Raw genomic sequence first — 72,089 nt, forward strand, 5'->3', positions numbered from 1 at the left:
AATATGCAGCAGTCAGCATCATTCAATCAGTTTACAATCAATCAATCAGATTCAGGCAGTATCAATCAATCAGATTCAGGTAGTATCAATCAATCAGCATCAGTCAGTATCAATCAATCAGCATCAGACTGTATCAATCAATCAGTGTCAGTCTCAATCAGTCAGTGTCAGTCAATATCAATGAATCAGTGTCAGCATCAATCATTCAGTGACAGTCAGTATCTATCAGTCCGTGTCAATCTGTATTAATCAATCAGCGTCAGTCAGTGTCAATCAGCATCAGTCAATATTAATCAATCAGTGACAGTCAGCATCAATTAATCAGCGTCAGCAAAAATCAATCAATCAGCATCAGTCAGAATCAATTAGCGTCAGTCAGATCAATCAGCAGCACTCAGAATCAATGAATCAGCATCAGTGCGACTCAATCAGCATCAGTCAGATTCAATCAATCAGCATCAGTCACAATCAATCAATCAGCGTCAGTCAGTATCAATGATCCAGTGTAAGTCAGTATCAATCAGAGTCACTAAGTATCAATCAATCAGTGTCAGTCAGTATCAATCAATCAGCTTCATTCACTATCAGATTTTTTTCCTGATCAAATGCCTGTAGAAACTCTCACTATTTATTGATAAATTCCTAGCTGGACAGCTTGATTCTGACTGGTCATTACATTGGACTGAGGAATAAACGAGTAAATGTCTGTAAAATATTTTGAGAAACAGAAACTAGCGCACGGTGTGTACAATACATTCTGTCTGCAAAGAACACAGCTCTGTGTACGGAGAAATCTAGCTTCCAACACAGACAATGAAACACTGCAAGCACAACTGATAATAATTAATTCATTATCCATATTCATCTGAATTTCAATGATAAAATCCCAAATAAATATGGGAGGCTTGGTCAGAGTGAGATTGAAATATAATCTGTCCTAGTACCTTCGGTAGTTGTGGCTAATGTTGTCTCAGCGGTTGTAGCTGTGAAACAACAAGAAATAAAAATCAGAATGAGATTCTGTGCCCATGCACTGACGTACACAAGGGAACAAAAATCAGGCAGAGACGAGCGTAAGAATGATGTCAGTCTGTATCATTGAGTGACTGTGAGATTCCGTAACTCAGTCTGTAACATCCAGCATCAATTGTAATAAATATGCTAAAGTTAGCATTAATCAATCAACTTAGAATCAATCAATCAGCGTCAGTCAGAATCAATCAATCAGCTTACAATCAATCAATCAGGTTCAGGCAGTATCAATCAATCAGATTCAGGTAGTATCAATCAATCAGCATCAGTCAGTATCAATCAATCAGCATCAGACTGTATCAATCAATCAGTGTCAGTCTCAATCAATCAGTGTCAGTCAATATCAATGAATCAGTGTCAGTATCAATCATTCAGTGACAGTCAGTATCAATCAGTCCGTGTCAATCTGTGTTAATCAATCAGCGTCAGTCAGTACGAATCACTCAGCCTCAGTATCAATCAATCAGAGTCAGTCAGTATCAATCAATCAGCTACATTCACTATCAGATTTTTTTCCTGATCAAATGCCTGTAGAAACTCTCACTATTTATTGATAAATTCCTAGCTGGACAGCTTGATTCTGATTGGTCATTACATTGGACTGAGCAATAAACAAGTAAATGTCTGTAAAATATTTTGAGAAACAGAAACTAGCACACGGTGTGTACAATACATTCTGTCTGCAAAGGACACAGCTCTGTGTACGGAGAAATCTAGCTTCCAACACAGACAATGCAACACTGCAAGCACAACTGACAATAATTAATTCATTATCCATATTCATCTGAATTTCAATGATAAAATCCCAAATAAATATGGCAGGCTTGGTCAGAGTGAGATTGAAATTTAATCTGTCCTAGTACCTTCGGTCGTTGTTGCTAATGTTGTCTTAGCGGTTGTAGCTGTGAAAAAACAAGAAATAAAAATCAGAATGAGGTTCTGTGCCCATGCACTGACGTACACGAGGGAACAAAAATCAGGCAGAGACGAGCGTAAGAATGATGTCAGTCTGTATCATTGAGTGACTGTGAGATTCAGTCACTCAGTCTGTAACATCCAGCATCAATATTGATAAGTATGCAGCAGTCAGCATTAATCAATCAGCTTACAATCAATCAATCAGATTCAGGCAGTATCAATCAATCAGATTCAGGTAGTATCAATCAATCAGCAACAGTCAGTATCAATCAATCAGCATCAGACTGTATCAATCAATCAGTGTCAGTCTCAATCAGTCAGTGTCAGTCAATATCAATGAATCAGTGTCAGAAACAATCAATCAGTGCCAGTCAGAATCAATCAGTCCGTGTCAATCTGTATTAATCAATCAGCGTCAGTCAGTGTCAATCAGCATTAGTCAATATCAATCAATCAGTGACAGTCAGCATCAATTAATCAGCGTCAGCAAAAATCAATCAATCAGCATCAGTCAGAATCAATCAGCGTCAGTCAGATCAATCAGCAGCACTCAGAATCAATGAATCAGCATCAGTGCGACTCAATCAGCATCAGTCAGATTCAATCAGTCAGCATCAGTCACAATCAATCAATCAGCGTCAGTCATTATCAATCAGTCAGCGTGAGTCAGCATCAGTCAATCAGCGTCAGTCAGAATCAATGAGCCAGTGTAAGTCAGTATCAATCGGAGTCAGTCAGTATCAACCGATAAGCATCAGATTGTATCAATCAATCAGAGTCAGTCAGTATCAATCAATCAGCATCATTCACCATCAGATTTTTTCTTGATCAAATGCCTGTAGAAACTCTCACTATTTATTGATAAATTCCTAGCTGGACAGCTTGATTCTGATTGGTCATTACATTGGACTGAGGAATAAACCAGTAAATGTCTGTAAAATATTGTGAGAAACAGAAACTAGCACACGGTGTGTACAATACATTCTGTCTGCAAAGAACAGAGCTCTGTGTACGGAGAAATCTAGCTTCCAACACAGACAATGCAGCACTGCAAGCACAACTGACAATAATTAATTCATTATCCATATTCATCTGAATTTCAATGATAAAATCCCAAATAAATATAGGAGGCTTGGTCAGAGTGAGATTGAAAATTAATCTGTCCTAGTACCTTCGGTAGTTGTGGCTAATGTTGTCTTCGCGGTTGTAGCTGTGAAACAACAAGAAATAAAAATCAGAATGAGATTCTGTGCCCATGCACTGACGTACACGAGGGAACAAAAATCAGGCAGAGACGAGCGTAAGAATGATGTCAGTCAGTATCATTGAGTGACTGTGAGATTCAGTCACTCAGTCTGTAACATCCAGCATCAATATTAATAAATATGCAGCAGTCAGCATCATTCAATCAGCTTACAATCAATCAATCAGATTCAGGCAGTATCAATCAATCAGATTCAGGTAGTATCAATCAATCAGCATCAGTCAGTATCAATCAATCAGCATCAGACTGTATCAATCAATCAGTGTCAGTCTCAATCAGTCAGTGTCAGTCAATATCAATGAATCAGTGTCAGCATCAATCATTCAGTGACAGTCAGTATCTATCAGTCCGTGTCAATCTGTATTAATCAATCAGCGTCAGTCAGTGTCAATCAGCATCAGTCAATATTAATCAATCAGTGACAGTCAGCATCAATTAATCAGCGTCAGCAAAAATCAATCAATCAGCATCAGTCAGAATCAATTAGCGTCAGTCAGATCAATCAGCAGCACTCAGAATCAATGAATCAGCATCAGTGCGACTCAATCAGCATCAGTCAGATTCAATCAATCAGCATCAGTCACAATCAATCAATCAGCGTCAGTCAGTATCAATGATCCAGTGTAAGTCAGTATCAATCAGAGTCACTAAGTATCAATCAATCAGTGTCAGTCAGTATCAATCAATCAGCTTCATTCACTATCAGAATTTTTTCCTGATCAAATGCCTGTAGAAACTCTCACTATTTATTGATAAATTCCTAGCTGGACAGCTTGATTCTGATTGGTCATTACATTGGACTGAGGAATAAACCAGTAAATGTCTGTAAAATATTTTGAGAAACAGAAACTAGCGCACGGTGTGTACAATACATTCTGTCTGCAAAGAACACAGCTCTGTGTACGTAGAAATCTAGCTTCCAACACAGACAATGAAACACTGCAAGCACAACTGACAATAATTAATTCATTATCCATATTCATCAGAATTTCAATGATAAAATCCCAAATAAATATGGCAGGCTTGGTCAGAGTGAGATTGAAATATAATCTGTCCTAGCACCTTCGGTAGTTGTGACTAATGTTGTCTCAGCGGTTGTAGCTGTGAAACAACAAGAAATAAAAATCAGAATGAGATTCTGTGCCCATGCACTGACGTACACGAGGGAACAAAAATCAGGCAGAGACGAGCATAAGAATGATGTCAGTCAGTATCATTGAGTGACTGTGAGATTCAGTAACTCAGTCTGTAACATCCAGCATCAATATTAATAAATATGCTAAAGTTAGCATTATTCAATCAACTTAGAATCAATCAATCAGCGTCAGTCAGAATCAATCAATCAGCTTACAATCAATCAATCAGATTCAGGCAGTATCAATCAATCAGATTCAGGTAGTATCAATCAATCAGCATCAGTCAGTATCAATCAATCAGCATCAGACTGTATCAATCAATCAGTGTCAGTCTCAATCAGTCAGTGTCAGTCAATATCAATGTATCAGTGTCAGCATCAATCATTCAGTGACAGTCAGTATCAATCAGTCCGTGTCAATCTGTATTAATCAATCAGCGTCAGTCAGTGACAATCAGCATCAGTCAATATTAATCAATCAGTGACAGTCAGCATCAATTAATCAGCGTCAGCAAAAATCAATCAATCAGCATCAGTCAGAATCAATCAGCGTCAGTCAGATCAATCAGCAGCACTCAGAATCAATGAATCAGCATCAGTGCGACTCAATCAGCATCAGTCAGATTCAATCAATCAGCATCAGTCACAATCAATCAATCAGCGTCAGTCAGTATCAATGATCCAGTGTAAGTCAGTATCAATCAGAGTCACTAAGTATCAATCAATCAGTGTCAGTCAGTATCAATCAATCAGCTTCATTCACTATCAGATTTTTTTCCTGATCAAATGCCTGTAGAAACTCTCACTATTTATTGATAAATTCCTAGCTGGACAGCTTGATTCTGATTGGTCATTACATTGGACTGAGCAATAAACAAGTAAATGTCTGTAAAATATTTTGAGAAACAGAAACTAGCACACGGTGTGTACAATACATTCTGTCTGCAAAGAACACAGCTCTGTGTACGGAGAAATCTAGCTTCCAACCAGACAATGAAACACTGCAAGCACAACTGACAATAATTAATTCATTATCCATATTCATCTGAATTTCAATGATAAAATCCCAAATAAATATGGGAGGCTTGGTCAGAGTGAGATTGAAATTTAATCTTTCCCAGTACCTTCGGTCGTTGTGGCTAATGTTGTCCCAGCGGTTGTAGCTGTGAAACAACAAGAAATAAAAATCAGAATGAGATTCTGTGCCCATGCACTGACGTACACGAGGGAACAAAAATCAGGCAGAGACGAGCGTAAGAATGATGTCAGTCTGTATCATTGAGTGACTGTGAGATTCAGTCACTCAGCCTGTAACATCCAGCATCAATATTAATAAATATGCTAAAGTTAGCATTAATCAATCAACTTAGAATCAATCAATCAGCGTCAGTCAGTATCAATCAATCAGCTTCAGGCAGTGTCAATCAATCACTGTCAGAATGCATCAATCAATCAGCATCAGTCAGTATCAATCAATCAGTGTCAGTCACTATCAATCAGTGTCAGTCTATATCAATCAATCATACCAGTCACTATCAATCAATCAGTGTCAGTCACTATCAATCAGTGTCAGTCTATATCAATCAATCATACCAGTCACTGTCAATCAATCAGTTTCAGTCCATATCTATCAATCAGAGAGGCTGGGTCAGAGTGAGATTGAAATTTAATCTCTCCTAGTACCTTCGGTAGTTGTGGCTAATGTTGTCTTAGCGGTTGTAGCTGTTAAACAACAAGAAATAAAAATCAGAATGAGATTCAGTGCCCATGCACTGACGTACACGAGGGAACAAAAATCAGGCAGAGACGAGCGTAAGAATGATGTCAGTCAGTATCATTGAGTGACTGTGAGATTCAGTCACTCAGTCTGTAACATCCAGCATCAATATAAATAAATATGTAGCAGTCAGAATCAATCAATCAGCTTACAATCAATCAATCAGATTCAGGCAGTATCAATCAATCAGCATCAGTCAGTGTCAATCAATCAGCATCAGACTGTATCAATCAATCAGTGTCAGTCTCAATCAGTCAGTGTCAGTCAATATCAATGAATCAGTGTCAGTAACAATCATTCAGTGACAGTCAGTATCAATCAGTCCGTGTCAAACTGTATTCGTCAATCAGCGTCAGTCAGTGTCAATCAGCATCAGTCAATATTAATCAATCAGTGACAGTCAGCATCAATTAATCAGCGTCAGCAAAAATCAATCAATCAGCATCAGTCAGAATCAATCAGCGTCAGTCATATCAATCAGCAGCAGTCAGAATCAATGAATCAGTATCAGTGCGACTCAATCAGCATCAGTCAGATTCAATCAGTCAGCATCAGTCACAATCAATCAATCAGCGTCAGTCAGTATCAATGATCCAGTGTAAGTCAGTATCAATCGGAGTCAGTCAGTATCAATCAATCAGAGTCAGTCAGTATCAATCAATCAGTTTCATTCACTATCAGATTTTTTTCCTGATCAAATGCCTGTAGAAACTCTCACTATTTATTGATAAATTCCTAGCTGGACAGCTTGATTCTGATTGGTCATTACATTGGACTGAGGAATAAACCAGTAAATGTCTGTAAAATATTTTGAGAAACAGAAACTAGCACACGGTGTGTACAATACATTCTGTCTGCAAAGAACACAGCTCTGTATACGTAGAAATCTAGCTTCCAGCACAGACAATGCAACACTGCAAGCACAACTGACAATAATTAATTCATTATCCATATTCATCTGAATTTCAATGATAAAATCCCAAATAAATATGGGAGGCTTGGTCAGAGTGAGATTGAAATTTAATCTTTCCTAGTACCTTCGGTAGTTGTGGCTAATGTTGTCTCAGCGGTTGTAGCTGTGAAACAACAAGAAATAAAAATCAGAATGAGATTCTGTGCCCATGCACTGACGTACACGAGGGAACAAAAATCAGGCAGAGACGAGCGTAAGAATGATGTCAGTCAGGATCATTGAGTGACTGTGAGATTCAGTAACTCAGTCTGTAACATCCAGCATCAATATTAATAAATATGCTAATGTTAGCATTAATCAATCAACTTAGAATGAATCAATCAGCGTCAGTCAGAATCAATCAATCAGCTTACAATCAATCAATCAGATTCAGGCAGTATCAATCAATCAGATTCAGGTAGTATCAATCAATCAGCATCAGTCAGTATCAATCAATCAGCATCAGACTGTATCAATCAATCAATGTCAGTCTCAATCAATCAGTGTCAGTCAATATCAATGAATCAGTGTCAGTGTCAATCATTCAGTGACAGTCAGTATCAATCAGTCCGTGTCAATCTGTATTAATCAATCAGAGTCAGTCAGTACGAATCACTCAGCGTCAGTATCAATCAATCAGAGTCAGTCAGTATCAATCAATCAGCTCCATTCACTATCAGATTTTTTTCCTGATCAAATGCCTGTAGAAACTCTCACTATTTATTGATAAATTCCTAGCTGGACAGCTTCATTCTGATTGGTCATTACATTGGACTGAGGAATAAACCAGTAAATGTCTGTAAAATATTTTGAGAAACAGAAACTAGCACACGTTGTCTACAATACATTCTGTCTGCAAAGGACACAGCTCTGTGTACGGAGAAATCTAGCTTCCAACACAGACAATACAACACTGCAAGCACAACTGACAATAATTAATTCATTATCCATATTCATCTGAATTTCAATGATAAAATCCCAAATAAATATGGCAGGCTTGGTCAGAGTGAGATTGAAATTTAATCTGTCCTAGTACCTTCGGTAGTTGTGGCTAATGTTGTCTTCGCGGTTGTAGCTGTGAAACAACAAGAAATAAAAATCAGAATGAGATTCTGTGCCCATGCACTGACGTACACGAGGGAACAAAAATCAGGCAGAGACGAGCGTAAGAATGATGTCAGTCAGTATCATTGAGTGACTGTGAGATTCAGTCACTCAGTCTGTAACATCCAGCATCAATATTAATAAATATGCAGCAGTCAGCATCAATCAATCAGCTTACAATCAATCAATCAGATTCAGGCAGTATCAATCAATCAGATTCAGGTAGTATCAATCAATCAGCATCAGTCAGTATCAATCAATCAGCATCAGCCTGTATCAATCAATCAGTGTCAGTCTCAATCAATCAGTGTCAGTCAATATCAATGAATCAGTGTCAGTATCAATCATTCAGTGACAGTCAGTATCAATCAGTCCATGTCAATCTGTATTAATCAATCAGAGTCAGTCAGTACGAATCACTCAGCGTCAGTATCAATCAATCAGTGTCAGTCAGTATCAATCAATCAGCTCCATTCACTATCAGATTTTTTTCCTGATCAAATGCCTGTAGAAACTCTCACTATTTATTGATAAATTCCTAGCTGGACAGCTTGATTCTGATTGGTCATTACATTGGACTGAGCAATAAACAAGTAAATGTCTGTAAAATATTTTGAGAAACAGAAACTAGCACACGGTGTGTACAATACATTCTGTCTGCAAAGAACACAGCTCTGTGTAAGGAGAAATCTAGCTTCCAACACAGACAATGAAACACTGCAATCACAACTGACAATAATTAATTCATTATCCATATTCATCTGAATTTCAATGATAAAATCCCAAATAAATATGGGAGGCTTGGTCAGAGTGAGATTGAAATTTAATCTTTCCTCGTACCTTCGGTAGTTGTGGCTAATGTTGTCTCAGCGGTTGTAGCTGTGAAACAACAAGAAATAAAAATCAGAATGAGATTCTGTGTCCATGCACTGACGTACACGACGGAACAAAAATCAGGCAGAGACGAGCATAAGAATGATGTCAGTCAGTATCATTGAGTGACTGTGAGATTCAGTCACTCAGCCTGTAACATCCAGCATCAATATTAATAAATATGCTCCAGTCAGCATCAATCAATCAACTTAGAATCAATCAATCAGATTCAGGCAGTATCAATCAATCAGCATCAGTCAGTGTCAATCAATCAGCATCAGACTGTATCAATCAATCAGTGTCAGTCTCAATCAGTCAGTGTCAGTCAATATCAATGAATCAGTGTCAGTAACAATCATTCAGTGACAGTCAGTATCAATCAGTCCGTGTCAAACTGTATTCGTCAATCAGCGTCAGTCAGTGTCAATCAGCATCAGTCAATATTAATCAATCAGTGACAGTCAGCATCAATTAATCAGCGTCAGCAAAAATCAATCAATCAGCATCAGTCAGAATCAATCAGCGTCAGTCATATCAATCAGCAGCACTCAGAATCAATGAATCAGTATCAGTGCGACTCAATCAGCATCAGTCAGATTCAATCAGTCAGCATCAGTCACAATCAATCAATCAGCGTCAGTCAGTATCAATGATCCAGTGTAAGTCAGTATCAATCGGAGTCAGTCAGTATCAATCAATCAGAGTCAGTCAGTATCAATCAATCAGTTTCATTCACTATCAGATTTTTTTCCTGATCAAATGCCTGTAGAAACTCTCACTATTTATTGATAAATTCCTAGCTGGACAGCTTCATTCTGATTGGTCATTACATTGGACTGAGGAATAAACCAGTAAATGTCTGTAAAATATTTTGAGAAACAGAAACTAGCACACGGTGTGTACAATACATTCTGTCTGCAAAGAACACAGCTCTGTATACGTAGAAATCTAGCTTCCAGCACAGACAATGCAACACTGCAAGCACAACTGACAATAATTAATTCATTATCCATATTCATCTGAATTTCAATGATAAAATCCCAAATAAATATGGGAGGCTTGGTCAGAGTGAGATTGAAATTTAATCTGTCCAAGTACCTTCGGTCGTTGTGGCTAATGTTGTCTCAGCGGTTGTAGCTGTGAAACAACAAGAAATAAAAATCAGAATGAGATTCTGTGCCCATGCACTGACGTTCACGAGGGAACAAAAATCAGGCAGAGACGAGCGTAAGAATGATGTCAGTCAGGATCATTGAGTGACTGTGAGATTCCGTAACTCAGTCTGTAACATCCAGCATCAATAGTAATAAATATGCTAATGTTAGCATTAATCAATCAACTTAGAATGAATCAATCAGCGTCAGTCAGAATCAATCAATCAGCTTACAATCAATCAATCAGATTCAGGCAGTATCAATCAATCAGATTCAGGTAGTATCAATCAATCAGCATCAGTCAGTATCAATCAATCAGCATCAGACTGTATCAATCAATCAGTGTCAGTCTCAATCAATCAGTGTCAGTCAATATCAATGAATCAGTGTCAGTGTCAATCATTCAGTGACAGTCAGTATCAATCAGTCCGTGTCAATCTGTATTAATCAATCAGAGTCAGTCAGTACGAATCACTCAGCGTCAGTATCAATCAATCAGAGTCAGTCAGTATCAATCAATCAGCTCCATTCACTATCAGATTTTTTTCCTGATCAAATGCCTGTAGAAACTCTCAGTATTTATTGATAAATTCCTAGCTGGACAGCTTGATTCTGATTGGTCATTACATTGGACTGAGGGATAAACCAGTAAATGTCTGTAAAATATTTTGAGAAACAGAAACTAGCACACGTTGTCTACAATACATTCTGTCTGCAAAGGACACAGCTCTGTGTACGTAGAAATCTAGCTTCCAACACAGACAATGCAACACTGCAAGCACAACTGACAATAATTAATTCATTATCCATATTCATCTGAATTTCAATGATAAAATCCCAAATAAATATCGCAGGCTTGGTCAGAGTGAGATTGAAATTTAATCTGTCCTAGTACCTTCGGTCGTTGTGGCTAATGTTGTCCCAGCGGTTGTAGCTGTGAAACAACAAGAAATAAAAATCAGAATGAGATTCTGTGCCCATGCACTGACGTACACGAGGGAACAAAAATCAGGCAGAGACGAGCGTAAGAATGATATCAGTCTGTATCATTGAGTGACTGTGAGATTCAGCCACTCAGTCTGTAACATCCAGCATCAATATTAATAAATATGCAGCAGTCAGCATCAATCAATCAGCTTACAATAAATCAATCAGATTCAGGCAGTATCAATCAATCAGATTCAGGTAGTATCAATCAAACAGCATCAGTCAGTATCAATCAATCAGCATCAGACTGTATCAATCAATCAGTGTCAGTCTCAATCAGTCAGTGTCAGTCAATATCAATGAATCAGTGTCAGTATTAATCATTCAGTGACAGTCAGTATCAATCAGTCCGTGTCAATCTGTATTAATCAATCAGTGTCAGACAGTGTCAATCAGCATCAGTAAATATTAATCAGTGACAGTCAGCATCAATTAATCAGCGTCAGCAAAAATCAATCAATCAGCATCAGTCAGAATTAATCAGCATCACTCAGATCAATCAGCAGCACTCAGAATCAATGAATCAGCATCAGTGCGACTCAATCAGCATCAGTCAGATTCAATCAGTCAGCATCAGTCACAATCAATCAATCAGCGTCAGTCAGTATCAATCAGTCAGCGTGAGTCAGCATCAGTCAATCAGCGTCAGTCAGAATCAATGAGCCAGTGTAAGTCAGTATCAATCGGAGTCAGTCAGTATCAACCGATCAGCATCAGATTGTATCAATCAATCAGAGTCAGTCAGAATCAATCAATCAGCTCCATTCACTATCAGATTTTTTTCCTGATCAAATGCCTGTAGAAACTCTCACTATTTATTGATAAATTCCTAGCTGGACAGCTTGATTCTGATTGGTCATTACATTGGACTGAGGAATAAACCAGTAAATGTCAGTAAAATATTTTGAGAAACAGAAACTAGCACACGGTGTGTACAATACATTCTGTCTGCAAAGAACACAGCTCTGTGTACGGAGAAATGTAGCTTCCAACACAGACAATGCAACACTGCAAGCACAACTGACAATAATTAATTCATTATCCATATTCATCTGAATTTCAATGATAAAATCCCAAATAAATATGGGAGGCTTGGTCAGAGTGAGATTGAAATTTAATCTGTCCTAGTACTTTCGGTCGTTGTGGCTAATGTTGTCTCAGCGGTTGTAGCTGTGAAACAACAAGAAATAAAAATCAGAATGAGATTCTGTGCCCATGCACTGACGTACACGAGGGAACAAAAATCAGGCAGAGACGAGCGTAAGAATGATGTCAGTCTGTATCATTGAGTGACTGTGAGATTCAGTCACTCAGTCTGCAACATCCAGCATCAATATTAATAAATATGCAGCAGTCAGCATCAATCAATCAGCTTACAATAAATCAATCAGATTCAGGCAGTATCAATCAATCAGATTCAGGTAGTATCAATCAAACAGCATCAGTCAGTATCAATCAATCAGCATCAGACTGTATCAATCAATCAGTGTCAGTCTCAATCAGTCAGTGTCAGTCAATATCAATGAATCAGTGTCAGTATCAATCATTCAGTGACAGTCAGTATCAATCAGTCCGTGTCAATCTGTATTAATCAATCAGCGTCAGTCAGTGTCAATCAGCGTCAGTCAATATCAATCAATCAGTGACAGTCAGCATCAATTAATCAGTGTCAGCAAAAATCAATCAATCAGCATCAGTCAGAATCAATCAGCGTCAGTCAGATCAATCAGCAGCACTCAGAATCAATGAATCAGCATCAGTGCGACTCAATCAGCATCAGTCAGATTCAATCAGTCAGCATCAGTCACAATCAATCAATCAGCGTCAGTCAGTATCAATCAGTCAGCGTGAGTCAGCATCAGTCAATCAGCGTCAGTCAGAATCAATGAGCCAGTGTAAGTCAGTGTCAATCGGAGTCAGTCAGTATCAACCGATAAGCATCAGATTGTATCAATCAATCAGAGTCAGTCAGTATCAATCAATCAGCTTCATTCACCATCAGATCTTTTCTTGATCAAATGCCTGTAGAAACTCTCACTATTTATTGATAAATTCCTAGCTGGACAGCTTGATTCTGATTGGTCATTACATTGGACTGAGCAATAAACAAGTAAATGTCTGTAAAATATTTTGAGAAACAGAAACTAGCACACGGTGTGTACAATACATTCTGTCTGCAAAGAACACAGCTCTGTATACGTAGAAATCTAGCTTCCAACACAGACAATGCAACACTGCAAGCACAACTGACAATAATTAATTCATTATCCATATTCATCTGAATTTCAATGATAAAATCCCAAATAAATATGGGAGGCTTGGTCAGAGGGAGATTGAAATTAAATCTGTCCTAGTACCTTCGGTAGTTGTGGCTAATGTTGTCTCAGCGGTTGTAGCTGTGAAACAACAAGAAATAAAAATCAGAATGAGATTCTGCGCCTAAGCACTGACGTACACGAGGGAACAAAAATCAGGCAGAGACGAGCATAAGAATGATGTCAGTCAGTATCATTGAGTGACTGTGAGATTCAGTCACTCAGCCTGTAACATCCAGCATCAAGATTAATAAATATGCTAAAGTTAGCATTAATCAATCAACTTAGAATCAATCAATCAGCGTCAGTCAGAATCAATCAATCAGCTTCAGTCAGTATCAATCAATCAGTGTCAGTCAGTATCAATCAGTGTCAGTCTATATCAGTCAATCATACCAGTCACTATCAATCAATCAGTGTCAGTCCATATCTATCAATCAGAGAGGCTGGGTCAGAGTGAGATTGAAATTTAATCTCTCCTAGTACCTTCGGTAGTTGTGGCTAATGTTGTCTTAGCGGTTGTAGCTGTTAAACAACAAGAAATAAAAATCAGAATGAGATTCTGCGCCCATGCACTGACGTACACGAGGGAACAAAAATCAGGCAGAGACGAGCGTAAGAATGATGTCAGTCAATATCATTGAGTGACTGTGAGATTCAGTCACTCAGTCTGTAACATCCAGCATCAATATTAATAAATATGCAGCAGTCAGCATCAATCAATCAGTTTACAATCAATCAATCAGATTCAGGCAGTATCAATCAATCAGATTCAGGTAGTATCAATCAATCAGCATCAGTCAGTATCAATCAATCAGCATCAGACTTTATCAATCAATCTGTGTCAGTCTCAATCAGTCAGTGTCAGTCAATATCAATGAATCAGTGTCAGTATCAATCATTCAGTGACAGTCAGTATCAATCAGTCCGTGTCAATCTGTATTAATCAATCAGTGTCAGTCAGTGTCAATCAGCATCAGTCAATATTAATCAATCAGTGACAGTCAGCATCAATTAATCAGCGTCAGCAAAAATCAATCAATCAGCATCAGTCAGAATCAATCAGCGTCAGTCAGATCAATCAGCAGCACTCAGAATCAATGAATCAGCATCAGTGCAACTCAATCAGCATCAGTCAGATTCAATCAGTCAGCATCAGTCACAATCAATCAATCAGCGTCAGTCAGTATCAATGATCCAGTGTAAGTCAGTATCAATCAGAGTCACTAAGTATCAATCAATCAGTGTCAGTCAGTATCAATCAATCAGCTTCATTCACTATCAGATTTTTTCCTGATCAAATGCCTGTAGAAACTCTCACTATTTATTGATAAATTCCTAGCTGGACAGCTTGATTCTGATTGGTCATTACATTGGACTGAGGAATAAACCAGTAAATGTCTGTAAAATATTTTGAGAAACAGAAACTAGCGCACGGTGTGTACAATACATTCTGTCTGCAAAGAACACAGCTCTGTGTACGGAGAAATCTAGCTTCCAACACAGAGAACGAAACACTGCAAGCACAACTGATAATAATTAATTCATTATCCATATTCATCTGAATTTCAATGATAAAATCCCAACTAAATATGGGAGGCTTGGTCAGAGTGAGATTGAAATTTTATCTGTCCTAGTACCTTCGGTCGTTGTGGCTAATGTTGTCTCAGCGGTTGTAGCTGTGAAACAACAAGAAATAAAAATCAGAATGTGATTCTGTGCCCATGCACTGACGTACACGAGGGAACAAAAATCAGGCAGAGACGAGCGAAAGAATGATGTCAGTCTGTATCATTGAGTGACTGTGAGATTCCGTAACTCAGTCTGTAACATCCAGCATCAATATTAATAAATATGCTAAAGTTAGCATTATTCAATCAACTTAGAATCAATCAATCAGCGTCAGTCAGAATCAATCAATCAGCTTACAATCAATCAATCAAATTCAGGCAGTAACAATCAATCAGATTCAGGTAGTATCAAGCAATCAGCATCAGTCCGTATCAATCAATCAGCATCAGACTGTATCAATCAATCAGTGTCAGTCTCAATCAATCAGTGTCGGTCAATATCAATGAATCAGTGTCAGTATCAATCATTCAGTGACAGTCAGTATCAATCAGTCCGTGTCAATCTGTATTAATCAACCAGCGTCAGTCCGTGACAATCAGCATCAGTCAATATTAATCAATCAGTGACAGTCAGCATCAATTAATCAGCGTCAGCAAAAATCAATCAATCAGCATCAGTCAGAATCAATCAGCGTCAGTCAGATCAATCAGCAGCACTCAGAATCAATGAATCAGCATCAGTGCGACTCAATCAGCATCAGTCAGATTCAATCAATCAGCATCAGTCACAATCAATCAATCAGCGTCAGTCGTTATCAATGATCCAGTGTAAGTCAGTGTCAATCAGAGTCACTAAGTATCAATCAATCAGTGTCAGTCAGTATCAATCAATCAGCTTCATTCACTATTAGACTTTTTTCCTCGTCAAATGCCTGTAGAAACTCTCACTATTTATTGATAAATTCCTAGCTGGACAGCTTGATTCTGATTGGTCATTACATTGGACTGAGGAATAAACCAGTAAATGTCTGTAAAATATTTTGAGAAACAGAAACTAGCGCACGGTGTGTACAATACATTCTGTGTGCAAAGAACACAGCTCTGTGTACGTAGAAATCTAGCTACCAACACAGACAATGGAACACTGCAAGCACAACTGACAATAATTAATTCATTATCCACATTCATCTGAATTTCAATGATAAAATCCCAAATAAATATGGGAGGCTTGGTCAGAGTGAGATTGAAATATAATCTGTCCTAGTACCTTCGGTCGTTGTGGCTAATGTTGTCTCAGCGGTTGTAGCTGTGAAACAACAAGAAATAAAAATCAGAATGAGATTCTGTGCCCATGCACTGACGTACACGAGGGAACAAAAATCAGGCAGAGACGAGCGTAAGAATGATGTCAGTCAGTATCATTGAGTGACTGTGAGATTCCGTAACTCAGTCTGTAACATCCAGCATCAATATTAATAAATATGCTAAAGTTAGCATTAATCAATCAACTTAGAATCAATCAATCAGCGTCAGTCAGAATCAATCAATCAGCTTACAATCAATCAATCAGATTCAGGCAGTATCAATCAATCAGATTCAGGTAGTATCACTCAATCAGCATCAGACTGTATCAATCAATCAGTATCAGTCTCAATCAGTCAGTGTCAGTCAATATCAATGAATCAGTGTCAGTATTAATCATTCAGTGACAGTCAGTATCAATCAGTCCGTGACAATCTGTATTAATCAATCAGCGTCAGTCAGTGTCAATCAGCATCAGTCAATATTAATCAATCAGTGACAGTCAGCATCAATTAATCAGCGTCAGCAAAAATCAATCAATCAGCATCAGTCAGAATCAATCAGCGTCAGTCAGATCAATCAGCAGCACTCAGAATCAATGAATCAGCAACAGTGCGACTCAATCAGCATCAGTCAGATTCAATCAGTCAGCATCAGTCACAATCAATCAATCAGCGTCAGTCAGTATCAATCAGTCAGCGTGAGTCAGCATCAGTCAATCAGCGTCAGTCAGAATCAATGAGCCAGTGTAAGTCAGTATCAATCGGAGTCAGTCAGTATCAACCAATCAGCATCAGATTGTATCAATCAATCAGAGTCAGTCAGTACCAATCAATCAGCTCCATTCACTATCAGATTTTTTTCCTGATAAAATGCCTGTAGAAACTCTCACTATTTATTGATAAATTCCTGGCTGGACAGCTTGATTCTGATTGGTCATTACATTGGACTGAGGAATAAACCAGCAAATGTCTGTAAAATATTTTGAGAAACAGAAACTAGCACACGGTGTGTACAATACATTCTGTCTGCAAAGAACACAGCTCTGTGTACGGAGAAATCTAGCTTCCAACACAGACAATGAAACACTGCAAGCACAACTGACAATAATTAATTCATTATCCATATTCATCTGAATTTCAATGATAAAATCCCAAATAAATATGGGAGGCTTGGTCAGAGTGAGATTGAAATATAATCTGTCCTAGTACCTTCGGTAGTTGTGGCTAATGTTGTCTCAGCGGTTGTAGCTGTGAAACAACAAGAAATAAAAATCAGAATGAGATTCTGTGCCCATGCACTGACGTACACGAGGGAACAAAAATCAGGCAGAGACGAGCGTAAGAATGATGTCAGTCAGTATCATTGAGTGACTGTGAGATTCAGTCACTCAGTCTGTAACATCCAGCATCAATATTAATAAATATGCAGCAGTCAGCATCAATCAATCAGCTTACAATCAATCAATCAGATTCAGGCAGTATCAATCAATCAGATTCAGGTAGTATCAAGCAATCAGCATCAGTCAGTATCAATCAATCAGCATCAGCCTGTATCAATCAATCAGTGTCAGTCTCAATCAATCAGTGTCAGTCAATATCAATGAATCAGTGTCAGTATCAATCATTCAGTGACAGTCAGTATCAATCAGTCCATGTCAATCTGTATTAATCAATCAGCGTCAGTCAGTACGAATCACTCAGCGTCAGTATCAATCAATCAGTGTCAGTCAGTATCAATCAATCAGCTCCATTCACTATCAGATTTTTTTCCTGATCAAATGCCTGTAGAAACTCTCACTATTTATTGATAAATTCCTAGCTGGACAGCTTGATTCTGATTGGTCATTACATTGGACTGAGCAATAAACAAGTAAATGTCTGTAAAATATTTTGAGAAACAGAAACTAGCACACGGTGTGTACAATACATTCTGTCTGCAAAGAACACAGCTCTGTGTAAGGAGAAATCTAGCTTCCAACACAGACAATGAAACACTGCAATCACAACTGACAATAATTAATTCATTATCCATATTCATCTGAATTTCAATGATAAAATCCCAAATAAATATGGGAGGCTTGGTCAGAGTGAGATTGAAATTTAATCTTTCCTCGTACCTTCGGTAGTTGTGGCTAATGTTGTCTCAGCGGTTGTAGCTGTGAAACAACAAGAAATAAAAATCAGAATGAGATTCTGTGTCCATGCACTGACGTACACGACGGAACAAAAATCAGGCAGAGACGAGCATAAGAATGATGTCAGTCAGTATCATTGAGTGACTGTGAGATTCAGTCACTCAGCCTGTAACATCCAGCATCAATATTAATAAATATGCTCCAGTCAGCATCAATCAATCAACTTAGAATCAATCAATCAGATTCAGGCAGTATCAATCAATCAGCATCAGTCAGTGTCAATCAATCAGCATCAGACTGTATCAATCAATCAGTGTCAGTCTCAATCAGTCAGTGTCAGTCAATATCAATGAATCAGTGTCAGTAACAATCATTCAGTGACAGTCAGTATCAATCAGTCCGTGTCAAACTGTATTCGTCAATCAGCGTCAGTCAGTGTCAATCAGCATCAGTCAATATTAATCAATCAGTGACAGTCAGCATCAATTAATCAGCGTCAGCAAAAATCAATCAATCAGCATCAGTCAGAATCAATCAGCGTCAGTCAGATCAATCAGCAGCACTCAGAATCAATGAATCAGTATCAGTGCGACTCAATCAGCATCAGTCAGATTCAATCAGTCAGCATCAGTCACAATCAATCAATCAGCGTCAGTCAGTATCAATGATCCAGTGTAAGTCAGTATCAATCGGAGTCAGTCAGTATCAATCAATCAGAGTCAGTCAGTATCAATCAATCAGTTTCATTCACTATCAGATTTTTTTCCTGATCAAATGCCTGTAGAAACTCTCACTATTTATTGATAAATTCCTAGCTGGACAGCTTCATTCTGATTGGTCATTACATTGGACTGAGGAATAAACCAGTAAATGTCTGTAAAATATTTTGAGAAACAGAAACTAGCACACGGTGTGTACAATACATTCTGTCTGCAAAGAACACAGCTCTGTATACGTAGAAATCTAGCTACCAGCACAGACAATGCAACACTGCAAGCACAACTGACAATAATTAATTCATTATCCATATTCATCTGAATTTCAATGATAAAATCCCAAATAAATATGGGAGGCTTGGTCAGAGTGAGATTGAAATTTAATCTGTCCAAGTACCTTCGGTCGTTGTGGCTAATGTTGTCTCAGCGGTTGTAGCTGTGAAACAACAAGAAATAAAAATCAGAATGAGATTCTGTGCCCATGCACTGACGTTCACGAGGGAACAAAAATCAGGCAGAGACGAGCGTAAGAATGATGTCAGTCAGGATCATTGAGTGACTGTGAGATTCCGTAACTCAGTCTGTAACATCCAGCATCAATATTAATAAATATGCTAATGTTAGCATTAATCAATCAACTTAGAATGAATCAATCAGCGTCAGTCAGAATCAATCAATCAGCTTACAATCAATCAATCAGATTCAGGCAGTATCAATCAATCAGATTCAGGTAGTATCAATCAAACAGCATCAGTCAGTATCAATCAATCAGCATCAGACTGTATCAATCAATCAGTGTCAGTCTCAATCAATCAGTGTCAGTCAATATCAATGAATCAGTGTCAGTGTCAATCATTCAGTGACAGTCAGTATCAATCAGTCCGTGTCAATCTGTATTAATCAATCAGAGTCAGTCAGTACGAATCACTCAGCGTCAGTATCAATCAATCAGAGTCAGTCAGTATCAATCAATCAGCTCCATTCACTATCAGATTTTTTTCCTGATCAAATGCCTGTAGAAACTCTCAGTATTTATTGATAAATTCCTAGCTGGACAGCTTGATTCTGATTGGTCATTACATTGGACTGAGGGATAAACCAGTAAATGTCTGTAAAATATTTTGAGAAACAGAAACTAGCACACGTTGTCTACAATACATTCTGTCTGCAAAGGACACAGCTCTGTGTACGTAGAAATCTAGCTTCCAACACAGACAATGCAACACTGCAAGCACAACTGACAATAATTAATTCATTATCCATATTCATCTGAATTTCAATGATAAAATCCCAAATAAATATCGCAGGCTTGGTCAGAGTGAGATTGAAATTTAATCTGTCCTAGTACCTTCGGTCGTTGTGGCTAATGTTGTCCCAGCGGTTGTAGCTGTGAAACAACAAGAAATAAAAATCAGAATGAGATTCTGTGCCCATGCACTGACGTACACGAGGGAACAAAAATCAGGCAGAGACGAGCGTAAGAATGATATCAGTCTGTATCATTGAGTGACTGTGAGATTCAGCCACTCAGTCTGTAACATCCAGCATCAATATTAATAAATATGCAGCAGTCAGCATCAATCAATCAGCTTACAATAAATCAATCAGATTCAGGCAGTATCAATCAATCAGATTCAGGTAGTATCAATCAAACAGCATCAGTCAGTATCAATCAATCAGCATCAGACTGTATCAATCAATCAGTGTCAGTCTCAATCAGTCAGTGTCAGTCAATATCAATGAATCAGTGTCAGTATTAATCATTCAGTGACAGTCAGTATCAATCAGTCCGTGTCAATCTGTATTAATCAATCAGTGTCAGACAGTGTCAATCAGCATCAGTAAATATTAATCAGTGACAGTCAGCATCAATTAATCAGCGTCAGCAAAAATCAATCAATCAGCATCAGTCAGAATTAATCAGCATCACTCAGATCAATCAGCAGCACTCAGAATCAATGAATCAGCATCAGTGCGACTCAATCAGCATCAGTCAGATTCAATCAGTCAGCATCAGTCACAATCAATCAATCAGCGTCAGTCAGTATCAATCAGTCAGCGTGAGTCAGCATCAGTCAATCAGCGTCAGTCAGAATCAATGAGCCAGTGTAAGTCAGTATCAATCGGAGTCAGTCAGTATCAACCGATCAGCATCAGATTGTATCAATCAATCAGAGTCAGTCAGAATCAATCAATCAGCTCCATTCACTATCAGATTTTTTTCCTGATCAAATGCCTGTAGAAACTCTCACTATTTATTGATAAATTCCTAGCTGGACAGCTTGATTCTGATTGGTCATTACATTGGACTGAGGAATAAACCAGTAAATGTCAGTAAAATATTTTGAGAAACAGAAACTAGCACACGGTGTGTACAATACATTCTGTCTGCAAAGAACACAGCTCTGTGTACGGAGAAATGTAGCTTCCAACACAGACAATGCAACACTGCAAGCACAACTGACAATAATTAATTCATTATCCATATTCATCTGAATTTCAATGATAAAATCCCAAATAAATATGGGAGGCTTGGTCAGAGTGAGATTGAAATTTAATCTGTCCTAGTACTTTCGGTCGTTGTGGCTAATGTTGTCTCAGCGGTTGTAGCTGTGAAACAACAAGAAATAAAAATCAGAATGAGATTCTGTGCCCATGCACTGACGTACACGAGGGAACAAAAATCAGGCAGAGACGAGCGTAAGAATGATGTCAGTCTGTATCATTGAGTGACTGTGAGATTCAGTCACTCAGTCTGCAACATCCAGCATCAATATTAATAAATATGCAGCAGTCAGCATCAATCAATCAGCTTACAATAAATCAATCAGATTCAGGCAGTATCAATCAATCAGATTCAGGTAGTATCAATCAAACAGCATCAGTCAGTATCAATCAATCAGCATCAGACTGTATCAATCAATCAGTGTCAGTCTCAATCAGTCAGTGTCAGTCAATATCAATGAATCAGTGTCAGTATCAATCATTCAGTGACAGTCAGTATCAATCAGTCCGTGTCAATCTGTATTAATCAATCAGCGTCAGTCAGTGTCAATCAGCGTCAGTCAATATCAATCAATCAGTGACAGTCAGCATCAATTAATCAGTGTCAGCAAAAATCAATCAATCAGCATCAGTCAGAATCAATCAGCGTCAGTCAGATCAATCAGCAGCACTCAGAATCAATGAATCAGCATCAGTGCGACTCAATCAGCATCAGTCAGATTCAATCAGTCAGCATCAGTCACAATCAATCAATCAGCGTCAGTCAGTATCAATCAGTCAGCGTGAGTCAGCATCAGTCAATCAGCGTCAGTCAGAATCAATGAGCCAGTGTAAGTCAGTGTCAATCGGAGTCAGTCAGTATCAACCGATAAGCATCAGATTGTATCAATCAATCAGAGTCAGTCAGTATCAATCAATCAGCTTCATTCACCATCAGATCTTTTCTTGATCAAATGCCTGTAGAAACTCTCACTATTTATTGATAAATTCCTAGCTGGACAGCTTGATTCTGATTGGTCATTACATTGGACTGAGCAATAAACAAGTAAATGTCTGTAAAATATTTTGAGAAACAGAAACTAGCACACGGTGTGTACAATACATTCTGTCTGCAAAGAACACAGCTCTGTATACGTAGAAATCTAGCTTCCAACACAGACAATGCAACACTGCAAGCACAACTGACAATAATTAATTCATTATCCATATTCATCTGAATTTCAATGATAAAATCCCAAATAAATATGGGAGGCTTGGTCAGAGGGAGATTGAAATTAAATCTGTCCTAGTACCTTCGGTAGTTGTGGCTAATGTTGTCTCAGCGGTTGTAGCTGTGAAACAACAAGAAATAAAAATCAGAATGAGATTCTGCGCCTAAGCACTGACGTACACGAGGGAACAAAAATCAGGCAGAGACGAGCATAAGAATGATGTCAGTCAGTATCATTGAGTGACTGTGAGATTCAGTCACTCAGCCTGTAACATCCAGCATCAAGATTAATAAATATGCTAAAGTTAGCATTAATCAATCAACTTAGAATCAATCAATCAGCGTCAGTCAGAATCAATCAATCAGCTTCAGGCAGTGTCAATCAATCAGTGTAAGTCACTATCAATCAGTGTCAGTCTATATCAGTCAATCATACCAGTCACTATCAATCAATCAGTGTCAGTCCATATCTATCAATCAGAGAGGCTGGGTCAGAGTGAGATTGAAATTTAATCTCTCCTAGTACCTTCGGTAGTTGTGGCTAATGTTGTCTTAGCGGTTGTAGCTGTTAAACAACAAGAAATAAAAATCAGAATGAGATTCTGCGCCCATGCACTGACGTACACGAGGGAACAAAAATCAGGCAGAGACGAGCGTAAGAATGATGTCAGTCAATATCATTGAGTGACTGTGAGATTCAGTCACTCAGTCTGTAACATCCAGCATCAATATTAATAAATATGCAGCAGTCAGCATCAATCAATCAGTTTACAATCAATCAATCAGATTCAGGCAGTATCAATCAATCAGATTCAGGTAGTATCAATCAATCAGCATCAGTCAGTATCAATCAATCAGCATCAGACTTTATCAATCAATCTGTGTCAGTCTCAATCAGTCAGTGTCAGTCAATATCAATGAATCAGTGTCAGTATCAATCATTCAGTGACAGTCAGTATCAATCAGTCCGTGTCAATCTGTATTAATCAATCAGTGTCAGTCAGTGTCAATCAGCATCAGTCAATATTAATCAATCAGTGACAGTCAGCATCAATTAATCAGCGTCAGCAAAAATCAATCAATCAGCATCAGTCAGAATCAATCAGCGTCAGTCAGATCAATCAGCAGCACTCAGAATCAATGAATCAGCATCAGTGCAACTCAATCAGCATCAGTCAGATTCAATCAGTCAGCATCAGTCACAATCAATCAATCAGCGTCAGTCAGTATCAATGATCCAGTGTAAGTCAGTATCAATCAGAGTCACTAAGTATCAATCAATCAGAGTCAGTCAGTATCAATCAATCAGCTTCATTCACTATCAGATTTTTTCCTGATCAAATGCCTGTAGAAACTCTCACTATTTATTGATAAATTCCTAGCTGGACAGCTTGATTCTGATTGGTCATTACATTGGACTGAGGAATAAACCAGTAAATGTCTGTAAAATATTTTGAGAAACAGAAACTAGCGCACAGTGTGTACAATACATTCTGTCTGCAAAGAACACAGCTCTGTGTACGGAGAAATCTAGCTTCCAACACAGAGAACGAAACACTGCAAGCACAACTGATAATAATTAATTCATTATCCATATTCATCTGAATTTCAATGATAAAATCCCAACTAAATATGGGAGGCTTGGTCAGAGTGAGATTGAAATTTTATCTGTCCTAGTACCTTCGGTCGTTGTGGCTAATGTTGTCTCAGCGGTTGTAGCTGTGAAACAACAAGAAATAAAAATCAGAATGTGATTCTGTGCCCATGCACTGACGTACACGAGGGAACAAAAATCAGGCAGAGACGAGCGAAAGAATGATGTCAGTCTGTATCATTGAGTGACTGTGAGATTCCGTAACTCAGTCTGTAACATCCAGCATCAATATTAATAAATATGCTAAAGTTAGCATTATTCAATCAACTTAGAATCAATCAATCAGCGTCAGTCAGAATCAATCAATCAGCTTACAATCAATCAATCAAATTCAGGCAGTAACAATCAATCAGATTCAGGTAGTATCAAGCAATCAGCATCAGTCCGTATCAATCAATCAGCATCAGACTGTATCAATCAATCAGTGTCAGTCTCAATCAATCAGTGTCGGTCAATATCAATGAATCAGTGTCAGTATCAATCATTCAGTGACAGTCAGTATCAATCAGTCCGTGTCAATCTGTATTAATCAACCAGCGTCAGTCCGTGACAATCAGCATCAGTCAATATTAATCAATCAGTGACAGTCAGCATCAATTAATCAGCGTCAGCAAAAATCAATCAATCAGCATCAGTCAGAATCAATCAGCGTCAGTCAGATCAATCAGCAGCACTCAGAATCAATGAATCAGCATCAGTGCGACTCAATCAGCATCAGTCAGATTCAATCAATCAGCATCAGTCACAATCAATCAATCAGCGTCAGTCGTTATCAATGATCCAGTGTAAGTCAGTGTCAATCAGAGTCACTAAGTATCAATCAATCAGTGTCAGTCAGTATCAATCAATCAGCTTCATTCACTATTAGACTTTTTTCCTCGTCAAATGCCTGTAGAAACTCTCACTATTTATTGATAAATTCCTAGCTGGACAGCTTGATTCTGATTGGTCATTACATTGGACTGAGGAATAAACCAGTAAATGTCTGTAAAATATTTTGAGAAACAGAAACTAGCGCACGGTGTGTACAATACATTCTGTGTGCAAAGAACACAGCTCTGTGTACGTAGAAATCTAGCTACCAACACAGACAATGGAACACTGCAAGCACAACTGACAATAATTAATTCATTATCCACATTCATCTGAATTTCAATGATAAAATCCCAAATAAATATGGGAGGCTTGGTCAGAGTGAGATTGAAATATAATCTGTCCTAGTACCTTCGGTCGTTGTGGCTAATGTTGTCTCAGCGGTTGTAGCTGTGAAACAACAAGAAATAAAAATCAGAATGAGATTCTGTGCCCATGCACTGACGTACACGAGGGAACAAAAATCAGGCAGAGACGAGCGTAAGAATGATGTCAGTCAGTATCATTGAGTGACTGTGAGATTCCGTAACTCAGTCTGTAACATCCAGCATCAATATTAATAAATATGCTAAAGTTAGCATTAATCAATCAACTTAGAATCAATCAATCAGCGTCAGTCAGAATCAATCAATCAGCTTACAATCAATCAATCAGATTCAGGCAGTATCAATCAATCAGATTCAGGTAGTATCACTCAATCAGCATCAGACTGTATCAATCAATCAGTATCAGTCTCAATCAGTCAGTGTCAGTCAATATCAATGAATCAGTGTCAGTATTAATCATTCAGTGACAGTCAGTATCAATCAGTCCGTGACAATCTGTATTAATCAATCAGCGTCAGTCAGTGTCAATCAGCATCAGTCAATATTAATCAATCAGTGACAGTCAGCATCAATTAATCAGCGTCAGCAAAAATCAATCAATCAGCATCAGTCAGAATCAATCAGCGTCAGTCAGATCAATCAGCAGCACTCAGAATCAATGAATCAGCAACAGTGCGACTCAATCAGCATCAGTCAGATTCAATCAGTCAGCATCAGTCACAATCAATCAATCAGCGTCAGTCAGTATCAATCAGTCAGCGTGAGTCAGCATCAGTCAATCAGCGTCAGTCAGAATCAATGAGCCAGTGTAAGTCAGTATCAATCGGAGTCAGTCAGTATCAACCAATCAGCATCAGATTGTATCAATCAATCAGAGTCAGTCAGTACCAATCAATCAGCTCCATTCACTATCAGATTTTTTTCCTGATAAAATGCCTGTAGAAACTCTCACTATTTATTGATAAATTCCTGGCTGGACAGCTTGATTCTGATTGGTCATTACATTGGACTGAGGAATAAACCAGCAAATGTCTGTAAAATATTTTGAGAAACAGAAACTAGCACACGGTGTGTACAATACATTCTGTCTGCAAAGAACACAGCTCTGTGTACGGAGAAATCTAGCTTCCAACACAGACAATGAAACACTGCAAGCACAACTGACAATAATTAATTCATTATCCATATTCATCTGAATTTCAATGATAAAATCCCAAATAAATATGGGAGGCTTGGTCAGAGTGAGATTGAAATATAATCTGTCCTAGTACCTTCGGTAGTTGTGGCTAATGTTGTCTCAGCGGTTGTAGCTGTGAAACAACAAGAAATAAAAATCAGAATGAGATTCTGTGCCCATGCACTGACGTACACGAGGGAACAAAAATCAGGCAGAGACGAGCGTAAGAATGATGTCAGTCAGTATCATTGAGTGACTGTGAGATTCAGTCACTCAGTCTGTAACATCCAGCATCAATATTAATAAATATGCAGCAGTCAGCATCAATCAATCAGCTTACAATCAATCAATCAGATTCAGGCAGTATCAATCAATCAGATTCAGGTAGTATCAATCAATCAGCATCAGTCAGTATCAATCAATCAGCATCAGCCTGTATCAATCAATCAGTGTCAGTCTCAATCAATCAGTGTCAGTCAATATCAATGAATCAGTGTCAGTATCAATCATTCAGTGACAGTCAGTATCAATCAGTCCATGTCAATCTGTATTAATCAATCAGCGTCAGTCAGTACGAATCACTCAGCGTCAGTATCAATCAATCAGTGTCAGTCAGTATCAATCAATCAGCTCCATTCACTATCAGATTTTTTTCCTGATCAAATGCCTGTAGAAACTCTCACTATTTATTGATAAATTCCTAGCTGGACAGCTTGATTCTGATTGGTCATTACATTGGACTGAGCAATAAACAAGTAAATGTCTGTAAAATATTTTGAGAAACAGAAACTAGCACACGGTGTGTACAATACATTCTGTCTGCAAAGAACACAGCTCTGTGTAAGGAGAAATCTAGCTTCCAACACAGACAATGAAACACTGCAATCACAACTGACAATAATTAATTCATTATCCATATTCATCTGAATTTCAATGATAAAATCCCAAATAAATATGGGAGGCTTGGTCAGAGTGAGATTGAAATTTAATCTTTCCTCGTACCTTCGGTAGTTGTGGCTAATGTTGTCTCAGCGGTTGTAGCTGTGAAACAACAAGAAATAAAAATCAGAATGAGATTCTGTGTCCATGCACTGACGTACACGACGGAACAAAAATCAGGCAGAGACGAGCATAAGAATGATGTCAGTCAGTATCATTGAGTGACTGTGAGATTCAGTCACTCAGCCTGTAACATCCAGCATCAATATTAATAAATATGCTCCAGTCAGCATCAATCAATCAACTTAGAATCAATCAATCAGATTCAGGCAGTATCAATCAATCAGCATCAGTCAGTGTCAATCAATCAGCATCAGACTGTATCAATCAATCAGTGTCAGTCTCAATCAGTCAGTGTCAGTCAATATCAATGAATCAGTGTCAGTAACAATCATTCAGTGACAGTCAGTATCAATCAGTCCGTGTCAAACTGTATTCGTCAATCAGCGTCAGTCAGTGTCAATCAGCATCAGTCAATATTAATCAATCAGTGACAGTCAGCATCAATTAATCAGCGTCAGCAAAAATCAATCAATCAGCATCAGTCAGAATCAATCAGCGTCAGTCATATCAATCAGCAGCACTCAGAATCAATGAATCAGTATCAGTGCGACTCAATCAGCATCAGTCAGATTCAATCAGTCAGCATCAGTCACAATCAATCAATCAGCGTCAGTCAGTATCAATGATCCAGTGTAAGTCAGTATCAATCGGAGTCAGTCAGTATCAATCAATCAGAGTCAGTCAGTATCAATCAATCAGTTTCATTCACTATCAGATTTTTTTCCTGATCAAATGCCTGTAGAAACTCTCACTATTTATTGATAAATTCCTAGCTGGACAGCTTCATTCTGATTGGTCATTACATTGGACTGAGGAATAAACCAGTAAATGTCTGTAAAATATTTTGAGAAACAGAAACTAGCACACGGTGTGTACAATACATTCTGTCTGCAAAGAACACAGCTCTGTATACGTAGAAATCTAGCTTCCAGCACAGACAATGCAACACTGCAAGCACAACTGACAATAATTAATTCATTATCCATATTCATCTGAATTTCAATGATAAAATCCCAAATAAATATGGGAGGCTTGGTCAGAGTGAGATTGAAATTTAATCTGTCCAAGTACCTTCGGTCGTTGTGGCTAATGTTGTCTCAGCGGTTGTAGCTGTGAAACAACAAGAAATAAAAATCAGAATGAGATTCTGTGCCCATGCACTGACGTTCACGAGGGAACAAAAATCAGGCAGAGACGAGCGTAAGAATGATGTCAGTCAGGATCATTGAGTGACTGTGAGATTCCGTAACTCAGTCTGTAACATCCAGCATCAATATTAATAAATATGCTAATGTTAGCATTAATCAATCAACTTAGAATGAATCAATCAGCGTCAGTCAGAATCAATCAATCAGCTTACAATCAATCAATCAGATTCAGGCAGTATCAATCAATCAGATTCAGGTAGTATCAATCAATCAGCATCAGTCAGTATCAATCAATCAGCATCAGACTGTATCAATCAATCAGTGTCAGTCTCAATCAATCAGTGTCAGTCAATATCAATGAATCAGTGTCAGTGTCAATCATTCAGTGACAGTCAGTATCAATCAGTCCGTGTCAATCTGTATTAATCAATCAGAGTCAGTCAGTACGAATCACTCAGCGTCAGTATCAATCAATCAGAGTCAGTCAGTATCAATCAATCAGCTCCATTCACTATCAGATTTTTTTCCTGATCAAATGCCTGTAGAAACTCTCAGTATTTATTGATAAATTCCTAGCTGGACAGCTTGATTCTGATTGGTCATTACATTGGACTGAGGGATAAACCAGTAAATGTCTGTAAAATATTTTGAGAAACAGAAACTAGCACACGTTGTCTACAATACATTCTGTCTGCAAAGGACACAGCTCTGTGTACGTAGAAATCTAGCTTCCAACACAGACAATGCAACACTGCAAGCACAACTGACAATAATTAATTCATTATCCATATTCATCTGAATTTCAATGATAAAATCCCAAATAAATATCGCAGGCTTGGTCAGAGTGAGATTGAAATTTAATCTGTCCTAGTACCTTCGGTCGTTGTGGCTAATGTTGTCCCAGCGGTTGTAGCTGTGAAACAACAAGAAATAAAAATCAGAATGAGATTCTGTGCCCATGCACTGACGTACACGAGGGAACAAAAATCAGGCAGAGACGAGCGTAAGAATGATATCAGTCTGTATCATTGAGTGACTGTGAGATTCAGCCACTCAGTCTGTAACATCCAGCATCAATATTAATAAATATGCAGCAGTCAGCATCAATCAATCAGCTTACAATAAATCAATCAGATTCAGGCAGTATCAATCAATCAGATTCAGGTAGTATCAATCAAACAGCATCAGTCAGTATCAATCAATCAGCATCAGACTGTATCAATCAATCAGTGTCAGTCTCAATCAGTCAGTGTCAGTCAATATCAATGAATCAGTGTCAGTATTAATCATTCAGTGACAGTCAGTATCAATCAGTCCGTGTCAATCTGTATTAATCAATCAGTGTCAGACAGTGTCAATCAGCATCAGTAAATATTAATCAGTGACAGTCAGCATCAATTAATCAGCGTCAGCAAAAATCAATCAATCAGCATCAGTCAGAATTAATCAGCATCACTCAGATCAATCAGCAGCACTCAGAATCAATGAATCAGCATCAGTGCGACTCAATCAGCATCAGTCAGATTCAATCAGTCAGCATCAGTCACAATCAATCAATCAGCGTCAGTCAGTATCAATCAGTCAGCGTGAGTCAGCATCAGTCAATCAGCGTCAGTCAGAATCAATGAGCCAGTGTAAGTCAGTATCAATCGGAGTCAGTCAGTATCAACCGATCAGCATCAGATTGTATCAATCAATCAGAGTCAGTCAGAATCAATCAATCAGCTCCATTCACTATCAGATTTTTTTCCTGATCAAATGCCTGTAGAAACTCTCACTATTTATTGATAAATTCCTAGCTGGACAGCTTGATTCTGATTGGTCATTACATTGGACTGAGGAATAAACCAGTAAATGTCAGTAAAATATTTTGAGAAACAGAAACTAGCACACGGTGTGTACAATACATTCTGTCTGCAAAGAACACAGCTCTGTGTACGGAGAAATGTAGCTTCCAACACAGACAATGCAACACTGCAAGCACAACTGACAATAATTAATTCATTATCCATATTCATCTGAATTTCAATGATAAAATCCCAAATAAATATGGGAGGCTTGGTCAGAGTGAGATTGAAATTTAATCTGTCCTAGTACTTTCGGTCGTTGTGGCTAATGTTGTCTCAGCGGTTGTAGCTGTGAAACAACAAGAAATAAAAATCAGAATGAGATTCTGTGCCCATGCACTGACGTACACGAGGGAACAAAAATCAGGCAGAGACGAGCGTAAGAATGATGTCAGTCTGTATCATTGAGTGACTGTGAGATTCAGTCACTCAGTCTGCAACATCCAGCATCAATATTAATAAATATGCAGCAGTCAGCATCAATCAATCAGCTTACAATAAATCAATCAGATTCAGGCAGTATCAATCAATCAGATTCAGGTAGTATCAATCAAACAGCATCAGTCAGTATCAATCAATCAGCATCAGACTGTATCAATCAATCAGTGTCAGTCTCAATCAGTCAGTGTCAGTCAATATCAATGAATCAGTGTCAGTATCAATCATTCAGTGACAGTCAGTATCAATCAGTCCGTGTCAATCTGTATTAATCAATCAGCGTCAGTCAGTGTCAATCAGCGTCAGTCAATATCAATCAATCAGTGACAGTCAGCATCAATTAATCAGTGTCAGCAAAAATCAATCAATCAGCATCAGTCAGAATCAATCAGCGTCAGTCAGATCAATCAGCAGCACTCAGAATCAATGAATCAGCATCAGTGCGACTCAATCAGCATCAGTCAGATTCAATCAGTCAGCATCAGTCACAATCAATCAATCAGCGTCAGTCAGTATCAATCAGTCAGCGTGAGTCAGCATCAGTCAATCAGCGTCAGTCAGAATCAATGAGCCAGTGTAAGTCAGTGTCAATCGGAGTCAGTCAGTATCAACCGATAAGCATCAGATTGTATCAATCAATCAGAGTCAGTCAGTATCAATCAATCAGCTTCATTCACCATCAGATCTTTTCTTGATCAAATGCCTGTAGAAACTCTCACTATTTATTGATAAATTCCTAGCTGGACAGCTTGATTCTGATTGGTCATTACATTGGACTGAGCAATAAACAAGTAAATGTCTGTAAAATATTTTGAGAAACAGAAACTAGCACACGGTGTGTACAATACATTCTGTCTGCAAAGAACACAGCTCTGTATACGTAGAAATCTAGCTTCCAACACAGACAATGCAACACTGCAAGCACAACTGACAATAATTAATTCATTATCCATATTCATCTGAATTTCAATGATAAAATCCCAAATAAATATGGGAGGCTTGGTCAGAGGGAGATTGAAATTAAATCTGTCCTAGTACCTTCGGTAGTTGTGGCTAATGTTGTCTCAGCGGTTGTAGCTGTGAAACAACAAGAAATAAAAATCAGAATGAGATTCTGCGCCTAAGCACTGACGTACACGAGGGAACAAAAATCAGGCAGAGAAGAGCATAAGAATGATGTCAGTCAGTATCATTGAGTGACTGTGAGATTCAGTCACTCAGCCTGTAACATCCAGCATCAAGATTAATAAATATGCTAAAGTTAGCATTAATCAATCAACTTAGAATCAATCAATCAGCGTCAGTCAGAATCAATCAATCAGCTTCAGGCAGTGTCAATCAATCAGTGTAAGTCACTATCAATCAGTGTCAGTCTATATCAGTCAATCATACCAGTCACTATCAATCAATCAGTGTCAGTCCATATCTATCAATCAGAGAGGCTGGGTCAGAGTGAGATTGAAATTTAATCTCTCCTAGTACCTTCGGTAGTTGTGGCTAATGTTGTCTTAGCGGTTGTAGCTGTTAAACAACAAGAAATAAAAATCAGAATGAGATTCTGCGCCCATGCACTGACGTACACGAGGGAACAAAAATCAGGCAGAGACGAGCGTAAGAATGATGTCAGTCAATATCATTGAGTGACTGTGAGATTCAGTCACTCAGTCTGTAACATCCAGCATCAATATTAATAAATATGCAGCAGTCAGCATCAATCAATCAGTTTACAATCAATCAATCAGATTCAGGCAGTATCAATCAATCAGATTCAGGTAGTATCAATCAATCAGCATCAGTCAGTATCAATCAATCAGCATCAGACTTTATCAATCAATCTGTGTCAGTCTCAATCAGTCAGTGTCAGTCAATATCAATGAATCAGTGTCAGTATCAATCATTCAGTGACAGTCAGTATCAATCAGTCCGTGTCAATCTGTATTAATCAATCAGTGTCAGTCAGTGTCAATCAGCATCAGTCAATATTAATCAATCAGTGACAGTCAGCATCAATTAATCAGCGTCAGCAAAAATCAATCAATCAGCATCAGTCAGAATCAATCAGCGTCAGTCAGATCAATCAGCAGCACTCAGAATCAATGAATCAGCATCAGTGCAACTCAATCAGCATCAGTCAGATTCAATCAGTCAGCATCAGTCACAATCAATCAATCAGCGTCAGTCAGTATCAATGATCCAGTGTAAGTCAGTATCAATCAGAGTCACTAAGTATCAATCAATCAGAGTCAGTCAGTATCAATCAATCAGCTTCATTCACTATCAGATTTTTTCCTGATCAAATGCCTGTAGAAACTCTCACTATTTATTGATAAATTCCTAGCTGGACAGCTTGATTCTGATTGGTCATTACATTGGACTGAGGAATAAACCAGTAAATGTCTGTAAAATATTTTGAGAAACAGAAACTAGCGCACAGTGTGTACAATACATTCTGTCTGCAAAGAACACAGCTCTGTGTACGGAGAAATCTAGCTTCCAACACAGAGAACGAAACACTGCAAGCACAACTGATAATAATTAATTCATTATCCATATTCATCTGAATTTCAATGATAAAATCCCAACTAAATATGGGAGGCTTGGTCAGAGTGAGATTGAAATTTTATCTGTCCTAGTACCTTCGGTCGTTGTGGCTAATGTTGTCTCAGCGGTTGTAGCTGTGAAACAACAAGAAATAAAAATCAGAATGTGATTCTGTGCCCATGCACTGACGTACACGAGGGAACAAAAATCAGGCAGAGACGAGCGAAAGAATGATGTCAGTCTGTATCATTGAGTGACTGTGAGATTCCGTAACTCAGTCTGTAACATCCAGCATCAATATTAATAAATATGCTAAAGTTAGCATTATTCAATCAACTTAGAATCAATCAATCAGCGTCAGTCAGAATCAATCAATCAGCTTACAATCAATCAATCAAATTCAGGCAGTAACAATCAATCAGATTCAGGTAGTATCAAGCAATCAGCATCAGTCCGTATCAATCAATCAGCATCAGACTGTATCAATCAATCAGTGTCAGTCTCAATCAATCAGTGTCGGTCAATATCAATGAATCAGTGTCAGTATCAATCATTCAGTGACAGTCAGTATCAATCAGTCCGTGTCAATCTGTATTAATCAACCAGCGTCAGTCCGTGACAATCAGCATCAGTCAATATTAATCAATCAGTGACAGTCAGCATCAATTAATCAGCGTCAGCAAAAATCAATCAATCAGCATCAGTCAGAATCAATCAGCGTCAGTCAGATCAATCAGCAGCACTCAGAATCAATGAATCAGCATCAGTGCGACTCAATCAGCATCAGTCAGATTCAATCAATCAGCATCAGTCACAATCAATCAATCAGCGTCAGTCGTTATCAATGATCCAGTGTAAGTCAGTGTCAATCAGAGTCACTAAGTATCAATCAATCAGTGTCAGTCAGTATCAATCAATCAGCTTCATTCACTATTAGACTTTTTTCCTCGTCAAATGCCTGTAGAAACTCTCACTATTTATTGATAAATTCCTAGCTGGACAGCTTGATTCTGATTGGTCATTACATTGGACTGAGGAATAAACCAGTAAATGTCTGTAAAATATTTTGAGAAACAGAAACTAGCGCACGGTGTGTACAATACATTCTGTGTGCAAAGAACACAGCTCTGTGTACGTAGAAATCTAGCTACCAACACAGACAATGGAACACTGCAAGCACAACTGACAATAATTAATTCATTATCCACATTCATCTGAATTTCAATGATAAAATCCCAAATAAATATGGGAGGCTTGGTCAGAGTGAGATTGAAATATAATCTGTCCTAGTACCTTCGGTCGTTGTGGCTAATGTTGTCTCAGCGGTTGTAGCTGTGAAACAACAAGAAATAAAAATCAGAATGAGATTCTGTGCCCATGCACTGACGTACACGAGGGAACAAAAATCAGGCAGAGACGAGCGTAAGAATGATGTCAGTCAGTATCATTGAGTGACTGTGAGATTCCGTAACTCAGTCTGTAACATCCAGCATCAATATTAATAAATATGCTAAAGTTAGCATTAATCAATCAACTTAGAATCAATCAATCAGCGTCAGTCAGAATCAATCAATCAGCTTACAATCAATCAATCAGATTCAGGCAGTATCAATCAATCAGATTCAGGTAGTATCACTCAATCAGCATCAGACTGTATCAATCAATCAGTATCAGTCTCAATCAGTCAGTGTCAGTCAATATCAATGAATCAGTGTCAGTATTAATCATTCAGTGACAGTCAGTATCAATCAGTCCGTGACAATCTGTATTAATCAATCAGCGTCAGTCAGTGTCAATCAGCATCAGTCAATATTAATCAATCAGTGACAGTCAGCATCAATTAATCAGCGTCAGCAAAAATCAATCAATCAGCATCAGTCAGAATCAATCAGCGTCAGTCAGATCAATCAGCAGCACTCAGAATCAATGAATCAGCAACAGTGCGACTCAATCAGCATCAGTCAGATTCAATCAGTCAGCATCAGTCACAATCAATCAATCAGCGTCAGTCAGTATCAATCAGTCAGCGTGAGTCAGCATCAGTCAATCAGCGTCAGTCAGAATCAATGAGCCAGTGTAAGTCAGTATCAATCGGAGTCAGTCAGTATCAACCAATCAGCATCAGATTGTATCAATCAATCAGAGTCAGTCAGTACCAATCAATCAGCTCCATTCACTATCAGATTTTTTTCCTGATAAAATGCCTGTAGAAACTCTCACTATTTATTGATAAATTCCTGGCTGGACAGCTTGATTCTGATTGGTCATTACATTGGACTGAGGAATAAACCAGCAAATGTCTGTAAAATATTTTGAGAAACAGAAACTAGCACACGGTGTGTACAATACATTCTGTCTGCAAAGAACACAGCTCTGTGTACGGAGAAATCTAGCTTCCAACACAGACAATGAAACACTGCAAGCACAACTGACAATAATTAATTCATTATCCATATTCATCTGAATTTCAATGATAAAATCCCAAATAAATATGGGAGGCTTGGTCAGAGTGAGATTGAAATATAATCTGTCCTAGTACCTTCGGTAGTTGTGGCTAATGTTGTCTCAGCGGTTGTAGCTGTGAAACAACAAGAAATAAAAATCAGAATGAGATTCTGTGCCCATGCACTGACGTACACGAGGGAACAAAAATCAGGCAGAGACGAGCGTAAGAATGATGTCAGTCTGTATCATTGAGTGACTGTGAGATTCCGTAACTCAGTCTGTAACATCCAGCATCAATATTAATAAATATGCTAAAGTTAGCATTAATCAATCAACTTAGAATCAATCAATCAGCGTCAGTCAGAATCAATCAATCAGCTTACAATCAATCAATCAGATTCAGACAGTATCAATCAATCAGATTCAGGTAGTATCAATCAATCAGCATCAGTCAGTATCATTCAATCAGCATCAGACTGTATCAATCAATCAGTGTCAGTCTCAATCAATCAGCGTCAGTCAATATCAATGAATCAGTGTCAGTGTCAATCATTCAGTGACAGTCAGTATCAATCAGTCCGTGTCAATCTGTATTAATCAATCAGCGTCAGTCAGTACGAATCACTCAGCGTCAGTATCAATCAATCAGAGTCAGTCAGTATCAAGCAATCAGCTTCATTCACTATCAGATTTTTTCCTGATCAAATGCCTGTAGAAACTCTCACTATTTATTGATAAATTCATAGCTGGACAGCTTGATTCTGATTGGTCATTACATTGGACTGAGCAATAAACAAGTAAATGTCTGTAAAATATTTTGAGAAACAGAAACTTGCACACGGTGTGTACAATACATTCTGTCTGCAAAGAACACAGCTCTGTGTACGGAGAAATCTAGCTTCCAACACAGACAATGCAGCACTGCAATCACAACTGACAATAATTAATTCATTATCCATATTCATCTGAATTTCAATGATAAAATCCCAAATAAATATGGGAGGCTTGGTCAGAGTGAGATTGAAATTTAATCTTTCCTAGTACCTTCAGTCGTTGTGGCTAATGTTGTCCCAGCGGTTGTAGCTGTGAAACAACAAGAAATAAAAATCAGAATGAGATTCTGTGCCCATGCACTGACGTACACGACGGAACAAAAATCAGGCAGAGACGAGCGTAAGAATGATGTCAGTCAGTATCATTGAGTGACTGTGAGATTCAGTAACTCAGCCTGTAACATCCAGCATCAATATTAATAAATATGCTAAAGTTAGCATTAATCAATCAACTTAGAATCAATCAGCGTCAGTCAGTATCAATCAATCAGCTTCAGGCAGTGTCAATCAATCACTGTCAGAATGTATCAATCAATCAGCATCAGTCAGTATCAATCAATCAGTGTCAGTCACTATCAATCAGTGGCAGTCTATATCAATCAATCATACCAGTCACTATCAATCAATCAGTGTCAGTCCATATCTATCAATCAGAGAGGCTGGGTCAGAGTGAGATTGAAATTTAATCTCTCCTAGTACCTTCGGTACTTGTGGCTAATGTTGTCCCAGCGGTTGTAGCTGTTAAACAACAAGAAATAAAAATCAGAATGAGATTCAGTGCCCATGCACTGGCGTACACGAGGGAACAAAAATCAGGCAGAGACGAGCATAAGAATGATGTCAGTCAGTATCATTGAGTGACTGTGACTGTGAGCATCAGATTGTATCAATCAATCAGTGTCAGTCAGTATCAATCAATCAGCTTCATTCACTATCAGATTTTTTTCCTGATCAAATGCCTGTAGAAACTCTCACTATTTATTGATAAATTCCTAGCTGGACAGCTTGATTCTGATTGGTCATTACATTGGCCTGAGGAATAAACCAGTAAATGTCTGTAAAATATTTTGAGAAACAGAAACTAGCACACGGTGTGTACAATACATTCTGTCTGCAAAGGACACAGCTCTGTATACGTAGAAATCTAGCTTCCAACACAGACAATGCAACACTGCAAGCACAACTGACAATAATTAATTCATTATCCATATTCATCTGAATTTCAATGATAAAATCCCAACTAAATATGGGAGGCTTGGTCAGAGTGAGATTGAAATTTAATCTGTCCTAGTACCTTCGGTCGTTGTGGCTAATGTTGTCTCAGCGGTTGTAGCTGTGAAACAACAAGAAATAAAAATCAGAATGAGATTCTGTGCCCATGCACTGACGTACACGAGGGAACAAAAATCAGGCAGAGACGAGCGTAAGAATGATGTCAGTCTGTATCATTGAGTGACTGTGAGATTCAGTCACTCAGTCTGTAACATCCAGCATCAATATTGATAAGTATGCAGCAGTCAGCATTAATCAATCAGCTTACAATCAATCAATCAGATTCAGGCAGGATCAATCAGTCAGATTCAGGTAGTATCAATCAATCAGCATCAGTCCGTATCAATCAATCAGCATCAGACTGTATCAATCAATCAGTGTCAGTCTCAATCAGTCAGTGTCAGTCAATATCAATGAATCAGTGTCAGTATCAATCATTCAGTGACAGTCAGTATCAATCGGTCCGTGTCAATCTGTATTAATCAATCAGCGTCAGTCAGTGTCAATCAGCATCAGTCAATATTAATCAATCAGTGACAGTCAGCATCAATTAATCAGCGTCAGCAAAAATCAATCAATCAGCATCAGTCAGAATCAATCAGCGTCAGTCAGATCAATCAGCAGCACTCAGAATCAATGAATCAGCATCAGTGCGACTCAATCAGCATCAGTCAGATTCAATCAATCAGCATCAGTCACAATCAATCAATCAGCGTCAGTCAGTATCAATGATCCAGTATAAGTCAGTATCAATCAGAGTCACTAAGTATCAATCAATCAGCGTCAGTCAGTATCAATCAGTCAGCGTGAGTCAGCATCAGTCAATCAGCGTCAGTCACAATCAATGAGCCAGTGTAAGTCAGTATCAATCAGAGTCAGTCAGTATCAACCGATCAGCATCAGATTGTATCAATCAATCAGAGTCAGTCAGTATCAATCAATCAGCTTCATTCACCATCAGATTTTTTCTTGATCAAATGCCTGTAGAAACTCTCACTATTAATAGATAAATTCCTAGCTGGACAGCTTGATTCTGGTTGGTCATTACATTGGACTGAGGAATAAACCAGTAAATGTCTGTAAAATATTTTGAGAAACAGAAACTAGCACACGGTGTGTACAATACATTCTGTCTGCAAAGGACACAGCTCTGTGTACGTAGAAATCTAGCTTCCAACACAGACAATGCAACACTGCAAGCACAACTGACAATAATTAATTCATTATCCATATTCATCTGAATTTCAATGATAAAATCCCAACTAAATATGGGAGGCTTGGTCAGAGTGAGATTGAAATTTAATCTGTCCTAGTACCTTCGGTCGTTGTGGCTAATGTTGTCTCAGCGGTTGTAGCTGTGAAACAACAAGAAATAAAAATCAGAATGAGATTCTGTGCCCATGCACTGACGTACACGAGGGAACAAAAATCAGGCAGAGACGAGCGTAAGAATGATGTCAGTCTGTATCATTGAGTGACTGTGAGATTCAGTCACTCAGTCTGTAACATCCAGCATCAATATTGATAAGTATGCAGCAGTCAGCATTAATCAATCAGCTTACAATCAATCAATCAGATTCAGGCAGGATCAATCAGTCAGATTCAGGTAGTATCAATCAATCAGCATCAGTCCGTATCAATCAATCAGCATCAGACTGTATCAATCAATCAGTGTCAGTCTCAATCAGTCAGTGTCAGTCAATATCAATGAATCAGTGTCAGTATCAATCATTCAGTGACAGTCAGTATCAATCGGTCCGTGTCAATCTGTATTAATCAATCAGCGTCAGTCAGTGTCAATCAGCATCAGTCAATATTAATCAATCAGTGACAGTCAGCATCAATTAATCAGCGTCAGCAAAAATCAATCAATCAGCATCAGTCAGAATCAATCAGCGTCAGTCAGATCAATCAGCAGCACTCAGAATCAATGAATCAGCATCAGTGCGACTCAATCAGCATCAGTCAGATTCAATCAATCAGCATCAGTCACAATCAATCAATCAGCGTCAGTCAGTATCAATGATCCAGTATAAGTCAGTATCAATCAGAGTCACTAAGTATCAATCAATCAGCGTCAGTCAGTATCAATCAGTCAGCGTGAGTCAGCATCAGTCAATCAGCGTCAGTCACAATCAATGAGCCAGTGTAAGTCAGTATCAATCGGAGTCAGTCAGTATCAACCGATCAGCATCAGATTGTATCAATCAATCAGAGTCAGTCAGTATCAATCAATCAGCTTCATTCACCATCAGATTTTTTCTTGATCAAATGCCTGTAGAAACTCTCACTATTAATAGATAAATTCCTAGCTGGACAGCTTGATTCTGGTTGGTCATTACATTGGACTGAGGAATAAACCAGTAAATGTCTGTAAAATATTTTGAGAAACAGAAACTAGCACACGGTGTGTACAATACATTCTGTCTGCAAAGGACACAGCTCTGTGTACGTAGAAATCTAGCTTCCAACACAGACAATGCAACACTGCAAGCAGAACTGACAATAATTAATTCATTATCCATATTCATCTGAATTTCAATGATAAAATCCCAAATAAATATGGGAGGCTTGGTCAGAGTGAGATTGAAATTTAATCTGTCCTAGTACCTTCGGTAGTTGTGGCTAATGTTGTCTTCGCGGTTGTAGCTGTGAAACAATAAGAAATAAAAATCAGAATGAGATTCTGTGTCCATGCACTGATGTACACGAGGGAACAAAAATCAGGCAGAGACGAGCGTAAGAATGATGTCAGTCAGTATCATTGAGTGACTGTGAGATTCAGTCACTCAGTCTGTAACATCCAGCATCAATATTAATAAATATGCAGCAGTCAGCATCAATCAATCAGTTTACAATCAATCAATCAGATACAGGCAGTATCAATCAATCAGATTCAGGTAGTATCAATCAATCAGCATCAGTCAGTATCAATCAATCAGCATCAGACTGTATCAATCAATCAGTGTCAGTCTCAATCAGTCAGTGTCAGTCAATATCAATGCATCAGTGTCAGCATCAATCATTCAGTGACAGTCAGTATCAATCAGTCCGTGTCAATCTGTATTAATCAATCAGCGTCAGTCAGTGACAATCAGCATCAGTCAATATTAATCAATCAGTGACAGTCAGCATCAATTAATCAGCGTCAGCAAAAATCAATCAATCAGCATCAGTCAGAATCAATCAGCATCAGTCAGATCAATCAGCAGCACTCAGAATCAATGAATCAGCATCAGTGCGACTCAATCAGCATCAGTCAGATTCAATCAACCAGCATCAGTCACAATCAATCAATCAGCGTCAGTCAGTATCAATGACCCAGTGTAAGTCAGTATCAGTCAGAGTCACTAAGTATCAATCAATCAGTGTCAGTCAGTATCAATCAATCAGCTTCATTCATTATCAGATTTTTTTCCTGATCAAATGCCTGTAGAAACTCTCACTATTTATTGATAAATTCCTAGCTGGACAGCTTGATTCTGATTGGTCATTACATTGGACTGAGGAATAAACCAGTAAATGTCTGTAAAATATTTTGAGAAACAGAAACTAGCACACGGTGTGTACAATACATTCTGTCTGCAAAGGACACAGCTCTGTATACGTAGAAATCTAGCTTCCAACACAGACAATGCAACACTGCAAGCACAACTGACAATAATTAATTCATTATCCATATTCATCTGAATTTCAATGATAAAATCCCAAATAAATATGGGAGGCTTGGTCAGAGTGAGATTGAAATTTAATCTGTCCTAGTACCTTCGGTAGTTGTGGCTAATGTTGTCTTCGCGGTTGTAGCTGTGAAACAACAAGAAATAAAAATCAGAATGAGATTCAATGCCCATGCACTGACGTACACGAGGGAACAAAAATCAGGCAGAGACGAGCATAAGAATGATGTCAGTCAGTATCATTGAGTGACTGTGAGATTCAGTCACTCAGTCTGTAACATCCAGCATCAATATTAATAAATATGCAGCAGTCAGCATCAATCAGTTTACAATCAATCAATCAGATTCAGGCAGTATCAATCAATCAGATTCAGGTAGTATCAATCAATCAGCATCAGTCAGTATCAATCAATCAGCATCAGACTGTATCAATCAATCAGTGTCAGTCTCAATCGGTCAGTGTCAGTCAATATCAATGTATCAGTGTCAGCATCAATCATTCAGTGACAGTCAGTATCAATCAGTCCGTGTCAATCTGTATTAATCAATCAGCGTCAGTCAGTGACAATCAGCATCAGTCAATATTAATCAATCAGTGACAGTCAGCATCAATTAATCAGCGTCAGCAAAAATCAATCAATCAGCATCAGTCAGAATCAATCAGCGTCAGTCAGATCAATCAGCAGCACTCAGAATCAATGAATCAGCATCAGTGCGACTCAATCAGCATCAGTCAGATTCAATCAATCAGCATCAGTCACAATCAATCAATCAGCGTCAGGCAGTATCAATCAGTCAGCGTGAGTCAGCATCAGTCAATCAGCGTCAGTCAGAATCAATGAGCCAGTGTAAGTCAGTATCAATCGGAGTCAGTCAGTATCAACCGATCAGCATCAGATTGTATCAATCAATCAGAGTCAGTCAGAATCAATCAATCAGCTTCATTCACCATCAGATTTTTTCTTGATCTAATGCCTGTAGAAACTCTCACTATTAATAGATAAATTCCTAGCTGGACAGCTTGATTCTGGTTGGTCATTACATTGGACTGAGGAATAAACCAGTAAATGTCTGTAAAATATTTTGAGAAACAGAAACTAGCACACGGTTGTGGATGGGGCTTTTTCTGAATGGAGGTCAGTCACCAGCGGAGTGCCTCAAGGATCTGTTCTGCGACCCTTGTTGTTTGTCATTTTCATAAATGACCTGGATGAGGAAGTGGAGGGATGGGTAAGTAAGTTCGCTGATGACACGAAGGTCGGTGGTGTTGTGGATGATCTGGAAGGATGGCAAAAGTTGCAGCAGGACATAGATAGGATGCAGGACTGGGCGGAGAAGTGGCAGATGGACTTCAACGTGGATAAATGTGTAGTCGTCCATTTTGGCAGAACCAACGGGATGAACGAGTACACTATCAAGGGCAGAAGTCTGAGTAGTGTTGAGGAGCAGAAGGATCTTGGGGTCCGGGTCCACAGGACTCTTAAATCGGCCTCGCAGGTGGAGGATGTGGTCAAGAAGGCGTATGGTGTACTGACCTTCATTAATCGAGGGATTGAGTTTAGGAGTCGGGAGGTAATGCTGGAACTTTATAAGACCCTTGTCAGGCCTCATTTGGAGTATTGTGCGCAGTTCTGGTCGCCTCACTATAGGAAGGACGTAGAAGCTATTGAAAGGGTACAGAGGAGATTTACAAGGATGTTGCCTGGACTGGGAGGCATGCCTTATGAAGTTAGGTTGAGGGAGCTGGGACTCTTTTCCCTGGAGAGACGAAGGTTGAGAGGCGACCTGATAGAAGTTTACAAAATGTTGAGAGGAATAGATAGGGTGGACTCTCAGAGGCTATTTCCCCGGGTTGAAATGGTCGCTACGAGAGGACACAGATTTAAGGTGCGGGGAGGGAGGTTCAGAAGTGATGTTAGGGGTAAGTTTTTCACTCAGAGGGTGGTGAGTGAATGGAATCGGCTGCGGTCACTGGTGGTGGAGGCGAACTCGCTGGGGTCTTTTAAAAGACTTCTGGATGAGTATATGAGGTTTAATGAGATTGAGGGTTATAGATAGGTCTGTAGGTTGGTAGGTGATGTGATCGGCGCAACTTGTGGGCCGAAGGGCCTGTTTGTGCTGTAGTGTTCTATGTTCTATGTTCTATGTTCAATACATTCTGTCTGCAAAGGACACAGCTCTGTATACGTAGAAATCTAGCTTCCAACACAGACAATGCAACACTGCAAGCACAACTGACAATAATTAATTCATTATCCATATTCATCTGAATTTCAATGATAAAATCCCAAATAAATATGACAGGCTTGGTCAGAGTGAGATTGAAATTTAATCTGTCCTAGTACCTTCGGTCGTTGTGGCTAATGTTGTCTCAGCGGTTGTAGCTGTGAAACAACAAGAAATAAAAATCAGAATGAGATTCTGTGCCCATGCACTGACGTACACGAGGGAACAAAAATCAGGCAGAGACGAGCGTAAGAATGATGTCAGTCTGTATCATTGAGTGACTGTGAGATTCAGTCACTCAGTCTGTAACATCCAGCATCAATATTGATAAGTATGCAGCAGTCAGCATCAATCAATCAGCTTACAATCAATCAATCAGATTCAGGCAGTATCAATCAGTCAGATTCAGGTAGTATCAATCAATCAGCATCAGTCAGTATCAATCAATCAGCATCAGACTGTATCAATCAATCAGTGTCAGTCTCAATCAGTCAGTGTCAGTCAATATCAATGAATCAGTGTCAGTATCAATCATTCAGTGACAGTCAGTATCAATCAGTCCGTGTCAATCTGTATTAATCAATCAGCGTCAGTCAGTGTCAATCAGCATCAGTCAATATCAATCAGTGACAGTCAGCATCAATTAATCAGCGTCAGCAAAAATCAATCAATCAGCATCAGTCAGAATCAATCAGCGTCAGTCAGATCAATCAGCAGCACTCAGAATCAATGAATCAGCATCAGTGCGACTCAATCAGCATCAGTCAGATTCAATCAGTCAGCATCAGTCACAATCAATCAATCAGCGTCAGTCAGTATCAATCAGTCAGCGTGAGTCAGCATCAGTCAATCAGCGTCAGTCAGAATCAATGAGCCAGTGTAAGTCAGTATCAATCGGAGTCAGTCAGTATCAACCGATCAGCATCAGATTGTATCAATCAATCAGAGTCAGTCAGTATCAATCAATCAGCTTCATTCACCATCAGATTTTTTCTTGATCTAATGCCTGTAGAAACTCTCACTATTAATAGATAAATTCCTAGCTGGACAGCTTGATTCTGGTTGGTCATTACATTGGACTGAGGAATAAACCAGTAAGTAAAATATTTTGAGAAACAGAAACTAGCACACGGTGTGTACAATACATTCTGTCTGCAAAGGACACAGCTCTGTGTACGGAGAAATCTAGCTTCCAACACAGACAATGCAACACTGCAAGCACAACTGACAATAATTAATTCATTATCCATATTCATCTGAATTTCAATGATAAAATCCCAAATAAATATGGGAGGCTTGGTCAGAGTGAGATTGAAATTTAATCTGTCCTAGTACCTTCGGTAGTTGTGGCTAATGTTGTCTTCGCGGTTGTAGCTGTGAAACAACAAGAAATAAAAATCAGAATGAGATTCTGTGCCCATGCACTGACGTACACGAGGGAACAAAAATCAGGCAGAGACGAGCATAAGAATGATGTCAGTCAGTAGCATTGAGTGACTGTGAGATTCAGTCACTCAGTCTGTAACATCCAGCATCAATATTAATAAATATGCTCCAGTCAGCATCAATCAATCAACTTAGAATCAATCAATCAGCGTCAGTCAGTATCAATCAACCAGCAACAGACTGTATGAATCAGTGTCAGAATCAATCAACTTGGAATCAATCAATCACCGTCAGTAGGAACAAGCAATCAGTACCAGACTGTATCAATCAATCAGTGTCAGTGTCAATCAGTGTCAGTCAGTATCAATAAATCAGTATCAGTCAATATCAATCAATCAGAGAGGCTGGGTCAGAGTGAGATTGAAATTTAATCTTTCCTAGTACCTTCGGTCGTTGTGGCTAATGTTGTCTTCGCGGTTGTAGCTGTGAAACAACAAGAAATAAAAATCAGAATGAGATTCTGCGCCCAAGCACTGACGTACACGAGGGAACAAAAATCAGGCAGAGACGAGCATAAGAATGATATCAGTCACGATCATTGAGTGAATGTGAGATTCAGTCACTCAGTCTGAAACATCCAGCATCAAGATTAATAAATATGCTGCGGTCAGCATTGATCAAGCAACATACAATCAATCAATCAGCGTCAGTCAGTATCAATCAATCAGTGTCAGACTGGATCAATCAATTAGCATCAGTCAGTATCAATCAATCAGTATCAGTCACTATCAATCAATATGTGTCAGTATCAATCAATCCGTGACAATCTGTACCAATCAATCAGCATCAGTCAGGATCAATCAATCAGTGTCAGTCAGTATCAATCAATCAGGGTCAGTATCCATCAGTGTCAGTCTATATCAATCAATCATACCAGTCAGTATCAATCAATTAGTGTCAGTCAATATCAATCAATCAGAGAGGCTGGGTCAGACTGAGGTTGAAATTTAATGTTTCCCAGTACCTTCGGTCGTTGTGGCTAATGTTGTCTTCGCGGTTGTAGCTGTGAAACAACAAGAAATAAAAATCAGAACAAGATTCTGTGCCCATGCACTGACGTACACGAGGGAACAAAAATCAGGCAGAGACGAGCATAAGAATGATATAAGTCAGTATCATTGAGTGACTGTGAGATTCAGTAACTCAGTCTGTAACATCCAGCGTCAATATTCATAAACATTGCTGCGGTCAGCATTGATCAATCAACTTAGAATCAATCAATCAATCAGCATCAGTCAGTATCAATCAATCAGCATCAGACTGTATCAGTGTCAGAATCAATCAACTTGGAATCAATCAATCAGCGTCAGTCAGTATCAAGCAATCACCATCAGACGGTATCAATCAATCAGTGTCAGTGTCAATCAGTGTCAGTCAATACCAATAAATCAGTGTCAGTCAATATCAATCAATCAGAGAGGCTGGGTCAGAGTGAGATTGAAATTTAATCTTTCCTCGTACCTTCGGGAGTTGTGGCTAATGTTGTCTCAGCGGTTGTGGCTGTCAAACAACAAGCAATAAAAATCAGAATGAGATTCTGTGCCCATGCACTGACGTACACGAGGGAACTAAAATCAGGCAGAGAACAGCAAAACAATGATGTCAGTCAGGATCACTGAGTGACTGTGAGATTCAGTAACTCAGTCTGAAACATCCAGCATCAATATTAATAAATATGCTGTGGTCAGCATTAATCAATCAACTTAGAATCAATCAATCAGCGTCAGTCAGTATCAATCAATCAGCTTCAGGCAATTTCAATCAATCACTGTCAGACTGTATCAATCAATCAGCATCAGTCAGTATCAATCAATCAGTATCAGTCACTATCAATCAATACGTGTCAGTATCAATCAATCCGTGTCAATCTGTATCAATCAATCAGTGTCAGTCAGTAACAATCAATCCGTGACAATCTGTACCAATCAAACAGTATCAGTCAGTATCTATCAATCAGTATCAGTCAGTATCAATCAGTGTCAGTCTATATCAATCAATCATACCAGTCAGTATCAATCAATCAGTGTCAGTCTATATCAATCAATCATACCAGTCAGTATCAATCAATTAGTGTCAGTCAATATCAATCAATCAGAGAGGCTGGGTCAGAGTGAGACTGAAATTTAATCTTTCCTAGTACCTTCGGTAGTTGTGGCTAATGTTGTCTTTGCGGTTGTAGCTGTTAAACAACAAGAAATAAAAATCAGAATGAGATTCTGTGCCCATGCACTGACGTACACGAGGGAACAAAAATCAGGCAGAGACGAGCGTAAGAATGATGTCAGTCAGTATCATTGAGTGACTGTGAGATTCAGTCACTCAGTCTGTAACATCCAGCATCAAGATTAATAAATATGCTGCGGTCAGAATTAAAGAATCAACTTACAATCAATCAATCAGCGACAGTCAGTATCAATCAATCAGCTTCAGGCAATGTCAATCAATCACTGTCAGACTGTATCAATCAACCAGCATCAGTCAGTATCAATCAATGAGTATCAGTCACTATTAATCAATACGTGTCAGTATCAATCAATCTGAGTCAATCTGTATCAATCAATCAGTGTCAGTCAGTATCAATCAATCCGTGACAATCTGTACCAATCAATCAGTATCAGTCAGTATCAATCAATCAGTGTCAGTATCAATCAGTGTCAGTCTATATCAATCAATCATACCAGTCAGTATCAATCAATTAGTGTCAGTCAATATCAATCAATCAGAGAGGCTGGGTCAGAGTGAGATTGAAATTTAATCTTTCCTAGTACCTTCGGTAGTTGTGGCTAATGTTGTCTTAGCGGTTGTAGCTGTGAAACAACAAGAAATAAAAATCAGAATGAGATTCTGTGCCCATGCACTGACGTACACGAGGGAACAAAAATCAGGCAGAGACGAGCATAAGAATGATGTCAGTCAGGATCATTGAGTGACTGTGAGATTCAGTAACTCAGTCTGTAACATCCAGCATTAATATTAATAAATATGCTGCGGTCATCATTAATCAATCAACTTAGAATCAATCAACCAGCGTCAGTCAGTATCAATCAACCAGCATCAGACTGTATGAATCAGTGTCAGAATCAATCAGCTTCGAATCAATCAGTGTCAGTCAGGATCAAACAATCAGCATCAGACTGTATCAATCAATCAGTGTCAGTGTCAATCAGTGTCAGTCAATATCAATAAATCAGTATCAGTCAATATCAATCAATCAGAGAGGCTGGGTCAGAGTGAAATTGAAATTTAATCTTTCCTAGTACCTTCGGTCGTTGTGGCTAATGTTGTCTTAGCGGTTGTAGCTGTTAAACAACAAGAAATAAAAATCAGAATGAGATTCTGTGCCCATGCACTGACGTACACGAGGGAACAAAAATCAGGCAGAGACGAGCATAAGAATGATGTCAGTCAGGATCATTGAGTGACTGTGAGATTCAGTCACTCAGTCTGTAACACCCAGCATCAATATTAATAAATATGCTCCAGTCAGCATCAATCAATCAACATACAATCAATCAATCAGCGTCAGTCAGTGTCAATTTACCACTGTCAGACTGTATCAATCAATCAGCATCAGTCAGTATCAATCAATCAGTATCAGTCACTATCAATCAAAACGCGTCAGTATCAACCAGTCCGTGCCAACCTGTATCAATCAATCAGTGTCAGTCAGTATCAATCAATCCGTGACAATCTGTACCAATCAGTGTCAGTCAGTATCAATCAATGTATGAATCAGTGTCAGAATCAATCAACTTGGAATCAATCAATCAGCGTCAGTCAGGTTCAAGCAATCAGCATCAGACTGTATCAATCAATCAGTGTCAGTGTCAATCAGTGTCAGTCAATATCAATAAATCAGTATCAGTCAATATCAATCAATCAGAGAGGCTGGGTCAGAGTGAGATTGAAATTCAATCTTTCCTCGTACCTTTGGGAGTTGTGACTAAAGTTGTCTTAGCGGTTGTAGCTGTTAAACAACAAGAAATAAAAATCAGAATGAGATTCTGCGCCCAAGCACTGGCGTACACAAGGCAACTAAAATCAGGCAGAGAAGAGCATAACAGTGACGTCAGTCAGTATTATTGACTGACTGTGAGATTCAGTAACTCAGTCTGTAACATCCAGCATCAATATTAATAAATATGCTGCAGTCAGCATTAATCAATCAACTTAGAATCAATCAATCAGCGTCAGTCAGTATCAATCAATCAGTGTCAGACTGGATCAATCAATTAGCATCAGTCAGTATGAATCAATCAGTATCAGTCACTATCAATCAATATGTGACAGTATCAATCGATCCGTGACAGTCTGTACCAATCAATCAGAATCAGTCAGGATCAATCAATCAGTGTCAGTCAGCATCAATTAGTGACAGTCAATATCAATCAGAGAGGCTGGGTCAGACTGAGATTGAAATTTAATCTTTCCTAGTACCTTCGGTAGTTGTGGCTAATGTTGTCTTTGCAGTTGTAGCTGTTAAACAACAAGAAATAAAAATCACAATGAGATTCTGTGCCCATGCACTGACGTACACGAGGGAACAAAAATCAGGCAGAGACGAGCATAAGAATGATGTCCGTCAGTATCATTGAGTGACTGTGAGATTCAGTCACTCAGTCTGTAACATCCAGCGTCAATATTAATAAATATGCTGCGGTCAGCATTAATCAATCAACTAACAATCAATCAATCAATCAGCGTCAGTCAGTATCAATCGATCAGCTTCAGACTGTATCAATCAGTGTCAGAATCAATCAATTTGGAATCAATCAATCAGCGTCAGTCACTATCAAGCAACCAGCATCAGACTGCATCAATCAATCAGTGTCAGTGTCAGTCAATGTCAGTCAACATCAATAAATCAGTGTCAGTCAATATCAATCAGAGAGGCTGGGTCAGAGTGAGATTGAAATTTAATGTTTCCTACTACCTTCGGTAGTTGTGGCTAATGTTGTCTTAGCGGTTGTAGCTGTTAAACAACAAGAAATAAAAATCAGAATGAGATTCTGTGCCCAAGCACTGACGTACACGAGGGAACAAAAATCAGGCAGAGACGAGCGTAAGAATGATGTCAGTCAGTATCATTGAGTGACTGTGAGATTCAGTCACTCAGTCTGTAACATCCAGCATCAATATTAATAAATATGCAGCAGTCAGCATCAATCAATCAGCTTACAATCAATCAATCAGATTCAGGCAGTATCAATCAGTCAGATTCAGGTAGTATCAATCAATCAGCATCAGTCCGTATCAAATGCCTGTAGAAACTCTCACTATTTATTGATAAATTACTAGCTGGACAGCTTGATTCTGATTGGTCATTACATTGGACTGAGGAATAAACCAGTAAATGTCTGTAAAATATTTTGAGAAACAGAAACTAGCACACGGTGTGTACAATACATTCTGTCTGCAAAGGACACAGCTCTGTATACGTAGAAATCTAGCTTCCAACACAGACAATGCAACACTGCAAGCACAACTGACAATAATTAATTCATTATCCATATTCATCTGAATTTCAATGATAAAATCCCAAATAAATATGGCAGGCTTGGTCAGAGTGAGATTGAAATTTAATCTGTCCTGGTACCTTCGGTAGTTGTGGCTAATGTTGTCTTCGCGGTTGTAGCTGTGAAACAACAAGAAATAAAAATCAGAATGAGATTCTGTGCCCATGCACTGACGTACACGAGGGAACAAAAATCAGGCAGAGACGAGCATAAGAATGATGTCAGTCAGTATCATTGAGTGACTGTGAGATTCAGTCACTCAGTCTGTAACATCCAGCATCAATATTAATAAATATGCAGCAGTCAGCATCAATCAGTTTACAATCAATCAATCAGATTCAGGCAGTATCAATCAATCAGATTCAGGTAGTATCAATCAATCAGCATCAGTCAGTATCAATCAATCAGCATCAGACTGTATCAATCAATCAGTGTCAGTCTCAATCGGTCAGTGTCAGTCAATATCAATGTATCAGTGTCAGCATCAATCATTCAGTGACAGTCAGTATCAATCAGTCCGTGTCAATCTGTATTAATCAATCAGCGTCAGTCAGTGACAATCAGCATCAGTCAATATTAATCAATCAGTGACAGTCAGCATCAATTAATCAGCGTCAGCAAAAATCAATCAATCAGCATCAGTCAGAATCAATCAGCGTCAGTCAGATCAATCAGCAGCACTCAGAATCAATGAATCAGCATCAGTGCGACTCAATCAGCATCAGTCAGATTCAATCAATCAGCATCAGTCACAATCAATCAATCAGCGTCAGTCAGTATCAATGATCCAGTGTAAGTCAGTATCAATCAGAGTCACTAAGTATCAATCAATCAGTGTCAGTCAGTATCAATCAATCAGCTTCATTCACTATCAGATTTTTTCCTGATCAAATGCCTCTAGAAACTCTCACTATTTATTGATAAATTCCTAGCTGGACAGCTTGATTCTGATTGGTCATTACATTGGACTGAGGAATAAACCAGTAAATGTCTGTAAAATATTTTGAGAAACAGAAACTAGCACACGGTTGTGGATGGGGCTTTTTCTGAATGGAGGTCAGTCACCAGCGGAGTGCCTCAAGGATCTGTTCTGCGACCCTTGTTGTTTGTCATTTTCATAAATGACCTGGATGAGGAAGTGGAGGGATGGGTAAGTAAGTTCGCTGATGACACGAAGGTCGGTGGTGTTGTGGATGATCTGGAAGGATGGCAAAAGTTGCAGCAGGACATAGATAGGATGCAGGACTGGGCGGAGAAGTGGCAGATGGACTTCAACGTGGATAAATGTGTAGTCGTCCATTTTGGCAGAACCAACGGGATGAACGAGTACACTATCAAGGGCAGAAGTCTGAGTAGTGTTGAGGAGCAGAAGGATCTTGGGGTCCGGGTCCACAGGACTCTTAAATCGGCCTCGCAGGTGGAGGATGTGGTCAAGAAGGCGTATGGTGTACTGACCTTCATTAATCGAGGGATTGAGTTTAGGAGTCGGGAGGTAATGCTGGAACTTTATAAGACCCTTGTCAGGCCTCATTTGGAGTATTGTGCGCAGTTCTGGTCGCCTCACTATAGGAAGGACGTAGAAGCTATTGAAAGGGTACAGAGGAGATTTACAAGGATGTTGCCTGGACTGGGAGGCATGCCTTATGAAGTTAGGTTGAGGGAGCTGGGACTCTTTTCCCTGGAGAGACGAAGGTTGAGAGGCGACCTGATAGAAGTTTACAAAATGTTGAGAGGAATAGATAGGGTGGACTCTCAGAGGCTATTTCCCCGGGTTGAAATGGTCGCTACGAGAGGACACAGATTTAAGGTGCGGGGAGGGAGGTTCAGAAGTGATGTTAGGGGTAAGTTTTTCACTCAGAGGGTGGTGAGTGAATGGAATCGGCTGCGGTCACTGGTGGTGGAGGCGAACTCGCTGGGGTCTTTTAAAAGACTTCTGGATGAGTATATGAGGTTTAATGAGATTGAGGGTTATAGATAGGTCTGTAGGTTGGTAGGTGATGTGATCGGCGCAACTTGTGGGCCGAAGGGCCTGTTTGTGCTGTAGTGTTCTATGTTCTATGTTCTATGTTCAATACATTCTGTCTGCAAAGGACACAGCTCTGTATACGTAGAAATCTAGCTTCCAACACAGACAATGCAACACTGCAAGCACAACTGACAATAATTAATTCATTATCCATATTCATCTGAATTTCAATGATAAAATCCCAAATAAATATGACAGGCTTGGTCAGAGTGAGATTGAAATTTAATCTGTCCTAGTACCTTCGGTCGTTGTGGCTAATGTTGTCTCAGCGGTTGTAGCTGTGAAACAACAAGAAATAAAAATCAGAATGAGATTCTGTGCCCATGCACTGACGTACACGAGGGAACAAAAATCAGGCAGAGACGAGCGTAAGAATGATGTCAGTCTGTATCATTGAGTGACTGTGAGATTCAGTCACTCAGTCTGTAACATCCAGCATCAATATTAATAAATATGCAGCAGTCAGCATCAATCAATCAGCTTACAATCAATCAATCAGATTCAGGCAGTATCAATCAGTCAGATTCAGGTAGTATCAATCAATCAGCATCAGTCCGTATCAATCAATCAGCATCAGACTGTATCAATCAATCAGTGTCAGTCTCAATCAGTCAGTGTCAGTCAATATCAATGAATCAGTGTCAGTATCAATCATTCAGTGACAGTCAGTATCAATCAGTCCGTGTCAATCTGTATTAATCAATCAGCGTCAGTCAGTGTCAATCAGCATCAGTCAATATCAATCAGTGACAGTCAGCATCAATTAATCAGCGTCAGCAAAAATCAATCAATCAGCATCAGTCAGAATCAATCAGCGTCAGTCAGATCAATCAGCAGCACTCAGAATCAATGAATCAGCATCAGTGCGACTCAATCAGCATCAGTCAGATTCAATCAGTCAGCATCAGTCACAATCAATCAATCAGCGTCAGTCAGTATCAATCAGTCAGCGTGAGTCAGCATCAGTCAATCAGCGTCAGTCAGAATCAATGAGCCAGTGTAAGTCAGTATCAATCGGAGTCAGTCAGTATCAACCGATCAGCATCAGATTGTATCAATCAATCAGAGTCAGTCAGTATCAATCAATCAGCTTCATTCACCATCAGATTTTTTCTTGATCTAATGCCTGTAGAAACTCTCACTATTAATAGATAAATTCCTAGCTGGACAGCTTGATTCTGGTTGGTCATTACATTGGACTGAGGAAAAACTGCAGCAGGCGACGGTGCAGAGGGACCTCGGGGTCCTTGTGCATGAGTCGCAAAAACCCAGCCTGCAGGTGCAGCAGGTGGTCAGGAAGGCGAATGGGATGCTGGCCTTCATAGCGAGGGGGATTGAATATAAAAGTAGGGAGGTCTTGCTGCAGCTGTATAGGGCATTGGTGAGGCCGCAGCTGGAGTACTGTGTGCAGTTTTGGGCGCCGCACCTACGCAAGGATATTTTGGCCTTGGAGGGAGTGCAGAGGAGGTTTACTAGGCTGATACCGGAGTTGAGGGGGTTGAGCTATGAGGAGAGGCTGAATAAACTAGGCTTGTACTCATTAGAGTTTAGAAGAATGAGGGGAGATCTCATTGAGACGTATAAGATGATGAATGGGATGGATAGGATAGAGGTGGAAAGACTCTTCCCGCTCAAAAAAGACAGTAGGACTAGGGGGCACAGCCTCAAGATAAAGGGGGGGCGGTTCAGAACGGAGTTGAGGAGGAACTTCTTCACTCAAAGGGTGGTGAATCTCTGGAATTCTCTGCCCGTTGAAGTGGTGGAGGCTGCCTCGCTAAATATTTTTAAGAAGCGGGTTGATGGGTTTTTGATAAGAGAGGGGATTAAGGGTTATGGGGAGAGGGCGGGAAAGTGGAACTGAGCCACGACAGATCAGCCATGATCTTATTGAATGGCGGGGCAGGCTCGAAGGGCCAGATGGCCTACTCCTGCTCCTATTTCTTATGTTCTTATGTTCTTATGTCTGTAAAATATTTTGAGAAACAGAAACTAGCACACGGTGTGTACAATACATTCTGTCTGCAAAGGACACAGCTCTGTATACGTAGAAATCTAGCTTCCAACACAGACAATGCAACACTGCAAGCACAACTGACAATAATTAATTCATTATCCATATTCATCTGAATTTCAATGATAAAATCCCAAATAAATATGGGAGGCTTGGTCAGAGTGAGATTGAAATTTAATCTGTCCCAGTACCTTCGGTAGTTGTGGCTAATGTTGTCTTCGCGGTTGTAGCTGTGAAACAACAAGAAATAAAAATCAGAATGAGATTCTGCGCCCAAGCACTGACGTACACGACGGAACAAAAATCAGGCAGAGACGAGCGTAAGAATGATATCAGTCACGATCATTGAGTGAATGTGAGATTCAGTCACTCAGTCTGAAACATCCAGCATCAAGATTAATAAATATGCTGCGGTCAGCATTGATCAAGCAACATACAATCAATCAATCAGCGTCAGTCAGTATCAATCAATCAGTGTCAGACTGGATCAATCAATTAGCATCAGTCAGTATCAATCAATCAGTATCAGTCACTATCAATCAATATGTGTCAGTATCAATCAATCCGTGACAATCTGTACCAATCAATCAGCATCAGTCAGGATCAATCAATCAGTGTCAGTCAGTATCAATCAATCAGGGTCAGTATCCATCAGTGTCAGTCTATATCAATCAATCATACCAGTCAGTATCAATCAATTAGTGTCAGTCAATATCAATCAATCAGAGAGGCTGGGTCAGACTGAGGTTGAAATTTAATGTTTCCCAGTACCTTCGGTCGTTGTGGCTAATGTTGTCTTCGCGGTTGTAGCTGTGAAACAACAAGAAATAAAAATCAGAACAAGATTCTGTGCCCATGCACTGACGTACACGAGGGAACAAAAATCAGGCAGAGACGAGCATAAGAATGATATGAGTCAGTATCATTGAGTGACTGTGAGATTCAGTAACTCAGTCTGTAACATCCAGCATCAATATTCATAAACATTGCTGCGGTCAGCATTGATCAATCAACTTAGAATCAATCAATCAATCAGCATCAGTCAGTATCAATCAATCAGCATCAGACTGTATCAGTGTCAGAATCAATCAACTTGGAATCAATCAATCAGCGTCAGTCAGTATCAAGCAATCACCATCAGACGGTATCAATCAATCAGTGTCAGTGTCAATCAGTGTCAGTCAATATCAATAAATCAGTGTCAGTCAATATCAATCAATCAGAGAGGCTGGGTCAGAGTGAGATTGAAATTTAATCTTTCCTCGTACCTTCGGGAGTTGTGGCTAATGTTGTCTCAGCGGTTGTGGCTGTCAAACAACAAGCAATAAAAATCAGAATGAGATTCTGTGCCCATGCACTGACGTACACGAGGGAACTAAAATCAGGCAGAGAAGAGCAAAACAATGATGTCAGTCAGTATCATTGAGCGACTGTGAGATTCAGTAACTCAGTCTGAAACATCCAGCATCAATATTAATAAATATGCTGTGGTCAGCATTAATCAATCAACTTAGAATCAATCAATCAGCGTCAGTCAGTATCAATCAATCAGCTTCAGGCAATTTCAATCAATCACTGTCAGACTGTATCAATCAATCAGCATCAGTCAGTATCAATCAATCAGTATCAGTCACTATCAATCAATACGTGTCAGTATCAATCAATCCGTGTCAATCTGTATCAATCAATCAGTGTCAGTCAGTAACAATCAATCCGTGACAATCTGTACCAATCAAACAGTATCAGTCAGTATCTATGAATCAGTATCAGTCAGTATCAATCAGTGTCAGTCTATATCAATCAATCATACCAGTCAGTATCAATCAATCAGTGTCAGTCTATATCAATCAATCATACCAGTCAGTATCAATCAATTAGTGTCAGTCAATATCAATCAATCAGAGAGGCTGGGTCAGAGTGAGACTGAAATTTAATCTTTCCTAGTACCTTCGGGAGTTGTGGCTAATGTTGTCTTAGCGGTTGTAGCTGTTAAACAACAAGAAATAAAAATCAGAATGAGATTCTGCGCCCAAGCACTGACGTACACGACGGAACAAAAATCAGGCAGAGAAGAGCATAAGAATGATGTCAGTCAGTATCATTGAGTGACAGTGAGATTCAGTCACTCAGTCTGTAACATCCAGCATCAAGATTAATAAATATGCTGCGGTCAGAATTAAAGAATCAACTTACAATCAATCAATCAGCGACAGTCAGTAACAATCAATCAGCTTCAGGCAATGTCAATCAATCACTGTCAGACTGTATCAATCAACCAGCATCAGTCAGTATCAATCAATGAGTATCAGTCACTATTAATCAATACGTGTCAGTATCAATCAATCCGAGTCAATCTGTATCAATCAATCAGTGTCAGTCAGTATCAATCAATCCGTGACAATCTGTACCAATCAATCAGTATCAGTCAGTATCAATCAATCAGTGTCAGTATCAATCAGTGTCAGTCTATATCAATCAATCATACCAGTCAGTATCAATCAATTAGTGTCAGTCAATATCAATCAATCAGAGAGGCTGGGTCAGAGTGAGATTGAAATTTAATCTTTCCTAGTACCTTCGGTAGTTGTGGCTAATGTTGTCTTAGCGGTTGTAGCTGTGAAACAACAAGAAATAAAAATCAGAATGAGATTCTGTGCCCATGCACTGACGTACACGAGGGAACAAAAATCAGGCAGAGAAGAGCATAAGAATGATGTCAGTCAGTATCATTGAGTGACTGTGAGGTTCAGTCACTCAGTCTGTAACATCCAGCATCAATATTAATAAATATGCTGGGGTCATCATTAATCAATCAACTTAGAATCAATCAACCAGCGTCAGTCAGTATCAATCAACCAGCATCAGACTGTATGAATCAGTGTCAGAATCAATCAGCTTCGAATCAATCAATCAGTGTCAGTCAGGATCAAACAATCAGCATCAGACTGTATCAATCAATCAGTGTCAGTGTCAATCAGTATCAGTCAATATCAATCAATCAGAGAGGCTGGGTCAGAGTGAAATTGAAATTTAATCTTTCCTAGTACCTTCGGTCGTTGTGGCTAATGTTGTCTTAGCGGTTGTAGCTGTGAAACAACAAGAAATAAAAATCAGAATGAGATTCTGTGCCCATGCACTGACGTACACGAGGGAACAAAAATCAGGCAGAGACGAGCATAAGAATGATGTCAGTCTGTATCATTGAGTGACTGTGAGATTCAGTCACTCAGTCTGTAACATCCAGCATCAATATTAATAAATATGTTCCAGTCAGCATGAATCAATCAACATACAATCAATCAATCAGCGTCAGTCAGTGTCAATTTACCACTGTCAGACTGTATCAATCAATCAGCATCAGTCAGTATCAATCAATCAGTATCAGTCACTATCAATCAAAACGCGTCAGTATCAACCAGTCCGTGCCAATCTGTATCAATCAATCAGTGTCAGTCAGTATCAATCAATCCGTGACAATCTGTACCAATCAGTGTCAGTCAGTATCAATCAATGTATGAATCAGTGTCAGAATCAATCAACTTGGAATCAATCAATCAGCGTCAGTCAGGTTCAAGCAATCAGCATCAGACTGTATCAATCAATCAGTGTCAGTGTCAATCAGTGTCAGTCAATATCAATAAATCAGTATCAGTCAATATCAATCAATCAGAGAGGCTGGGTCAGAGTGAGATTGAAATTCAATCTTTCCTCGTACCTTTGGGAGTTGTGGCTAAAGTTGTCTTAGCGGTTGTAGCTGTGAAACAACAAGAAATAAAAATCAGAATGAGATTCTGCGCCCAAGCACTGGCGTACACAAGGCAACTAAAATCAGGCAGAGAAGAGCATAACAGTGACGTCAGTCAGTATTATTGACTGACTGTGAGATTCAGTAACTCAGTCTGTAACATCCAGCATCAATATTAATAAATATGCTGCAGTCAGCATTAATCAATCAACTTAGAATCAATCAATCAGCGTCAGTCAGTATCAATCAATCAGTGTCAGACTGGATCAATCAATTAGCATCAGTCAGTATGAATCAATCAGTATCAGTCACTATCAATCAATATGTGACAGTATCAATCGATCCGTGACAGTCTGTACCAATCAATCAGAATCAGTCAGGATCAATCAATCAGTGTCAGTCAGCATCAATTAGTGTCAGTCAATATCAATCAATCAGAGAGGCTGGGTCAGACTGAGATTGAAATTTAATCTTTCCTAGTACCTTCGGTAGTTGTGGCTAATGTTGTCTTTGCAGTTGTAGCTGTTAAACAACAAGAAATAAAAATCACAATGAGATTCTGTGCCCATGCACTGACGTACACGAGGGAACAAAAATCAGGCAGAGACAAGCATAAGAATGATGTCCGTCAGTATCATTGAGTGACTGTGAGATTCAGTCACTCAGTCTGTAACATCCAGCGTCAATATCAATAAATATGCTGCGGTCAGCATTAATCAATCAACTAACAATCAATCAATCAATCAGCGTCAGTCAGTATCAATCTATCAGCTTCAGACTGTATCAATCAGTGTCAGAATCAATCAATTTGGAATCAATCAATCAGCGTCAGTCACTATCAAGCAACCAGCATCAGACTGCATCAATCAATCAGTGTCAGTGTCAGTCAATGTCAGTCAACATCAATAAATCAGTGTCAGTCAATATCAATCAGAGAGGCTGGGTCAGAGTGAGATTGAAATTTAATGTTTCCTACTACCTTCGGTAGTTGTGGCTAATGTTGTCTTAGCGGTTGTAGCTGTTAAACAACAAGAAATAAAAATCGGAATGAGATTCTATGCCCAAGCGCTGACGAACACGAGGGAACAAAAATCAGGCAGAGACAAGCATAAGAATGATGTCAGTCAGTATCATTGAGTGACTGTGAGATTCAGTCACTCAGTCTGTAACATCCAGCATCAAGATTAAAAAATATGCAGCAGTCAGAATTAAACAATCAACTTACAATCAATCAATCAGTGACAGTCAGTATCAATCAATCAGCTTCAGGCAATTTCAGTCAATCACTGTCACACTGTATCAATCAATCAGAATCAGTCAGTATCAATCAATCAGTATCAGTCACTATCAATCAATACGTGTCAGTATCAATCAATCCGTGTCAATCTGAATCAATCAATCAGTGTCAGTCAGTATCAATCAATCCGTGACAATCTGTACCAATCAATCAGTATCAGTCAGTATCAATCAATCAGTGTCAGTATCAATCAGTGGCAGTCTGTATCAATCAATCATACCAGTCAGTATCAATCAATTAGATGCAGTCAATATCAATCAATCAGAGAGGCTGGGTCAGACTGAGATTGAAATTTAATCTTTCCTAGTACCTTCGGTAGTTGTGGCTAATGTTGTCTTAGCGGTTGTAGCTGTGAAACAACAAGAAATAAAAATCAGAATGAGATTCTGTGCCCATGCACTGACGTACACGAGGGAACGAAAATCAGGCAGAGAAGAGCATAAGAATGATGTCAGTCAGTATCATTGAGTGACTGTGAGATTCAGTCACTCAGTCTGTAACATCCAGCATCAATATCAATAAATATGCTGCGGTCAGCATTAATCAATCAACTTAGAATCAATCAATCAGCGTCAGTCAGTATCAATCAGTCAGTGACAGACTGGATCAATCAATTAGCATCAGTCAGCATCAATCAATCAGTATCAGTCACTATCAATCAATATGTGACAGTATCAATCAATCCGAGACTATCTTTACCAATCAATCAGTATCAGTCAAGATCAATCAATCAGTGTCAGTCAGTATCAATCAGCGTCAGTCTATATCAATCAATCATACCAGTCAGTATCAATCAATTAGTGTCACTTAATATCAATCAATCAGAGAGGCTGGTTCAGAGTGAGATTGAAATTTAATCATTCCTAGTACCTTCGGTAGTTGTGGCTAAAGTTGTCTTAGCGGTTGTAGCTGTTAAACAACAAGAAATAAAAATCAGAATGAGATTCAGCGCCCAAGCACTGACGTACACGAGGGAACAAAAATCAGGCAGAGAAGAGCATAAGAATGATGTCAGTCAGTATCATTGAGTGACTGTGAGATTCAGTCACTCAGTCTGTAACATCCAGCATCAAGATTAATAAATATGCTGCGGTCAGTATTAAACAATCAACTCACAATCAATCAATCAGCGTCAGTCAGTATGAATCAATCAGCTCCAGGCAATGTCACTCAATCACTGTCAGACTGTATCAATCAATCAGCATCAGTCAGTATCAACCAATCAGTATCAGTCACTGACAATCAATACGTGTCAGTATCAATCAATCCGCGTCAATCTGTATCAATCAATCATTGTCAGTCAGTCTCAGTCAACCCGTGACAATCTGTACCAATCAATCACTATCAGTCAGTGTCAATCAATCAGTGTCAGTCAATATCAATCAATTAGAGAGGCTGGGTCAGACTGAGATTGAAATTTAATGTGTCCTAGTACCTTCGGTCGTTGTGGCTAATGTTGTCTTAGCGGTTGTAGCTGTGAAACAACAAGAAATAAAAATAAGAATGAGATTCTGTGCCCATGCACTGACGTACACGAGGGAACAAAAATCAGGCAGAGACGAGCGTAAAAATGATGTCAATCAATCAACGTCAGTCAGTATCAATCAGCTTCAGTCATTATCAATCATTGTGAATCATTACCAGTCAATCAGTTGCAATCATTATCAGTGAATCTGCATCAGTGCTTGTCATTCAATTAGTGTCAGTCATCGTAAATCAATCATTGCCAGACTGTATCAATCAATCAGCATAAGTCAGTGTCAATCAACCAGAACAATCAGTGTCAGTCATTATCAATCAATCAGCATCAGTCAGTATAAATCAATCAGGGACAATCAATATCAATCAATGTCAGTCAGTATCAATCAGTCAGCATCATTCGGTATCAATCAGGGTCAATCAATATGAATCAGTGTCAGTCTGCATCAATCAATCACCTCCAGTCAGTTTCAATCAATCAGTGTCAGTCAGTATCAATCAATAAGTATCAGTCACTATCAGTCAATACGTGTCAGTATCAATCAATCCGTGTCAATCTGTATCAATCAATCAGTGTCAGTCAGTATCAATCAATCCGTGACAATCTGAACCAATCAATCAGTATCAGTCAGTATCAATCAATCAGTGTCACTCAGTATCAATCAGTGTCAGTCTATACCAATCAATCATACCAGTCAGTATCAATCAATTAGTGTCAGTCAATATCAATCAATCAGAGAGGCTGGGTCAGACTGAGATTGAAATTTAATGTTCCCTCGTACCTTCGGTAGTGGAGGCTAATGTTGTCTTAGCGGTTGTAGCTGTGAAACAACAAGAAATTAAAATCAGAATGAGATTCTGTGCCCAACCACTGACGTACACAAGAGAACAAAAATCAGGCAGAGACAAGCATAAGAATGATGTCAGTCAGTATCATTGAGTGACTGTGAGATTCAGTAAGTCAGTCTGTAACATCCAGCATCAATATTAATAAATATGCAGCGGTCAGCATTGATCAATCAACTTAGAATCAATCAGCGTCAGGCTGTATCAATCAATCAGCTTCAGACTGTATCCATCAGTGTCAGAATCAATCAATTTGGAATCAATCAATCAGCGTCAGTCAGATTCAAGCAATCAGCATCAGACTGTATCAATCAATCAGTGTCAGTGTCAATCAGTGTCAGTCAATATCAATAAATCAGAGAGGCTGGGTCAGAGTGAGATAGAAATTTAATTTTTCCTACATCAATATTTTCCCGCATCAATATTAATAAATATGCTAAAGTTAGCATTAATCAATCAACTTAGAATCAATCAATCAGCGTCAGTCAGAATCAATCAATCAGCTTACAATCAATCAATCAAATTCAGGCAGTATCAATCAATCAGATTCAGGTAGTATCAAGCAATCAGCATCAGTCAGTATCAAGCAATCAGCATCAGACTGTATCAATCAATCAGTATCAGTCTCAATCAGTCAGTGTCAGTCAATATCAATGAATCAGTGTCAGTATTAATCATTCAGTGACAGTCAGTGTCAATCAGTCCGTGACAATCTGTATTAATCAATCAGCGTCAGTCAGTGTCAGTCAGCATCAGTCAATATTAATCAATCAGTGACAGTCAGCATCAATTAATCAGCGTCAGCAAAAATCAATCAATCAGCATCAGTCAGAATCAATCAGCGTCAGTCAGATCAATCAGCAGCACTCAGAATCAATGAATCAGCATCAGTGCCACTCAATCAGCATCAGTCAGATTCAATCAGTCAGCATCAGTCACAATCAATCAATCAGCGTCAGTCAGTATCAATCAGTCAGCGTGAGTCAGCATCAGTCAATCAGCGTCAGTCAGAATCAATGAGCCAGTGTAAGTCAGTATCAATCGGAGTCAGTCAGTATCAACCGATCAGCATCAGATTGTATCAATCAATCACAGTCAGTCAGTACCAATCAATCAGCTTCATTCACTATCAGATTTTTTCTTGATCAAATGCCAGTAGAAACTCTCACTATTTATTGATAAATTCCTAGCTGGACAGCTTGATTCTGATTGGTCATTACATTGGACTGAGGAATAAACCAGTAAATGTCTGTAAAATATTTTGAGAAACAGAAACTAGCACACGGTGTGTACAATACATTCTGTCTGCAAAGAACACAGCTCTGTGTACGGAGAAATCTAGCTTCCAACACAGACAATGAAACACTGCAAGCACAACTGACAATAATTAATTCATTATCCATATTCATCTGAATTTCAATGATAAAATCCCAATTAAATATGGCAGGCTTGGTCAGAGTGAGATTGAAATTTAATCTTTCCTAGTACCTTCGGTAGTTGTGGCTAATGTTGTTATCGCGGTTGTAGCTGTGAAACAACAAGAAATAAAAATCAGAATGAGATTCTGTGCCCATGCACTGACGTACACGAGGGAACAAAAATCAGGCAGAGACGAGCGTAAGAATGATGTCAGTCAGTATCATTGAGTGACTGTGAGATTCAGTCACTCAGTCTGTAACATCCAGCATCAATATTAATAAATATGCAGCAATCAGCATCAATCAATCAGTTTACAATCAATCAATCAGATTCAGGCAGTATCAATCAATCAGATTCAGGTAGTATCAATCAATCAGCATCAGTCAGTATCAATCAATCAGCATCAGACTGTATCAATCAATCAGTGTCAGTCTCAATCGGTCAGTGTCAGTCAATATCAATGTATCAGTGTCAGCATCAATCATTCAGTGACAGTCAGTATCAATCAGTCCGTGTCAATCTGTATTAATCAATCAGCGTCAGTCAGTGACAATCAGCATCAGTCAATATTAATCAATCAGTGACAGTCAGCATCAATTAATCAGCGTCAGCAAAAATCAATCAATCAGCATCAGTCAGAATCAATCAGCGTCAGTCAGATCAATCAGCAGCACTCAGAATCAATGAATCAGCATCAGTGCGACTCAATCAGCATCAGTCAGATTCAATCAATCAGCATCAGTCACAATCAATCAATCAGCGTCAGTCAGTATCAATGATCCAGTGTAAGTCAGTATCAATCAGAGTCACTAAGTATCAATCAATCAGAGTCAGTCAGTATCAGTCAATCGGCTTCATTCACTATCAGATTTTTTTCCTGATCAAATGCCTGTAGAAACTCTCACTATTTATTGATAAATTCCTAGCTGGACAGCTTGATTCTGATTGGTCATTACATTGGACTGAGGAATAAACCAGTAAATGTCTGTAAAATATTTTGAGAAACAGAAACTAGCACACGGTGTGTACAATACATTCTGTCTGCAAAGAACACAGCTCTGTGTACGGAGAAATCTAGCTTCCAACACAGACAATGAAACACTGCAAGCACAACTGACAATAATTAATTCATTATCCATATTCATCTGAATTTCAATGATAAAATCCCAAATAAATATGGGAGGCTTGGTCAGAGTGAGATTGAAATATAATCTGTCCTAGTACCTTCGGTCGTTGTGGCTAATGTTGTCTCAGCGGTTGTAGCTGTGAAACAACAAGAAATAAAAATCAGAATGAGATTCTGTGCCCATGCACTGACGTACACGAGGGAACAAAAATCAGGCAGAGACGAGCGTAAGAATGATGTCAGTCTGTATCATTGAGTGACTGTGAGATTCCGTAACTCAGTCTGTAACATCCAGCATCAATATTAATAAATATGCTCCAGTCAGCATTAATCAATCAACTTAGAATCAATCAATCAGCGTCAGTCAGAATCAATCAATCAGCTTACAATCAATCAATCAAATTCAGGCAGTATCAATCAATCAGATTCAGGTAGTATCAAGCAATCAGCATCAGTCAGTATCAAGCAATCAGCATCAGACTGTATCAATCAATCAGTATCAGTCTCAATCAGTCAGTGTCAGTCAATATCAATGAATCAGTGTCAGTATTAATCATTCAGTGACAGTCAGTGTCAATCAGTCCGTGACAATCTGTATTAATCAATCAGCGTCAGTCAGTGTCAGTCAGCATCAGTCAATATTAATCAATCAGTGACAGTCAGCATCAATTAATCAGCGTCAGCAAAAATCAATCAATCAGCATCAGTCAGAATCAATCAGCGTCAGTCAGATCAATCAGCAGCACTCAGAATCAATGAATCAGCATCAGTGCGACTCAATCAGCATCAGTCAGATTCAATCAGTCAGCATCAGTCACAATCAATCAATCAGCGTCAGTCAGTATCAATCAGTCAGCGTGAGTCAGCATCAGTCAATCAGCGTCAGTCAGAATCAATGAGCCAGTGTAAGTCAGTATCAATCGGAGTCAGTCAGTATCAACCGATCAGCATCAGATTGTATCAATCAATCAGAGTCAGTCAGTATCAATCAATCAGCTACATTCACTATCAGATTTTTTTCCTGATCAAATGCCTGTAGAAACTCTCACTATTTATTGATAAATTCCTAGCTGGACAGCTTGATTCTGATTGGTCATTACATTGGACTGAGGAATAAACCAGTAAATGTCTGTAAAATATTTTGAGAAACAGAAACTAGCACACGGTGTCTACAATACATTCTGTCTGCAAAGGACACAGCTCTGTGTACGGAGAAATCTAGCTTCCAACACAGACAATGCAACACTGCAAGCACAACTGACAATAATTAATTCATTATCCATATTCATCTGAATTTCAATGATAAAATCCCAATTAAATATGGCAGGCTTGGTCAGAGTGAGATTGAAATTTAATCTTTCCTAGTACCTTCGGTAGTTGTGGCTAATGTTGTTATCGCGGTTGTAGCTGTGAAACAACAAGAAATAAAAATCAGAATGAGATTCTGTGCCCATGCACTGACGTACACGAGGGAACAAAAATCAGGCAGAGACGAGCGTAAGAATGATGTCAGTCAGTATCATTGAGTGACTGTGAGATTCAGTCACTCAGTCTGTAACATCCAGCATCAATATTAATAAATATGCAGCAGTCAGCATCAATCAATCAGTTTACAATCAATCAATCAGATTCAGGCAGTATCAATCAATCAGATTCAGGTAGTATCAATCAATCAGCATCAGTCAGTATCAATCAATCAGCATCAGACTGTATCAATCAATCAGTGTCAGTCTCAATCGGTCAGTGTCAGTCAATATCAATGTATCAGTGTCAGCATCAATCATTCAGTGACAGTCAGTATCAATCAGTCCGTGTCAATCTGTATTAATCAATCAGCGTCAGTCAGTGACAATCAGCATCAGTCAATATTAATCAATCAGTGACAGTCAGCATCAATTCATCAGCGTCAGCAAAAATCAATCAATCAGCATCAGTCAGAATCAATCAGCGTCAGTCAGATCAATCAGCAGCACTCAGAATCAATGAATCAGCATCAGTGCGACTCAATCAGCATCAGTCAGATTCAATCAATCAGCATCAGTCACAATCAATCAATCAGCGTCAGTCAGTATCAATGATCCAGTGTAAGTCAGTATCAATCAGAGTCACTAAGTATCAATCAATCAGTGTCAGTCAGTATCAGTCAATCGGCTTCATTCACTATCAGATTTTTTTCCTGATCAAATGCCTGTAGAAACTCTCACTATTTATTGATAAATTCCTAGCTGGACAGCTTGATTCTGATTGGTCATTACATTGGACTGAGGAATAAACCAGTAAATGTCTGTAAAATATTTTGAGAAACAGAAACTAGCACACGGTGTCTACAATACATTCTGTCTGCAAAGAACACAGCTCTGTGTACGGAGAAATCTAGCTTCCAACACAGACAATGAAACACTGCAAGCACAACTGACAATAATTAATTCATTATCCATATTCATCTGAATTTCAATGATAAAATCCCAAATAAATATGGGAGGCTTGGTCAGAGTGAGATTGAAATATAATCTGTCCTAGTACCTTCGGTCGTTGTGGCTAATGTTGTCTCAGCGGTTGTAGCTGTGAAACAACAAGAAATAAAAATCAGAATGAGATTCTGTGCCCATGCACTGACGTACACGAGGGAACAAAAATCAGGCAGAGACGAGCGTAAGAATGATGTCAGTCTGTATCATTGAGTGACTGTGAGATTCCGTAACTCAGTCTGTAACATCCAGCATCAATATTAATAAATATGCTCCAGTCAGCATTAATCAATCAACTTAGAATCAATCAATCAGCGTCAGTCAGAATCAATCAATCAGCTTACAATCAATCAATCAAATTCAGGCAGTATCAATCAATCAGATTCAGGTAGAATCAATCAATCAGCATCAGTCAGTATCAATCAATCAGCATCAGACTGTATCAATCAATCAGTGTCAGTCTCAATCAATCAGTGTCAGTCAATATCAATGAATCAGTGTCAGTATCAATCATTCAGTGACAGTCAGTATCAATCAGTCCGTGCCAATCTGTGTTAATCAATCAGCGTCAGTCAGTACGAATCACTCAGCGTCAGTATCAATCAATCAGAGTCAGTCAGTATCAATCAATCAGCTCCATTCACTATCAGATTTTTTTCCTGATCAAATGCCTGTAGAAACTCTCACTATTTATTGATAAATTCCTAGCTGGACAGCTTGATTCTGATTGGTCATTACATTGGACTGAGCAATAAACAAGTAAATGTCTGTAAAATATTTTGAGAAACAGAAACTAGCACACGGTGTGTACAATACATTCTGTCTGCAAAGAACACAGCTCTGTGTACGGAGAAATCTAGCTTCCAACACAGACAATGAAACACTGCAAGCACAACTGACAATAATTAATTCATTATCCATATTCATCTGAATTTCAATGATAAAATCCCAATTAAATATGGCAGGCTTGGTCAGAGTGAGATTGAAATTTAATCTTTCCTAGTACCTTCGGTAGTTGTGGCTAATGTTGTTATCGCGGTTGTAGCTGTGAAACAACAAGAAATAAAAATCAGAATGAGATTCTGTGCCCATGCACTGACGTACACGAGGGAACAAAAATCAGGCAGAGACGAGCGTAAGAATGATGTCAGTCAGTATCATTGAGTGACTGTGAGATTCAGTCACTCAGTCTGTAACATCCAGCATCAATATTAATAAATATGCAGCAATCAGCATCAATCAATCAGTTTACAATCAATCAATCAGATTCAGGCAGTATCAATCAATCAGATTCAGGTAGTATCAATCAATCAGCATCAGTCAGTATCAATCAATCAGCATCAGACTGTATCAATCAATCAGTGTCAGTCTCAATCGGTCAGTGTCAGTCAATATCAATGTATCAGTGTCAGCATCAATCATTCAGTGACAGTCAGTATCAATCAGTCCGTGTCAATCTGTATTAATCAATCAGCGTCAGTCAGTGACAATCAGCATCAGTCAATATTAATCAATCAGTGACAGTCAGCATCAATTAATCAGCGTCAGCAAAAATCAATCAATCAGCATCAGTCAGAATCAATCAGCGTCAGTCAGATCAATCAGCAGCACTCAGAATCAATGAATCAGCATCAGTGCGACTCAATCAGCATCAGTCAGATTCAATCAATCAGCATCAGTCACAATCAATCAATCAGCGTCAGTCAGTATCAATGATCCAGTGTAAGTCAGTATCAATCAGAGTCACTAAGTATCAATCAATCAGAGTCAGTCAGTATCAGTCAATCGGCTTCATTCACTATCAGATTTTTTTCCTGATCAAATGCCTGTAGAAACTCTCACTATTTATTGATAAATTCCTAGCTGGACAGCTTGATTCTGATTGGTCATTACATTGGACTGAGGAATAAACCAGTAAATGTCTGTAAAATATTTTGAGAAACAGAAACTAGCACACGGTGTGTACAATACATTCTGTCTGCAAAGAACACAGCTCTGTGTACGGAGAAATCTAGCTTCCAACACAGACAATGAAACACTGCAAGCACAACTGACAATAATTAATTCATTATCCATATTCATCTGAATTTCAATGATAAAATCCCAAATAAATATGGGAGGCTTGGTCAGAGTGAGATTGAAATATAATCTGTCCTAGTACCTTCGGTCGTTGTGGCTAATGTTGTCTCAGCGGTTGTAGCTGTGAAACAACAAGAAATAAAAATCAGAATGAGATTCTGTGCCCATGCACTGACGTACACGAGGGAACAAAAATCAGGCAGAGACGAGCGTAAGAATGATGTCAGTCTGTATCATTGAGTGACTGTGAGATTCCGTAACTCAGTCTGTAACATCCAGCATCAATATTAATAAATATGCTCCAGTCAGCATTAATCAATCAACTTAGAATCAATCAATCAGCGTCAGTCAGAATCAATCAATCAGCTTACAATCAATCAATCAAATTCAGGCAGTATCAATCAATCAGATTCAGGTAGTATCAAGCAATCAGCATCAGTCAGTATCAAGCAATCAGCATCAGACTGTATCAATCAATCAGTATCAGTCTCAATCAGTCAGTGTCAGTCAATATCAATGAATCAGTGTCAGTATTAATCATTCAGTGACAGTCAGTGTCAATCAGTCCGTGACAATCTGTATTAATCAATCAGCGTCAGTCAGTGTCAGTCAGCATCAGTCAATATTAATCAATCAGTGACAGTCAGCATCAATTAATCAGCGTCAGCAAAAATCAATCAATCAGCATCAGTCAGAATCAATCAGCGTCAGTCAGATCAATCAGCAGCACTCAGAATCAATGAATCAGCATCAGTGCGACTCAATCAGCATCAGTCAGATTCAATCAGTCAGCATCAGTCACAATCAATCAATCAGCGTCAGTCAGTATCAATCAGTCAGCGTGAGTCAGCATCAGTCAATCAGCGTCAGTCAGAATCAATGAGCCAGTGTAAGTCAGTATCAATCGGAGTCAGTCAGTATCAACCGATCAGCATCAGATTGTATCAATCAATCAGAGTCAGTCAGTATCAATCAATCAGCTACATTCACTATCAGATTTTTTTCCTGATCAAATGCCTGTAGAAACTCTCACTATTTATTGATAAATTCCTAGCTGGACAGCTTGATTCTGATTGGTCATTACATTGGACTGAGGAATAAACCAGTAAATGTCTGTAAAATATTTTGAGAAACAGAAACTAGCACACGGTGTCTACAATACATTCTGTCTGCAAAGGACACAGCTCTGTGTACGGAGAAATCTAGCTTCCAACACAGACAATGCAACACTGCAAGCACAACTGACAATAATTAATTCATTATCCATATTCATCTGAATTTCAATGATAAAATCCCAATTAAATATGGCAGGCTTGGTCAGAGTGAGATTGAAATTTAATCTTTCCTAGTACCTTCGGTAGTTGTGGCTAATGTTGTTATCGCGGTTGTAGCTGTGAAACAACAAGAAATAAAAATCAGAATGAGATTCTGTGCCCATGCACTGACGTACACGAGGGAACAAAAATCAGGCAGAGACGAGCGTAAGAATGATGTCAGTCAGTATCATTGAGTGACTGTGAGATTCAGTCACTCAGTCTGTAACATCCAGCATCAATATTAATAAATATGCAGCAGTCAGCATCAATCAATCAGTTTACAATCAATCAATCAGATTCAGGCAGTATCAATCAATCAGATTCAGGTAGTATCAATCAATCAGCATCAGTCAGTATCAATCAATCAGCATCAGACTGTATCAATCAATCAGTGTCAGTCTCAATCGGTCAGTGTCAGTCAATATCAATGTATCAGTGTCAGCATCAATCATTCAGTGACAGTCAGTATCAATCAGTCCGTGTCAATCTGTATTAATCAATCAGCGTCAGTCAGTGACAATCAGCATCAGTCAATATTAATCAATCAGTGACAGTCAGCATCAATTCATCAGCGTCAGCAAAAATCAATCAATCAGCATCAGTCAGAATCAATCAGCGTCAGTCAGATCAATCAGCAGCACTCAGAATCAATGAATCAGCATCAGTGCGACTCAATCAGCATCAGTCAGATTCAATCAATCAGCATCAGTCACAATCAATCAATCAGCGTCAGTCAGTATCAATGATCCAGTGTAAGTCAGTATCAATCAGAGTCACTAAGTATCAATCAATCAGTGTCAGTCAGTATCAGTCAATCGGCTTCATTCACTATCAGATTTTTTTC

This window comes from Carcharhinus amblyrhynchos, chromosome 1, assembly GCF_965287045.1.
Source record: "Carcharhinus amblyrhynchos chromosome 1, sCarAmb.v2.hapA, whole genome shotgun sequence".
Lineage (NCBI taxonomy): Eukaryota > Metazoa > Chordata > Chondrichthyes > Carcharhiniformes > Carcharhinidae > Carcharhinus > Carcharhinus amblyrhynchos.